This window comes from Musca autumnalis, unplaced genomic scaffold (genome assembly GCF_047663935.1).
Source record: "Musca autumnalis isolate F117 unplaced genomic scaffold, ASM4766393v1 scaffold_2, whole genome shotgun sequence".
NCBI classification, from domain to species: Eukaryota; Metazoa; Arthropoda; class Insecta; order Diptera; family Muscidae; genus Musca; species Musca autumnalis.
Genome location: NW_027411755.1, coordinates 121,250,887 through 121,322,975, shown reverse-complemented (window position 1 = coordinate 121,322,975; position 72,089 = coordinate 121,250,887). Strand labels below are relative to the sequence as shown.

At 35.8% G+C, this 72,089-nt stretch overlaps 1 protein-coding gene and 1 long non-coding RNA gene across 2 annotated transcripts; one reads left to right on the top strand and one right to left on the bottom strand.

Annotated features, from left to right (window-relative positions):
- Positions 1 to 40,231: 40,231 nt before the first annotated feature.
- Positions 40,232 to 58,819, top strand: LOC141394558 (KIF-binding protein). Its single transcript, XM_073969166.1, has 2 exons — positions 40,232 to 41,388; positions 57,675 to 58,819. Exons 1-2 carry the CDS (start codon positions 40,422 to 40,424, stop codon positions 58,469 to 58,471), a joined length of 1,764 nt encoding a protein of 587 aa, XP_073825267.1. The 5' UTR covers positions 40,232 to 40,421; the 3' UTR covers positions 58,472 to 58,819.
- Positions 42,528 to 51,348, bottom strand: LOC141394560 (uncharacterized). The gene is made up of 6 exons (XR_012410450.1): positions 50,950 to 51,348; positions 44,573 to 44,635; positions 44,334 to 44,488; positions 44,231 to 44,264; positions 43,261 to 43,355; positions 42,528 to 43,172 (listed from the first exon to the last, which is right to left on the bottom strand). It is a non-coding gene; the product is annotated as an uncharacterized lncRNA (long non-coding RNA).
- Positions 58,820 to 72,089: the final 13,270 nt, after the last annotated feature.

Sequence of the window (72,089 nt, the reverse complement as noted above, 5' to 3'; positions counted from 1 at the left end):
AGGCCCTAAACCGAACTATTCCGAAAATTTTTGTGGGAGGTACCCGAAGGAGTGGACCTATTGAGACCATATTGGAACCTCATATTACTCTGGTAGAAAGTTTCCGCTATACAAAGTATGGTCTCTCCCTTCAAGAATTATCGTGCGCATAAATTTCCGAACATTTTCGAACTTTTGTGGGGAAGGTACCGGAAGGAGAGGACCGATGTAGCTCATCTTCGAACTTAAATTAAGTTTAGCCAAAATATTGCGAAAGCCAAAATTTGAACCGAATCGGTTCATCCGTTCGAGAGTTATCGTGCGCTCCAGCCAGCAGGACAGACAGACAGACAGACGGACGGACATGGCTAGATCGACTCCAAATTGTCTGAAACACATTTCGTCCAAACATACTTGGGGTCTAAAACCATTATTTCGATGAGGCACATTTTCATCGTTTCAAAGTGTATATACCCTCTTTAGCCTAAAGGCTGAGGGTATAAAAATCGAAAAAAATGGCTTCGAGGATTTCATGGTTGGTTTGTGGTAAATATACACAAACATTATGAAATCGCCTTTAGTTTGTATGGGTTCAAGATACGAGAACGATATCTTCCAGTCATATTGACACAGTATTAAAGAATTCTCAAATTACAAATAAAAAGTTTCGATTTACAACTGAAATTATTCGAATTACATGTGAAAATGGTGTAGTCTACAGAAATGTGGCTTATATCAAAAGGGTATGTAAAATGTGGGTAGAGATCGGAAGTGTTGCTATATTTTACTCCTATGCACCCAGAATCACCATTTGTAGTCTCTTGATATCAAATCCATTAAATACTTGCAGAAAAGGTTCGACAGAAAGTTAAATAGAGGTATACTTTATGCCAAGAATTCCCGAAGGCTATATCACGGGTCCAATGGGGAAAAATCACAGGTTGACACCAAAACACTCCTTGATTTATTGTTTGTTAACTAGAATGTAATGGTAGCATACGTTTGGTAAAAGTGTAAGCTTTATTTTGGCGCGTAAAATTTTGGGTTATTTGGTAAAATCATCATTTATTCATAATGGAACTTTTGAAGGGCCTAATATTTTCTAGATTTTAATTCATCACTAAATGATATATATTTATATATATATCATCCCCTAGGTGGAGCTGTGTATCCGATCTGTATCGAAGAATATGTAGGACATTGGGTGCCACGTAGTGCAATGGTATGCACATCCGGCTTACATGCTGAAGGTCGTGGATCCGATTCCCCGGCCAGGCAACATCAAAAATTTCAACGGTGGCAAAATACCCCTCAATAATGTTGGCGACATTTCCTGAGTATTTCAGCCATGTAAAACTTCTCTGCAAGTGGTGTCTTAAGACACACCGTTCGGACTCGACGACAAAAAGTAGGTCCCATATCACTGAGCTAATGTGAATCGGGGTGCACTCACTGATATGAGAGAAGTCTCCCTTGTCCCATCTACACCATTTTCACATGTAATTCGAAGAATTTCAGTTGTAATTTGATTATTTCATTTGAAATTCGAAACATTTCACTTGTAATTTGAGAATTCCAATTGAATTTCGAATTATTTCATTTGTAATTGGAGAATTTCATTTGAAATTCGAATTCATTTGTAATTTGATTTTTTTCATTTGTAATTCGAATTATTTCATTTGAAATCCGAATTTTTCCATTTGTAATTTGAATTTTTCTATTTGTAAACCGAAGTTTTTCATTTGGAGTTTCAAGTGAAAAAATTCAAATTACAAATGAAAAAATTCGAATTACAAATGAAATAATTCGAATAACAAATGAAACAATTCAAATTACAAATGAAATAATTCGAATATCAAATGGAATTCTCAAATTACAAATGAAATAATTCGAATTTCAAATGAAATTCTCAAATTACAAATGAAATAATTCGAAATTCAATTGGAATTCTCAAATTACAAGTGAAATGTTTCGAATTACAACTGAAATTATTCGAATTACATGTGAAAATGGTGTAGTATGTTTGTGGAACAATTATATTATATGTGGGGCATATTTAGTCTTGAACCAATGTATAGTAGTCGCTACATAAATAAAGAAATATGAGATGAATATTTTGGTTCAAAATATGTCATCATTAATTGCTAAGTAATGGAGCTTTCCTTTGGAGAAAAAATAACTATGTACGTATATATTAGGGTGGTTTAAAAAAATGGGTGACGTAGGGGATGGATGATACCAAGCAACGGTCCTGACCGGTTTTAACATGGCAAAGCCCGGGATTTATCTTGGTCCCTCTTTCACCTCAAGTGGACACTGACCTCCCCGTGGTGTCACCTGGGGAACTGCCTTTAACACCCGTTAAAGGTAGTGAGCTAACATGTGCCGCGAGTTCTCCCATAAGAACGTTAAAAACTTGGGTTTGGGCGTCGGGCTAGTAACCCTCCCCTAGAAAAAACAGCATACTATGAAAAAAAAAAACGAAAGAAAAGAAAAACAACCCCCTCAAAAGTTGACGAACCCCGCAAACGTTTTAAGGACCATGATCTGCGAATCTGCACCTGGAATGTTCGCACTCTCTATAGAGAAGGTGCAGTCTTCGAATTGGCAGACGTACTTGAAAAGTACAAGGCCGATATTACTGCCATACAGGAAATACGATGGATTGGGAAAGACGTCACAACAACACCTAAAGGTGACGCACTGTATTATAGCTGCCATGACGTAAAGCATGAGTTTGGTTGCGGATTTGTAGTTAGTCGGAGACTAAAACATCTGGTATCCAGCTTCACTCCAGTGAATGAAAGACTTGCTGCAATTCGAATAAAAGCTAAATTCTTCAACATCAGCTTTATTTGCGCTCATGCTCCCACTGAAGAAAAGGACGAACAGACCAAAGATATATTTTACGAGCGCTTAGAAGAAACATATGACAGTTGTCCTGCCCATGACATTAAAATTATTCTAGGCGATTTTAATGCCAAAATTGGAAAGGAGAATAACTTTGGCCCAACAGTCGGGAAATTCAGCCTCCACAGTGAAACATCTGACAATGGTATGGTATGACTCTGCAGCTGCAAAAAACATGGTAGTTAGTAGTACCAGATTTAATCATCTCGATATTCATAAGGGCACTTGGCTGTCTCCAGATCAGAAAACAAGAAATCAAATTGATCATGTTGTGATAGATGGAAGACATTCATCGAGCATGTTGGATGTGCGATCGTTCCGAGGCGCAAACATTGATTCGGACCACTACCTTGTTGCAGCAAAGGTACGCACCCGCTTAAACATAGCAAACAAAGTACGAACAGACACAACACGAAAGTTAGACATCGGTAAGCTGCAATCACAACAGATAGCCACAGCATATTCCACTCAACTAGCCCAATTGCATAATCAAAGCACTCCTCATCCCGATAACATATCAGCGCAATGGCAAAGCATTGCCCACTCCATGCAAACAGCCGCAAAATCCATACTTGGATACCAGAGGCCTCCACCAAGGAATCCATGGTATGATCAGGAGTGTCGTGCTGCCACCGAAGAGAAAAATGCGGCATATAGGGCTACTTTACAATCAGTAGCAACGCGTAGCGCACGAGAGAAATACAGGGAGAAAAGGAAAAAGAGAGAGATGGAAAAGCGGGAGTATGAAAAACTCGAGATGTACAGGAGCCAGAATGAAGTCCGAAAATTCTACCAAAGAGTCAAGCATCAAACTGATGGCTTTGGTACAGGCACATCCTCCTGTAGAGACCAGCAAGGTAACTGATACAGATAGTGTACTCAGGATATGACAAAGAACATTTTTCAAAACTGTTGGTATCCAATAGCAGCGAAGATGACGAAGATACCACAGTCCCAATCCCAGAAGATGGTATTGAATGTATACCGCTCAGCCAAGATGAGGTAAAGACAGCAATAAATCGGCCGAAGAATAATAAGGCAGCAGGAGCCGATGGCTTACCAGCCGAGCTGTTCAAAACCGGAGGCGACACGCTGATAAGGTGTATTCATCAGCTAGTTAGCACCATCTGGCAGGAAGAACGAGTACCCGACGATTGGAACCTGAGTATCCTGTGCCCCGTCCACAAGAAGGGAGATAAGACTGTATGCTCTAACTATAGGGGCATAAGTCTACTCCCTATTGCCCACAAGATCGTGTCAGGGATATTGTGCGAACGACTAAAGCCAATGGTCAACGAGATAATTGGACCATACCAATGCGGCTTTAGACCTGGCAAGTCCACCATTGACCAGATATTTACCCTGCGGCAAATCCTGGAGAAGACCCAAGAGATGCAGATCGACACCTACCACCTTTTTGTCGATTATAAAGCAGCCTTCGACAGCCCGCTGCGTTCAAAGGTATTCCAAGCCATGTCTGAATTTGGTATCCCCGCAAAGCTCATTCGGCTTTGCAAAATGACTTTAACTGACACGAGGTCCTCAGTTAAAATAGGAAAGAAGCTCTCCGAAGAGTTTGGTACCAAAAGAGGTTTCAGACAAGGAGACAGCCTTTCGTGTGATCTCTTTAACATCCTGCTGGAAAAGGTTATACGAGAGGCAAACGTCAAAAGAAGTGGCACAATCTACACCAATAGTCACATGTTACTTGCTTATGCTGATGATATAGACATCATGGGCCGATCAGTAAAAGAAGTAACTGATACCTTTATAAAGGTCGAAGGAGAATCTGCTAAAGTGGGTCTGGCGGTAAACGGTGAGAAGACCAAGTTGATGGTGTCGACGCGCAATGCGTCCATTGAGCTCGGACCGACTGTGGAAGTTGGTTCCTATAATATTGAGGTAGTAAAAGACTTCGTCTACCTCGGCACCTCCGTAAACACAACAAACGACATCAGTTGTGAAATAAAAAGAAGAATTGTATTGGCCAACAGATGCTACTTTGGTTTAAGTAAGCAGTTTAAAAACAAAGCCTGATGAGATGAAAAGGCGCGGTATTCCTGAAAGCGAAGCAACAAATAGAGAGAATTGGAGATCTTTTCTTAGTTCGGCCTATAGAACAAATGCTCTGTAATGGGCCAGCTAAGTAAGTAAGTAAGGTTTAAAAAAATGGATGTCGGATTTTTTATGCGGCACCCCTTAAAGTGCTTAGTTTTGTTAGATTTTGAGACTACAAAAGTTTGAGCACAATCGGGAATATGTTAACACGTGCCACTGGGGCCTCAAAGTTTCCATAGTAATTTGTATGGGGCCAAAGGTGAATTTTCACGAAATTGTCCTAAAGGCCTCATTTAATGTCCAATCAATGAGAAATTTGTACCAGTTCATTGCTGTGCAGCGGCCAAAATCATGGCAGTTAGCATTTATTATGGTACATGACTGTTACCAGATTAAACTTAGCAAATGAAGTAGCAAGTAAAGCTAGGTTTATAACAGATGTAAAGAATTGCCAAGTACATGCAAAATGCCGCAAAATCCATGCTTAGATACCAGGGGCCTCCACCAAGGAATCCATGGTATGACCAGAAGTGTCCTGCTGCTACCGAAGAGGAGAAGGCGGCATATAGAGCCACTCACTCAGTAGCAGCTCGTAGCTCACGAGATAGGTATCAAAAGAAAAGGTCAATGGAGAATATACAAGATCCAAAATAAAATCCGTGAAGTGAAACTGCTAAAGTGGATTTGGCAATAAACGGCGAAAAGACCAAGTTAATAGTATAAACGGCCAATGCGCCCACAGAACTCGGACCAACAATTTAAGTTGATACCTGCAGTTTTGAGACTTAAAGGGTTTGTCTAACTCGGCACCATCATAAACACTACAAACAAGCATTTTAGAAACAAAGCCACATCTCGGCAAACTAAAATCAGACTTTACAAAACACTGATACTTCTCTTGTTAAGTTATGGTTCCAAAGCCTGGGTCCTTGTGCAGGCAGTGCTTGGTGTGTTTGAGATAAAATTTCTTCGAATGATCTACGGGCCAATCAGAGTTGACGTTGAATATCGACGTCCTATGAATAACGAACTGGCTCGGCCATGTCATGAGAATGAGCAATGATGGACCCACTAATGAGGTAAACGTAGAACTGCAAGCCACGGCTAGTAAACGAATGGAAGGCGAGGTCAAAACACACGATATTCCAAACTTGGAAGGAAAAGTAAGAAATAGAGAGAAGTGGACCATTATGCTTAGTTCGGCTATAGGACAAATGTTTTATAGGGGGCCCCCAAAGTATGTAAGAAAACCTCTCTTCCAAAAAATTGACATAGAACCCTTTATGATAGGCTATTTAATGAAACATTTTAGAAAAATCGTATAATCCGATGCACCGTTATATGTACAGAAATCATTTTACTGATACTGGCAAAGTACAGTAAATAAAAGATATTTTGGCAACAACTTGGGTGAATTTCGCAAAATAGTTCAAAGACCTGAAATCTGTGATTAGCGTTATATTGTGGGGAGGTGCTAAGCGAAACGTGGGTCTATGTCTAAACAATTTGGGAAGAAGGTATTGTGGGGGAAGTACCGGAAGGAGGTATCCGATATATGTAGACCAGGGTGGTTTTAAAAAATCGATGTTGGATTTTTTTATTCGGCACCCACTAAAGTGTTTAGTTGTATTAGATTGTAAGATTGCCAAAGTACAATCGGAATATGCGGAATATGTTAACACGTGCCACTGCGGCCTCAATGTTTCCATGGGCCCTATATATAGATAATATTAAATCTGACCCGATTTTCAAAATTTTTGGTAGAATTACCTGTTTAGTCACAGAAACTGAACTGGACAATAAAATAAATATGGTCTGTAGAGCGATTTCGTGAAAATTCGCCTTTGGCTCCATACAAATTACTATGGAAACTTTGAGGCCCTAGTGGCACGTTTTATCATATTCTGATTGTACGCAAATTTTGTAGAATATTTTTGTTTGATTGAAAACAAACATCATTCAAATTTCTGTTCGAATCGTCTTAGTGAAACAGACCATAGACATTTTAGAGGGGTACCGCATAAAAAAAATCCGACATCAATTTTTTGCCTTTGAGTTAAAACCAGTCTAATGTCTACATTAGACTGGTTTTAACTCAAAGATTGGAACTTGATGTATGTTTGGAGGAAATTTTCGATCGTGTAAAGTTTCGGCCAAATCGTGTGTTCAAATCATAATCGTGCTCAATAATCTTTTAAGTTGGTGACGGCAAGTTTTTTAGGGTTTTTGGTCCATTGTCTCAGTGTGTCGACTCCGGAAAAAAATTTACCCTCATAATAGAGGCCAACTTGATGCAAAGAATTTGAGATACTTGTCATTAAATGACTCGTTTCCAAATATTTTTTGAGATTTTGTGTAGGATGCAACCAAAGAAGATACCGAAACCGATATTGTAAATGTTCGAACCTGATTTATGTCTGAAAGAAGTATAGTTTGGACCACATCGATTAATCTCTTCAAGTACTATAGTGCACGCTATTTTAGGAAATTTTGTCAAGTTTTGTGGGAGAGGTATCTAAAAGTAAAGTTGATCCCTTCTTGAGTAATCAGGCTTACCATCAAGCTAAACACACCGACCGACAGAAGGACGGACAGGGCTAAATCGACTCGAAATTTTCTTGAACGAATTTCGTCCTAACATAAATAATTGGGGTTTAAAACCACTACTTGGAATAACCAAATTTTTGTTCGTATCAAAGTGTATTTTACCTCATTAACCTAAAAACTGAGAGTATACATTTTGACCATAACGCCCAAAGTGACGCCCAAAATTATTATTGGGTTTCATAACCATTTGGCGTTATGTCAGGTCACCTGCTACACTACCGGAAAAAATGAAGCAACCCCTTGTGATGTCCAGTAGTAACAATGTCGGTTTAATCTTTACTTGGAAAAGCTGGTACAATCTGTCAGATTGTGCCAATTATCGCCACATTTCTTATTAACCTAAAAAGAATATCCGTATTATTCCCTTATATCCCTAATAAGACCAACGACATTGTAAACATTTCCATATTGTATAAATTTAATAAAGTGTATTGTTTTGTTGCAAACGCCACAAAGAACAAATGACATGGACCGCCATTGGAATAATAACAACAATTATCGCTATGGAACGCTACTTACCTGTTATGGCAGCCAAATTTAGTAATAATCCAATTAGTTTCATTATGAATGTTGTTGAGGATGGCGAGGAATTGAAGACCAGCATTTGTTGAAGTGACGATGTATTTTTCTACAGGCAGGCAGGCACTGATGGACGGTAAATGGAGATAGTCTTAACTGTTGTTCTGACAATCACTTGGTCACTTTATGGTATTCACTTTAAAACAGAACAAAGAACAACAATAAAAATTTTGTTATCTACATATGTTGTGGCTTTCTTTGAATAAATCGATTAAAAAAATAACTGGTTGCTGGAGCAATAATTATGGCACTTGAATAGATTTTATTCGGCGGATCTGGGGCAAGGCACGGGATTTAATTTTTCACCAAATTGGATGGAGGGATAATATGTACATATTTGATAAAGAAAAAAAATTCTAGCAATTTGAATTATTTTATTAATTTTAATTTTCTCAATTGACTTTGAAGGCACCGACTCCCTTTGATTCCCTTTGTTTTCACAAGCACACACAAAATCTGTAGCACTTTTGCACTTTTTGGGAAATCCGTCCGGTCACTGTTTACTTTCTTTTGTTTCGTCACAAATTATATTGCCTAACACTTCAGCCACAAATTTGTGGTGGAACTCACAGACTTAATTTTCGCCGTAGTTGTAGTTGTTATTGGTTGTTGTTGTTATTATTTGGGATCACGCTTTGGCAATTAGCTTAATTGACCCTATGGTTATTTATTGGTAATTTTTATGTGATAGCATTTATGGAAAATCTCGAATGAATCGGAAAGACAACATCAAACGCAAAAATATTATTTTATTTTTTTCTTTTCCCTCACTGATGACTGTATGACTGAGACCAAGTTAACCGTTCCGCTTATAAAATATCACTAAGATTGTAGACCCTCAGAAATCTCCACCACAGTTTTCTTTTGCTTGTGTGTTTTTCTAGTTCTGTGTTGCTGTTATTTTTGTATTTATTTTAATTAAGTTGTTTTTGTTGTTTTCTTCTATGCTATTCTGTCTTGTGCCACTTCTAGTGGTTACTCTTGGTCGTTGCTTCTTCGTGAACTTTTCTTGGCAATGATGATGACGTAAATTTTTGATGTCATCACCACGTTTATTTGCCAATATTTTTGCGAAACGTAGAATTTTCAATTTTCCAGCGACACAGAAATACGCCAATATTTACTAATCTGCACCAATATTAGCGCACTACTGATTTCTTGTGATGTTGCAAAGTATCGCTCAAGCCATGGGGGTTTTCTCATCCGGCAAATGTGCATTTCACACACGAAGCAGTGATATGAAACATGTCTCTCTTTTAGAGATGATGAATGTATCTCTCTTTGCTGCAAGCAACATTTTAAGCCGGCATGTTTTTCAACATTATGCACAGTATGAGAGAGCATAAGAGAGTCCCCACTTATGTGAGCTATTTTTTAATGTTGTGAATCTCATTTTGCAGACTTTTTGCAATACTTTAGCATGGTTAATGTGGGGTTGATGTGGAACATGTTTACAAGGTCATGCTGCCACATATGCCACAAGTGGTTGTTGCTTTTATTACAACCCTCAACATTGTTTTGTTGCTCAAAGGTAGCAAGGACTCTTTCCTCGTTGGTGAAAATTGTATAACAGTTTTTTATTTATCTGCTATAATTTCAGGACACACACCAAATTACTTACCCAAGCGGTGATTTGAAGTTAGCAGAGTTATAAACCTTTTTTAAAAAGGACATTATTGAAATGGTGGGAACGAAATATACGAAAATGTTTTATACACCTCACCCATAAATTTGTCTATTTATAACTGATATACTACTTTGTAGTTATTCGTTATTCTAAAAGAATATCTATTCGGCTAAGCCGAAACTGTGCAAAATATCCTGTTTGTAAGGAATCTCAATTCAAGTTAGAAAATTAGGTAGTACTACTCGGCCAAGAGAATTAAGCACGATTACTGGAATTCGATTTTGCCGAAATCAACATAAAAAGTTATGCTGAAACCTTCACGGCTTCAGCCATAAAATACCACCTGACCAAAATTTTGAAAGTTCATGTTAGCGAAATTTTCTTATTTAGCAATGATGTAAACCTTATTTTTATTAATATTTCTTAATTAAAATGACGTAAGACTCCTTGGCCAAATTCCCCTTGATTTCAGAACTTTTTTGACAATATATCAGAGTTACTACACAGAAAAAAATTGTAGCCATTTGATCAAGAAATTCAAAGATTCAACCAAAAATTTATCGATTTTCCGGCAATAAAAAAAATTGTCATATTGAGTTTTGGCTTTGAACGCTAACACGCCGTGACAACATTTTTTGATATGTTTTCAAGAACGTGGGTTCAAATCCCAGCCGGGCTCAGCATTTTTTTTATTTTTTGAAATTTTGCCTGTAAGGGCGAACATCATTTTTAATAATTTTTTTTATTAATTTTCTCGTTTAGAGTTAAGCTTGATAATCGGAAAATATTCGCCCTTACAGGCAAAATTTCAAAAAATAAAAAACAGGCTGAGCTCGGCTGGGATTTGAACCCACGTCCTTGAAAACATATCAAAAAATGTTGTCACGGCGTGTTAGCGTTCAAAGCCAAAACTTATAACTTCAAATGCAGCGCAAAAAAAGCGTTTGTCGTGAAGAAAATACATGTCTGTGGCCAAGTATCCGCGTAAATGTACAAAACACATTTGCATTTGAAAAACGATAAGTTCTAGGACAGAGAAGCCATTACATAGTCGATACGTCCGAAGATTTACTTTACCACCAATGAAACCAGGTAACGTAATTTGGTGACTATGTGGGTTCGAGTCCTTGGCTTTCCTTTTTCACTTGCAAATAATTTCCGATCATCAAGCTTAACTCTAAACGAGAAAATTAATAAAAAATCATTAAAAATGATCTTCGCCCTTACAGGCAAAATTTCAAAAAATTTAGTATTTGTAAGCAAATTTTGAATTCTGTTGAAAAATACATGAGATATGCATTTTTTTTTTAATTTAAAACTTCACTATAAGTCGTGTCTTAGACACGCCGTTCGGACTCGGCGATAAACAGTAGGTCCCATATCATTGAGCTAAATATGAATCGGGGTGCACTCATTGATATGAGAGAAGTCTCTCTTGTCCCTTCTGGGATGTTTGTGGAACAGTTATTATTATTATTCAATTTTTATACCCTCCACCATAAAATGGAGGGTATATTTTTTCCGTTTGTAACGCATTGAAATACTTATTTGCAACCCTATAAAGTATACATATTTGTTATCAGGATAAAATTCTGAGTCGATATAGTATAGATTGACTGATATACCCCCATTATTATAAGTATTCTTTTATTATAGTTTAGATTTACCGACCAGATTTATAGCGTAAGTTAAATGTGATGATTGAATTTCAAGGAGGAGCTTCTTGGAATTAACTTTCAATGTGAAAATTATATTTTTAATGCCTCCAAATTGGTGGTTTATTTTGCGTTTTCAAATCCATCAGATAGTAAAAGAACACATGTAATAATGGCCCATAGTCTATCAAAATTAAAAATTTGTTAAAGAAGTTTTTATTATATCGGTCCAAAATTAATTTATGTTCGAAGAGGGCCATATCGCACTGTGGTTCCGCCCGTGGACAAAAATCGGAAATTTATGGCAACAAATTTGATTCCGATTGAAATAAATATTAGCTAAACACATCAAATTGCTAATATCCAGTACAATTTTTGCCAATTTACAGCGGTAATATGTCAAGTAAAGTCGAAAAAGTTGAAAAGCATTCGCAGCTTATGAGTGAAATTATAAAAAAAATATAGAGGTAAATGTATAATTTCCAGATTTAAACTTAGTTGATAGCATTGACAATGTTTTTACGTAAAAAGATATTCATACATAGTTTTCTAACTTTCTTAAAAATAAATTCTTTGTAAATAAATTATCTGGTACTTTTAAAATCAGTAATATAAATGTATGTTGAGTTTTACTAATGTTGGTAGTATTTGGGAGACTCCGTGTTTTTAAAAAGTACACCTTTATATGGGGGCTATACGTAAACGTGGACCTATATTGAACATTTTTTGCGAGGATGTATTTGTTCACTTAGAACTCAAAATGCGAAATTTCAACCAAATCAATTGGAAACTGTGTCTAAATTCATCAAAATACCAAAAATCAGGCATTACCTTTATAAGGGGGCTATACCTAAATGTGGACCTACATCCACTTAAATTTTTTTCTATCATCTTGCCTCGTTGTAAAACTATGTTTAAAATTTCGAGGTTGTAGCTCGATTAGAACTATTTTTATACTCTCAGCATTTATGCTAACGAGGTTATATACACTTTCATACGGGCAAAATGTGCCTCATCGAAATAATGGTTTTAGACCCCAAGTATGTTTAGACGAAATCCGTTGTAGACAATTTGGAGTCGATTTAGCAATGTCCGTCCGTCTGGCTGGCTGGCTGATGCGCACGATAACTCTCGAACGGATGAACCGATTTGGTCCAAAATTTGGCTTTCGCAATATTTTGTCCAAACTTAGTTTATGTTCGAAGTTGGGTTATATTCGGAAATGTTCGGAAAATTTGTGCGCACGATAACTCTTAAAGGAAGTAAATTGATTTGATCCATACTTTACACATCGTGAAATTTCTACCAGACTTAGATGAGGTTTCAATAAGGACTCAATCGGTCCACTCCTTCGGGTACCTCCCACACAAAATTTCGGATAAGTTCAGATTAGGACCTGCTCTCGAATCGCTTTGATTTTTGTTCCAACAACTTTTATTCCCTGCCTCCTATACGACGGTACAAGTTTCATCAGGGGAAAGTCCATACTTCCTGAGAAAATAGACTGAAATGTGCAAAAAGCCCCTATGACATCGTGTGTAGTGTTTGGAGCACAAGATAACTCTCGAACGGATCTGCCGATCCGGTCCAAAATTTGGCCTTCTTAATATTTTGTCCAAACATAGTTGAAGAAAGTTGCAGGGTACTTTCTGGTACTGTTTGAAAACTTTAAAACCTGGTAGAGAGAAGAGTAGGCACGCAATTTCCAGAGATAGGAGAATCACTACAAAAGCCATCAAAGTGTGGCTAATGATTACCTTAGCGGGGTTGAACAAAATGAAATACCAAGTAAGTTTTGTATTAGTGTTTGTTGTGTATTTATTTCAGTATTAGTGTTTTATTACTTCCCTTAGAGCTGAGTTGTGGTTCCTTCGGTGGCCGTGGATAAAAGAGGCCGAAATTTATTAATTTACATTTGACGTTTATAGAGAAGTGACAAGGAGAAAAAGGAATAGAGAAATAAGTATAAAATGATGCCAAATTTACAAGATGATTACAGAGCTGGAAGTTATGTTACATATAATTGATCATATTTATAAGTTTTAACGTAGTTTAAACATGCTCCCCGCCTTGGCCAGAATGGACAATGTATGATGTATTAGGGCCAAGAAAGAAGATAAATTTCCACTGCTCAAGTTGATGAAGGCGAGTTACTTCAAATATCCAACTCAGACCACAGTTGATGTAGAGCAGCCATCCGCATCCCTTCACTAACATTTTATTGTTGATTTTATTGCCGATGTATATAGACAGGATCACATATGGGAGGGAGTCCTCGGTGTTTTGGTTTCCTAAATACGGTGCTGAGATAAACGAGAAGAGAGACATATTTCGTTGTGTTTATTAATAGATGTCTAAATATGGTTACAATTAGAAATTTTGCTGTGTGAAATACAGCAAACACTCCGGGGACCAACAAATTTGTGGTTTGAAGTACTTAAAATGCATTGTAGAACGTCAAGGGAGTGACTTGAAGTGAGCAAGTGTTTGCAATATGAGCAAATGCAGAGTTCAAAATTCTTTGTGCGTGCATTTTTGAGATGAGACGGGATATAGTTGTTTGCTTGTGTGCATTTTCCATGAGACGAGACGGGATTGTTTTTGTGAATTTTTTTATGAGACGAGGCGGGATCTTTCGTGGGAGGAAAGATAGAATATGATGATTTTGTTATCAAAAACTTTTGTTTAACTTTGGGGTGGTTCATGATCTTATGAAAGTTTTATGTTCTATTTTTACAACTTTTAAATTTTCATCGAATTTGCATATTTATTTTAAACAACTTTGCAAACATAAAACATGAAGTGAGATTCGATGGCAGCGAGGGTATGCCAGCCAGAAACATATCCTCTACGCTACAGACACTATGGTAAAGTCAGTAGCTGTATCATTACATGAGTTTGTTTGTTCAAACTAAAGGAGTTTTGAATTTGGGAGAAAAATTAATAATAACAGTTACATGTTATTTCATATACTTCTTTTTTCTGTTGATTTTTTATACGAAATGAAAAAAGTCACTTTTAAAAATTTTCCGGAGCTCGGGATTGAACCGCAGACCTTGTGATTGATAGTTAACCACGCTAACTACAAATTTGGGAGAAAAAATTCTTTCTTCTTTTTTTTTGGGAACCTGGCTGTGTCGATTATGTATTTGTTTTTGCTTTTTCTTTAAAGAAAAAATACGTGCAGAAAAAAAGAAAAAATGTTTTGAACAAATCGATACGAGCGAGAGTTGAACGTCGGTTCTTGTGACCGGAAATTTGGAACGCTTGTATTAATATTAACACGACTGCATTTGTAATTCTAATAGATTTTTATGATAGTTTGGTATAGAAGCTTGATTTGCGTTTGGTTAAGTATTATTTTGTTTGCTTTTATTAAAAAAAGAAAAAAATATGTGTAAAAAAGAAAATATGTTTCGAGGAAATTTGATGCAGGTAGGAATCGAACCCCGATCCTTATGTTTGGAAACCGGGAACGCTTGCTGTGAGCCACCATTTAAACACGTGAAATGGAAAAAGACGGGATTTGTAACTTTAAGGGATGGTTTTGCATAAAAACTTGATTTCCGTTTGATGTGGTAAGATTTTTTTTTTTTGAAAAAAAAAATATTTTTTGAAAAAAGAAAAAAAAAACTTGATGGAGACGGGAGTCGAACCGGGGTCCTTCTGACCGGGAATCTTCGACGTTCGCATCGTGCCAACGATTTATGTACATATTTTGATATTTTTGGCACAGAATTTTTTGAGAATTTGGTTTATGTTAATTTTTTTTAGATTTGCACAGAAAATATAAGTAAAGAAAAACATTTTTTTTAAAAAAATTGTTCTGGGGAAATTTAGCGGAGATTGGATTTGAACCCAGATCCTCATGACTGGGAATCCAGAATGCTTGCACTGCACCACCGGATTACGTATTCACTGGGCAATGCAATTGAGATTTGTGGTTGTCAAAATAAATTTATGGGGTTTTTAATAAAATTTGAAATAGTTGAAAATTAAGTGGACTGTATTTTTTTTTTTGAGATAATTACATTGAGTTATGTAAATATTTGGGGTTTTGCTCAATTACCCACCACAGCACCTTTTTTGGAAGGATGTGTCACCACGGGCTGTTTCAAGGTAGGCTCGAATGGACCATGAAGAAAGTTGCAGGGTACTTTCTGGTACTGTTTGAAAACTTTAAAACCTGGTAGAGAGAAGAGTAGGCACGCAATTTCCAGAGATAGGAGAATCACTACAAAAGCCATCAAAGTGTGGCTAATGATTACCTTAGCGGGGTTGAACAAAATGAAATACCAAGTAAGTTTTGTATTAGTGTTTTATTACTTCCCTTAGAGCTGAGTTGTGGTTCCTTCGGTGGCCGTGGATAAAAGAGGCCGAAATTTATTAATTTACATTTGACGTTTATATAGAAGTGACAAGGAGAAAAAGGAATAGAGAAATAAGTATAAAGATTAAATTTATTGAGCCTTTTTTTACCAACGTTATAATAAGATAGAGTTGTTATAAAATTATGTAAAACTTAAGATTATAATGTATGATCAAAATTTACAATATATTGTGTATACAGCACCGTGCTTTTACTGAATAAGTAAAGAGTACATAAGTGAATCATGACGTAATTTAAAATTCCTTGCTCCCGGGAATACAATGTTTTAAGTGTTAAAACTTAATTAAACTTACAAACTAAAATAAAACAAGTAAAAAAGCATTAAGTTCGGCCGGGCCGAACTTTTCATACCCTCCACCATAAAATATTCATTCCTGTCCCCAACTTTAAGTGAGTACGTTAAAATGTCAGATAATGTACATAAAATGCTTCATTCGGGAGGCCCTTTTTTATGGTGCCTATATCTAACTGTTAACAATTTTTGGTGGGCTAGAAATTGGGAGGTACTGTTATATAGGGGTTATAATAAAACATGGGTCTATGTTGCGTGTTTTTGATGGGAGCCTTTAATGTCAAATAACTCCTAATTCGGTTAAAAAATTTAGCTAGAATCCTCAAAATATCGAAAATCGGTACATAACGTGGGAACTTCAAATGTCATTAACAGCTAGTTCGGAGATATCTGGGCTATACGAAAATATGAACTTAAATGAACAATTTTTGTTGCAGAATTTTTGTTGACTTTTAAATTTCAAATTACAGAAAGTTCGTCCAAAAATAAAGCTAAGGTACGGAAAATCGGGAGGTTTGTTTTGGGGCTATACAAAAACATGGACCTACGTTGGGTTAAACATTTTAAGTAAAATCCTCAAAGTACAGAAAATCGGGAAGTATCGGGGTTATAATAAAACATGGACCTATGTTGACAATTCTTGATGGAGAGGTGTTGTAACCACTAAGAACTTCAAATGTCAAATTACTGCTAGTTCGGTTTAATATTGTAGCTAAAATCATCAAATAACTGAAAATCGGGAGGTACCGTTATATGGGGGCTTTCTTGACAATTTTTGGTGGAGAGGTGTGGTGACCACTAAGAATTTCAAATGTCAAATGTTCAAATTACAGATAATTCGGTAAAATTCTCAAAATACCTGACCTATGTCCACTAGTTATATAAGTTTATTGACATTTAAGAACCCTAAATGTCAAATTATAGCTACATCGGTCTGAAAATGTAGCTAAAAACGTCAAAATACCGCAAATCGGGGGGTACCGTTATATGGGGGCTATACCAAAACGTGGACCTAGGTCCACAAGTTTTGTTATATATATTTATTGACACTTAAGAACCCTACATGTCAAATTATAGCCAAATCGGTCTGAAAATGTAGCTAAAAACGTCAAAATACCGTATATCTGGGGGTACCGTTATATGGGGGCTATACCAAAACGTGGACCGATATAGCCCATCATCGAACTTGACCTGCCTGCAAACAAAAGACGCATTTTCCCAAAATTTCAGCGTCCTATCTCCATTTTTGTGGATGCTAGAGTGATTACCACAGACGGACGGACGGACGGACGTGCACAGATCGACTTAGAATTTTACCCTGATCAAGAATATATATACTTTATAGGGTCGCAAATGAGTATTTCAATGCGTTACAAACGGAAAAACAAACTTAATATACCCTCCATACTATGGTGGAGGGTATAAAAACTAAACTAACAAAAATCAAAGGAAATATATATCAAAATAAACAGCCTGCATGTTACCCCCTGTGTGTACCAGATAAAGCTTTTTCGTAAAATGCATACCGAATATTGACATTAATGTCAAAGTTCGGAGGCATTTCATTTATATATCCAATTGGAGACAAATAATTTGTATTAGACCAGCTATAGTGTTTTTGTGTGTCATAGATGAGTGATATGTAGCTGTTTTCATGATCGCGAATTTGCTGAATAAATTTTGAAATAATGTCACAAATATATAAACCAACAGGTGTAATTTTGGTTTCCCCATAAATTACCCTATTAGAATAGCGTTTATTGTTTTATTCAAAATATTTCCCAATACAGTGTCTAAGAACTTTTCGTTCCAAAATTTCAATTTCACCGATAACTACAGGGGATATGTTAAACCATATCGGAAAAGCATACATAAAAACTGGTCTTATACTTGTTTTATACAACAGTAATTTGGTCTTAGTTGGAAGATCTTTATTTGTCAATATTTTAGAAAAAGACCCAAGTATATTATATGCCCTACCTAAAACCTGCCTGGCATGTTTATTAAATTTCAATAAATTATTAAATGTAATGCCTACATATTTCATAGTTTTTCCTACATTAATATCAACCCCATTTAGAGATAATTTTAAAGATTTACTTTCGGGAACCACAGTTCTTTTGCATTTTCCGGAAGCGTTCCTTATGCATATGGCCTCGGTTTTAGAAGGATTAATTTTGATGCCCCAATCATGGTAAAACCTTGAAACTTTTTCTAAGTGATGTTTCACTTTGCACAATGCTGTGTGGGGTGACTCATCGTGAGCATATAGAAGGGAATCATCAGCATATAGAATCCCACAAGAATCTGTATCTATATGAGGGAAATCATACATAAATATACTATATAAGTGTGGCGCCAAGATAGATCCCTGAGGAACGCCACATTTAACGTCCCCTAACCCAGATGTTACTTGATGAAATTGCACGCAAAACTTTCTATTTGAGAAAAAACTGTAAAATAATTTAATAACAAATGGGTCGAAGCGAATTTGAACCATCTTATACAATATTCCTATGTGTGATGTGTGATCAAAAGCCTTTTCGACATCCAGTGAGAGAGCTACCGTACATTTCCGTTCTCGCAGTTTACAAACAATATCGTTTTGAAATTTCAGAAGAGCGTCCGTCGTAGAATGACCTGCTTTAAAACCGAATTGAAGTTCTGGGATATATGATGCACTAATCCCATGATCCATCTTAATACGAACAATTCGCTCGAGTAACTTTCCTAAATTGGATAGTAGAGAAATGGGTCTTAAATTGTTAATGTCAAAATTGTTTGGCTTTTTCACCACAGGGACTATTTTAGAAATTTTCCATTTATCTGGAAAATATGAGTTGTTAAGGCAATTATTAAATATAATAGTTATATATTCTACAGCTTTAGCAGGGAGCTTTTTAATTATAAAATTGGATACATTGTCTAGTCCACAGGATTTCTTATTATTTATGTCCTTGCAAATGCCGGCAATTTCATCCATTGTTGTTAATCTAGGGTTTCCCATATTATTAAGCGATGTTTCAGTAACATCAAAAGTAAATATATTAGACTCATTGGCTACATAACTACTGACAACATTCTCCATTTCGCTAATGGTTTCACTTGTAGGCAAATGATTATACACATTACCAAAGTATTGCTTTAAACATTCGCATGCTACTGAATTATCTTCTATAATAATTCCATTCTCGGATAATCTATTAATATTTGCTTTTCTTTTGTAACCGATGATATTATATACTGCTTTATGTGCCCTAGGTCCCGGTTTTATTTTCTTAAGCTTTTCGGAAAATAATCTAGACTGTTCAATTTCGACTTGCCGTTTGATGATAATATTTAATAATTGGACTTGTTTTGATAACAAACGATAAGTTGCATCCAATCTATTGGAATTCCTGTTAAATAATCTTTTCAATTCCTTCTGCCAGGAATATTTTAATTTAAAAAGAGCTTTTATGGAATCTGAAACTACGACCCTTTTGTTTACATTAATGCATTCAGCGTGTCTGGTCTGGTTGCAACTTATAACATCAGATAAATTTTCGATATAATTATCAATTTCAGAGTTAGAAAGATTTATGTTTGGATTGGGAAAATTTATCAGTAACTCATCCCTTACATCATTTCGGAATGTGTTCCAATTAGTATTTTTATATGACGTATAATATATTGGTGGATTTAGAAGTATTGATATGGAAGATAACTTTAAATGTAATTTGAGGGGAAAATGATCTGAAAACGTAGGTAGTGTATTTATATGAAAATTTCGTGACACTGGATCAACCAAATTCGTACTTACTAAGAAGTGATCTAAAAATGAATCTCCATTAGGAAAAGATGGAATTGTATCTGAGATTCTTACAAAATCTACCGATTGTTGAAGTCATGTATGTAAGATATTACCATTTACATTGTTTAATGTGTCACCCCAAAAGGAATGCCTAGAGTTAAAATCACCACCTATTACTAATCCGTAAAAATTTTGGGAAGCATTATACAGAGCTGTTAAACTATCTAAATATTGCGCCCGATCTGCATTGCAAGATATATAAATTGATCCAATTAATATATTCCGTTCAATACCATCTAAAACAATGTTAATACTTAAAAACAAGCTTGGGAAATTAAAACCTAATACCTGAACCCTACGAAATTTATAAGACTTTTTTAAAGTTATAGCAACCCCTTGTGAGCTGTTGTCTCTAATGAATGTGTAATTTTCTAGTGTAACTCTATGATTATCTCTTAAATGCGTTTCTTGTATAAAACCAAAATCAATTTTGTTTGTATTTAGTATGTTTGTCAATTCAATTCTCCGGCTCACTTCTCTAAGTGACCTAACGTTAAATGTGAGAAAATTTAGTGAATTACGACCCATATTTATATTTAATTTCTTCTAGAATTTCTAGACATTGACTTTTTGCCTCTTCTTTTTTTAAAGTTCTAAAATTTCTAAGGAATGTTTCTATCTTGTCTTCTAATGTCGGAGTATCAGGTTGACAAATAGAGTTTGCAATTTTCAAAAATTCTTCAATTAAGGGAGGCTTGCGTCTGATTTTAGTCGAATCAGTAAAACAATCTGCAAATGTTCGTCTAGGTTCTATAGACCCAAGATTATTCATAACATTATTTTTAGCTAGAAAAAGTTTTTCCCTCGCATGTGACTTAATTTCTTCCTTTTTCCTTACATACTCTTTATATGCAGGACAACCCCTGTAATTAGAAGGATGTCCAGTCGTTTTGCAATTAGCACAATAAGGCTTATTTTCTTCGCTAGACACAAATTTGCATTCACCTTGTCCATGCTTTTGATCACATTTTATACAAACATTCACTCTGCTACAATTTTTAGAAATATGACCCCATTGCTGGCAGCGATAACACTGGACAACCTTTAAATTTGATTTAGGGGTTTCCCAAGTACTTTTTTGTTCACAAACATATCTTATACCCTTGAGCTCATTGGCGGATTTTCCGGGTAATAGTGTAATTAGAAACAAACCAGTGTCAGTATTATTTTTCCGTGAAAATTCGGTGGTAAATTTTGTAACGGTGTCCACCGTATTGGGAACCATAGAATCAATATCTTCTTTAATGTAAATTAAATCTGTCTTATAATGAAGTCCCCTTAGGACTAATCTGGTACGTTTTAGTTGCTTGGGTGTATATGTGTATGCAGGGATTTCTTTATGTTTAAGAAGTTCAAACATTTCTGCATGAACAGAAGGATCTTTTATGTAAAGTTTACACTTCCTTTGACTTCTGTTGACAATTTTAAAAACTAAATTTTTTTGTTTCAGTGTATGTATGAGATCTGTTACGTTAATATTAAAAAGAAAAATTGGCGGACAAAATCCCTTAAGGTTAATGATTGATTTAGGCGTGGACTCACTTCTAAGTGGTGTCTTGTTTTGTACATTTGTCACATTTTCAGTTGGTGTTTGAGAAGGTTGGGCCCTTGGAACTAAGGGCTCAAAAAGAATATCAATGTCTCCAAGCAGAGAAAAACGATTTTGAGAGTTTTGATTTAAATTTAGTGGAACTTCTGAGGCTTCATTGATTCTTGGCCGTTTAGTGTGAGATTGGCCAAAATCGTTCGAAATAGAATCTTTATTACTAACCTTTTCAATCGGACAAGTCGCCGAAATTTCAGTTTGAGAATCATCTTCATGGAATCTTCTTTCGTCAATATCTTTGTGTTTGGTCCTTGATCTAATAATAGCATTTTTAGCCTTTAAATTATTGATGGAAACTTCAGAATTATTCATTAATTCATCTTGAGAAATATCTGCATTTATCTTCGTGTTGATTCTTTTTGACTTTCTGATATCTCCGGATTTGTCAGGAGGCACGTTTTCAGATGATATCCATTCATCTGCAGGCAATGGATCAGCCATATTGGTATTAATTAACGGTTTTTAGATCCGATATAAAAATTGTTTTTTTTTAATTTTTTTCTCTATTTTTCAAGACACAGAAATATACGTCTATTCAGTTCGAAAATATAAAATGGAATCGAAATAAGTATAAAATGATGCCAAATTTATAAGATGATTACAGAGCTGGAAGTTATGTTACATATAATTGATCATATTTTATAAGTTTTAACGTAGTTTAAACAATAGTTTAAATTCGAAGATAAACCATATCGGTCCCCACAAAAGTTCAAAAATGTTTGGAAAATTGGGCGCCCGATAACTCTTGAAGGGAGTGGCCGATGTAATCCATACTTTGCACATCCCAATATATCTACCTGATATAGATCAGGTTCGAATATGGAATATATTTGTCTACTCCTTCTGATACCTCCCACACAAAATTTCGGATAAGTTCACTTTAAGACCTGCTATCGAATCACTTTGATTTTTGTTGAAGCGCTTTGCATTCGCCACCTCCATTACGACGGTAAAAGTTTTTTCAGGCGCAAGTCCATATTTCTTGGGAAAAAAGCCCGAAAGGTGTAAAAAAAACCCCCTATGTCACCATATCACTGTGGTCGAACTTGTATGGGAAGAGCGGCCAAAAATACTTCCTGAGCAGATAACAATACGAAAATTTCAGTAAAGGCTAGTTTAGCAACACAAATAAAAATAAGCAAAAAAAATTCAATATAGGTCCAAGGTTAGGTATAGCCCCCATGATTTCAGGCATTTTGAGGTCGTGACCACATCTTTCAGTGAAATTGGCTAAAATTTGGCTATCGGTATTCCCTAGTGTTAGAAAACCTTCTAGCAAAAATTTTTTGAACTGGGTCCACGTTTTGATAGGGTCCCCATGTAATTGTACCGCCCGATTTTCGGAATTTTGAGGGTTTCATATAAGTTATTAAATAGAAACGGCCGATATGCCAATTAATCTATCGTGGATGTAGGCTACCCCCAGAAAATTGTCGATTAATGTAGGTCCACCCTTTGATTTTGTCCCCATAAATAGGTACCGCCCAATATTCGGTATTTTTAGGATTCTAGCCGTAATAATCAATCAAAATGGCAGAATTTTTAAAATTTTACATTGAGGACCACATTTTAACGTATCCTTCATATATGTAACCTACCTCACAATGCCTCTTCTATATATATATATTTAAAAAGCTGAAATGTATCACCTGCACATTTGAAAAAATGACAAAAACACCCTGAAATGTACCCTTAGTAGTTTGGGAACCAGTTCCAATGATGCGGATAGATGCAGCTGAAAGTTTGAAAAATATAATCCTTAGACTACTACTGATCTTTTAAAAAAAAGTTCGTTAGGGGGAAAGAGGGGGGAACATAATTAAAACTTTACATGAAATTGAATTATATTGAAGAAATGACATTACAAAAGTCTTTTAGCCAACACACATATTCAGTAATTAATCCCATAAATTAACAAACACAAAACTGCATAAAAATTAAGTTAATACATTGTTTTTCAATATTCGAATTAAGTTTGGTCAATATAGAGTTCATTTAGTTTGATATTGATATTTTACATTCACCTGACTTTTGCACTGAATTCACCTAGAAATTCAGTTTAAAAATTGCAGTTTATTCCTAATCCACATTTTTGTCGGCAAGTTCAAATGTCCAAAAAGGGCCACAAAATTTTAAAGGACCTTAAATACATTCGATCTGTCCGTAGGTGAAAGTTTCACTTCACATTGGCTGAGGGTATACATATATCTGCCGGCAAAGCCTACTGACACTTTTATTACTTGTTTTCAAAGAAATATCCGCTGGTATGTAATTCACAACTCTTCAGAACATTTCATTACATTTTTATAACACATTTTTCAAAAGAAATTTGAAATCCCAAATATAAAAATAAACAGGTATTTTGAAAATTGTTTGAAATATGTTTTTTAGAATGTATGATATGAAATACAGCCTAAGGGGTAGTTTACACTATATGTAAATGTCATATGACATGAAATTTTCCATCGCTATATATTCGCTAATATGTGTAATATTGGAGATTTTCCTTACGCCATTTACTCTGTGCGTCCACACAAGCAAAAATGTAAAAAAAAACTACGTCTCCACATTGCCTCCGTGGGTAAATATGGAATGTTTTTATTTCGTGTCATATGACATTGATAGTGTAAACTACCTCTAAACAACTTAAAATAAGTATATTAGAGTTTCAGAATGTTCTGAAGAATTGTTGAGCACATTGTTTGGAAAATTTTGCGAAAGGTTAATTGGTTCAACTCCCAATAGTTTAGCGGCTACTGATCATAATTCCAGAAATTATATAAACTTTCATATATTTCTTCGATTTTGATGCGCTAGATGCAGTTGTTCCTAGTTCTTTTGTTTGACAAGTGAGTTCTTTTACTTTGTAGTCTGAGTATGTACTTTCAAAAATGTCCAATAGAAGTTGTTTGCATTTTCACTGTTGCACAGTGTAATACTAGCAAAGACATACAACTGTAAAGATTGGACATAATCAAAGATCATGGTACAATAATTTACAGGTAACAGCAAGTGTTGTTGTACAACAAACGTCACAACAACCACATAGAAATTTGTTGTTGTACGTAATACTAGTGTCAGACATATATAATGTCTAAAATGTAAACAAAAATGTGAAGTTTCACAATTATCGTTTTGAAAACTCGTTACAATTGGAAATTTATAAATTAAAAGATCAGCGGTAAATATTGCTTTTAAAATATATATATATATATATATATATATATATATATATATATATATATATATATATATATATATATATGTATATATATATATATATATATATGTATGTATATATTTAATCCGTAATATTATATTTTTAGATGGGACCACTGAAACATGCAATTTCTAATTCAAAATAAGGATAAAACTTCACAATAAAAATTATCATCAGGAAGTGCAAGTAATTTGGTGACTGTGTGGGTTCGAGTCCTTGGCTTTCCTTTTTTCACTTGCAAAAAATTTCCGATCATCAAGCTTAACTCTAAACGAGAAAATTAATAAAAATCATTAAAAATGATCTTCGCCTTAAGAAAATACATCCGCGTAAATGTATGAAACACATTTGCATTTGAAAAACGAAAAGTTCTAGGACAGAGAAGCCACTAGGACAGAGAAGCCACCACTACATAGTCGATACGTCCGAAGATCTGCTTTACCACCAGTGAAACCAGGTAACGTAATTTGGTGACTATGTGGGTTCGAGTCCTTGGCTTTCCTTTTTCACTTACAAATAATTTCCGATCATCAAGCTTAACTCTAAACGAGAAAATTAATAAAAAATCATTAAAAATGATCTTCGCCCTAAAAGGCAAAATTTCGAATTCATTTCCTTTTGAAAAGAATCTAAACACAATTTGACAAGAAAAAATTAAGTCATAATATCAAAACTTCATATCAGCTTTCATACTAGTATTACGGGTTAGTCAAGTCAGCTGACACTTGCTGTTACCTGTAAATTATTGTACCATGGTACTGGTATATATATATATATATATATATATATATATATATATATATATATTTTTTTTTTTTTTTTGAGGACTGGAAGGAACGCGCTGAACAGTTAAAATACCGTTTTATGAATGAAGACAATACGTGTGTTCCCGTACACAAAAAGTTGTTAAGGTTTTTAAATTGATAAACGAAAAAAAAAAATAAAAAATACACCATTTACATATGTAATTCGAAGAATTTCACTTGTAATTTGATTATTTTATATGAAATTCGAAACATTTCACTTGTAATATGAGAATTCCATTGGAAATTCGAATTATTTCAATTGTAATTTGAATTTTTTTCATTTGTAATTCGAATTTTTTTCATTTGTAATTCGAATGTTTCTATTTGTATTTTGAATTTTTCTATTGGTAAATCGAAGTTTTTCATTTGGAATTTCAAATGAAAAAAATCAATAAAAAAAACATTCAGCACTGTACAAAACAAATTGCATTTGAAAGAGTAAAAGTTAGATGATAGCGAAGCCGTCCCACATCCGATATGTCTGAGGAGCCTTCATTACCAAAGGCGAAACATGTCATGTCACATAGTGGTGGGTGTGTGGGTTCGAGTCGTCGGCTTTCCTTTTTCAGATGCATTATTGATCATCAAGCTCGATTTCCAACGAGAAATTTATTAAAAAAAGAAAACAATTCAAATTACAAATGTTAAAATTCGAATTACAAATGCAATAATTCGAATTACAAATGAAAAAATTCAAATTACAAATGAAATAATTCGAATTTTAATTGGAATTCTCAAATTCAAGTGAAATATTTCGAATTTCAAATGAAATAATCAAATTACAAGTGAAATGTTTCGAATTACATGTGAAAATGGTGTAGTAAGTTACGACAAAAATTGGTATTTTTCAAAAAAAATTATAAGGATGTAGGTCTATGATCTGACCTCGTACCGACTGCCAAGGGTTCCTTCTTAAATTATAAATTATTTTGCCTGCACGCGACGTCTAGGGATAAAGATATGGACTGCATATTAAAATTTTCACAATTTTCACACTAAAGCTTTGTTGGATTATTATTCTTGTCATAAGCTCAAACCTTTTTTACAAGTACAGCAAATTATGGTCTTTGTATGTTTGCCTCGATATAAAAATATGAATATTTATTTATCATTCATTACATTTGTTTCACTTTATAATGTCAGCAAAGGCATATGAAAAACAAGTAAGAAAAGTCTATAGTCGGACGGAGCCGACCATGGGATACCCTATACCACTATCCCTGGACAATCGCTCTCCACGAAACTTCTTTTCAATGATTGTGAAAATTTAATTATCAAATATCAGAGATGTAATGTATAATACTTATGACCAAAACCAAAAAGTTATCTAGCATGACAAGGACATTTTTGTAGCAGGAAAGGAAAATTTAGTTCACACAAACTAAAATGTAATGAAACCCACTTATGTAGTACTACTACTTCCGTTGTTTGACCGCTACGTTATTGAAATTTTTACCAATTTCACACAAAAGTTTCAGTCCATTTAACCCGCTAAGTATTATGTGATCTTCACGTTGGTTTGTTCGCTTCTTCTACAACATAAACTCAAACATTGTTTAAAATTTTGCGGGTTATTATTTTGACCCAAAATTGGTTAAAATTTTGTTTTTGATCCATTTCATCCCCTGAACATTTCACGATCATCATCAGGTTGGCCCGAACCCAACCTCCTTAAAAAAATTCGTTACAATCGGTCCATAATTGCGGCCTTAAGCTTATTTACAATTTTTAATGGACGGACACACATCGCTAAATCGTTTTTATCTCGTCGAGATATGAATTTTGGCATACCAAATAAGAGGTCTAGGACGAATATTTCGTGGTGTTACATAAACTTTTGGAGAGACAATATGTGGCATGGGATAAAAATGTGGTTCTTTATACAGAACCCACTATATATTAGGCAGTGGGCCCGTTATCAAGCAAACACTTTATTGCAATTTACATCAGAGGAAAGGTCAGTAATTTTTTTTTCCATATGTAGGCTACTTTGCGAATTATACAGTTGCGTTCAAAATAATAGGAGTGCCCATACACAAAAGGGAATGGTCCAAAAAAAACGTGGTTCAACTTCTCCATTTCGGCTTATTTTGTATTTGGTTAACATTGTTGACATTCCAACTGTTATTTCATTAACAGAAATGTGGCAATTTGTATTAAATTATTTACCGTTTACACCAACAGTATAAATCGTCTTAAAATTTTTCGTTCAAAAAAATAGGAGTGTGGAAGAAGAAGGATAATAAAAATATTTTTAGTTGAATTTACGATCAAAACTGTAAATATTTTAGTTGATAGCACTAAATACAATATATTTAAAATTTTTTTTGAAAACCAAAGTCCTTTGGTAGTTTCCAAAAACAGGCTATTGTCCTTGTGGCGACTTTTCCAATAAATTAAGCACTTATTGCGGAATTCAGTGGGTTTTGAAACAAAACCTTTATTGATTAGAGTTGTTTAAGACTCCGACTGTTACTACAAACAAAACATAATGATTGGTATCCCATAAATTGGTGTATTTTGAACCATGAACCAAATTTCAGCCAGTTTGAATTAATCCTTTATGAAAGGATCGACCAAAACAGGCATTTATAAGTCATTTATTCCTCGACCAAATAAAATTATGAGGTCCTCAGGATGTTAGCTTTATGTACACAATCAATTTCATTTCTATTCTAAACATTTTTTAAAACGTGAACGGTTGAAATTAGCTTAACACCATTTGGTGATAATCCGGCTTTGACTACTCTATGGTTGGTATACACCGTACTATATTTTTCTACATACATATATTCACGTTTTTCGTTTAAAAGTACTTAATTTAGATTAGTTCTCATAAAATTGTGTTTTATACGATGCAAAACCTAATAAGCATATTCGTAGGGCAACTTCAGAAGTATTTTCTTAAAATTAGCTTTTTAACAAAGCGTGTAGAAAAATGGCTCATATTTGCCAATCATCCAATTTTTCAAATATAAACAAAATAATTGTTCTGCGTGTAGTTAAGATGCTAAGGGACTCAAAACATTATTTGGTCGAGGAATTCATGCCTCATAGATACGCTTTTTTGGTCAATCCTTACATAAAAGTCTAATGAAAACTGGCTAAAGCTTGGCTCAAGGATCAAAATACACAAATTTATGGGGAACCAATTATTATGTATTGTTCGAGGTAACAGCTAGAGTGTTAAGCAACTCTAATCAATAAAGGTTTTGTTTATAAAATCCATCGATTCAACAATAAATGCTCAAATTATAGGAATATAGCTGCAAGGACAATATCCTGATTGTGGCCACATCCAAAGCCCTTTTTGTTTTCAAACAGCCTTCAAATCAATTAAATTCACCACAAAAAACTAAAATATTTTCAATTCTGGTCCTAATCTCAAATAAAAATATTTTTATTGTCCTTTTTCTTCCACACTCCTATTTTTTTGAACACAAAATTTGAAGACGATTTATTATGTTGGTGTAAACAGTAAATAATTTAAAACAAATTGCCACAGTTCTGTTAATGAATTAACAGTTGGGATGTTAACAACCTTAAACAAGTACAAAATAGGCCAAAATATAGAAATGTAACCATGTTTATTTAACCATTCACTCGGTGCGTAAGGGCACTCCTATAGCTGTATATGTCCTCAAGGAATTAAAATATCGACCAAAAATAAAATTTATATATTTTTCATAAAAAGTAATGGTCCATTTCACCCGCTAAAGAATATCAGATCATCATTCAAAATTGTAGGCATCTTTTTCGACCTATACTCTTACCCGGTGCAAAATTTCGTAACTATTGATGTATAATTGCGACTTCTAGCGAGTTTATTATTACACTACAAACAAATAACGGAATATATTAGGCAGTAACTCTGTTATCTGATCATGCACACCAAGATAATTGGCATCAATTGAAAGGTCAAGCTTTCCACTTTCAAGTATATCTCACTTGTCCGGAATGTAACTTCCAGGACTTAAGATATAAGCTGTATATTAAAAATTTTCACACAAAAGTTTTGGTCCATTTAACCCTCTAAATATTATCCGATCGCCATCTCAAATTGCAAGCTTCTCCTTTGTGATATGCTCTTACCTTATTTAAAATTACGCGTTGATCGGACTATTATTGAGACCTACAGAGCCGCTAGAAAATTGGATAAATATTTGGTTTTTTGTCTATTTCACCCGCTAAATATTTCACGATCATCACCAATAAGAATAGGGATCTATTCTGATCTGAACCCGACCTCCATACAAAATTTCGTGACGATCGGTCCATAATTGCGGCCTGGAGCGTGTTTACAATTTATAATGGACAGACGAACGGACGGACACACATCTCAAAATCGCTTTATCTCGTCGAGATATGAAGATTGGTATACCACATTGGGGGTCTCCGACGAATATTTCGCGGTGTTACATGAATTTTTACCAAAACAAACTTATAATACCCTTTTCCACATTGTGGTATAGGGTATAAAAAGTAGAAGTAAAAATCAGCTGTATTTTTACTTTTTGTAAATTAAGATTTTAATAGGGTCTACTCGTGAAATTTAAAAAATCCATAATTTGCTATAATAAAACATTTCATTTCATCCTAATCGTGTAATAAAACATCGTACGACAGCTCTGAATGTTTTCTTCTTACATTTTGATTCAAATATGTTATATTTTAGAGGATTTTAAAAAGGCATTTATGTTTTCCCTAAAAACATTTCAAGAACGACCCCATTATTGAATATTTTCTTTGACATTTTATTTCAAATAACAACAATGTTGTTTTTATAAAATTGTTAGTTGTTATAATTCATCATGGTGCAAGAAAGAAGGTGATACAATAATACCAACTGATGTCTTCATTTGCTGTCAAAATTTTTTAATCAAAAATAAATAACAATATTTTCACTTCTATCAAGAATTTGTGTTTACAACATCTTTATTTAAGCTTAATGAAGAATATTTTAGCGTTTTCTTCCACATTTTGGGGATATTTCGCGCAAAAAATGTGACAGCAAATGAAGACTACGGCCTGAATTCGCCCATTGGATCACCTTGTTAAATTCGCCTTGATAATTCATGCAACTACCTACTATTAATATACTTTGGCGTCGGCAATATTACAATTTAATAATGAATTAATAGGTTTGTCCATGGTAGAACAAGAAAAGGTAGCAGCAATACCCAGCTGACTCAACTGGGTTGTAGTGTTAGTGTCAAATTTCATATGACATTTTATACATTCATTTCTATTTCGATGTACATTAGGGACATATATTTTTTGAGAAAAAAAATATATCATTCGGAAAAAACCATTTCCCAGAAAGACTTCTTCATATCAATGATATGCAACCTCCTCCAAGTTCGAACGATAAGCCGCGCAGTAAATCACCGCTTGAAGAGGCGATACAACGTTTGTTAATATGTGAGGTATTTTGTTAAAATTTAAAAAAATAAAGCCCTAATAAACATGTGCTTCTTTGATTTCTAAAACAAAACATTGAAACAGCTTCTCCTTTTTCTATGAATTTCCAGCGACCCCAAACTTTTCTGCAAGAATTCTACTTTCTGCGAGAATTTATGCATTTAGTGGAATGATGTGGAACCATAAAAATTGAAAATGTAACGAATTTTCATTCATGTTTTCCAAAATATTCAACCAAATGTGAAAAATTATTAGTTTTTTAAATTCCAATAATTTATAGACATTTCCTTGTTTTGTTTACAAATACAACTGGCAGTAACGTTACAAACAAAAACAAATTCCTTTGTGGTTGTTGTTCGAGTTGTATTTGTTGTAGTATTAACTTTACCTTGTATTTGTTCTACCATGAGGTTTGTCCTTGTACTTTCTCAGTAAATATTACTCAGTAACTTCTTTTTAGAGAGTAAAGCATTTTATACTCTTTCAAAGGAAAAAATTAAAAAAGTAAAAAGACAACATTCAGTAAAAATTTTCAATTTGATTAATATTTACGATTATGATATTTGAATATTTTAAACTTTTGACCATGGTATAAGTAAAGAAAGAGGTAGATTTAAATGAAAAAAATCTATAGAACCCTTGTTTTTCTTGAATTCCTAAAACTTCAAAATAAAAGCAACAATTGGGTTTGTTTACAATGCATTTTTTGAGCATTTTATTAAAAACGCGAAAAATGAATGAAGAGTTAAGTTTTCTCCACATAATCGAGCTGTGAATATGACAAACTGATTATTTCAATGCAAATCTCACCAATTTCTTCCATACAAAACAAACAATTTTAATCTAAAAACAATTTTAAAAATCATTGAATTCGATTGATTTTAAAATTGTTTGGCATATTATTCAAACACCACACACACATACACAGTTTGTTTATATTGTTTTGAAGTTTTAGGCATACTCGAATGAAAAAAATTTAAATTGACATAAAGCTTTGGCTAACCTTTCTTATTAAACCATGCTTTTGACAACTGCCTAAAGCTACAAAATGTTACTGAACAAAATTCCTTTAGTAAAAATTATAAGTTCTCAGTAATAAAAATTTCAAAACAAGTTTCTCAATTCATTCTCTTTTACTGAACATTTGTGTAAAAAAACAACATTCAGTAATAATTTGTAATAATTATTACAAATTATCGAGTACGCAGACACACTTAATAATTAGTCCATATCTACATTAGGCAATTTTCCATGCGACAGTTGTCAGATTGATGGACAAAATTAATGGGCTGATGAAGACTGAACCAGAACCAAATATATCTTAATTTATAAAAATATGACTATAAGCCCGATAGAACGGACAAAAAATAACCATGTACCTCCCCTCTACCTACCATGCAAACAACCAACAATGAAATTATTAACATTATTTTGAAACATTTTTATTTAGCAAACAATATTTTATTTAATTTTAATATTTTTAATTTCCATAAACTAAAAAATTGTAGTTCTTTCAACCATTTACAATAAATAAATTTAAAAAGAACAAAAAGCAAAATTAATGGGCAAATTGCTCGGCAATGCCACTGGTATGGAAGTGTTCTGAACTGTAAATTTACGAAAATCCGAAGCTAAGCTACCAAGTTACTTAACTAAGAAATTTTGAAAACGACAGACTGGGAAATTCGATGCTAGTCTCACAGCAATTGTATACCGCCGAGGAGCTTTGGGTCGAATGGTGGCATGACACCACCATCATCACCAGAAACACCCGACGGACAATGCATGACTGTGCGTTTCGACCCGGCGTCGATGCAACAGAAGACCGGCACTAGAACTTCAGCACCAAACATCTGTCAGGCAAATTTATGTTGGGAGAACAATAGTGTGACGGATGTCCACTGAGCAGATCTGCAAACACTAATAACGGTCTAGCGATCAATGTCCAGCTACGTGCCATCACAAACAGAAGACACACACTTCCACTCAACAGTGGTTGGAACGTTGTATATATACAAAGTATTTGTGAAAAGTGTATATGCGAAGTATAAGCATCGAAAAACATGAGATGTGTTGTGTGGGTATACATTTAGTGAACATAGCTATTTAAGTAACAGAGTTGTATTTTTATACAGACATCTTGTGGTGAAATGTCTTAAAACCCAAGGTTGTATTTTTTTGAAATATTCCAAGCGACATCTAGTATTGATATTTTATATAAGTGTTGCCGAGTTTAGTTAAATCAATTTTGGTATTTATTTTAATACTTTTTATTAAATTCGTCGATGATGTTGAGATGTTGCAATAAATGAAATAAAAATAGATGAAATACAAAAAAAAAATGGAAAATGTATGTTAATTATGGCTGACTACATAAATGCAGTATTTACATTGCAAAAAATGACACAATCATAAAAGACGAACTAAATATGATTGGCAACACTGACATTGTCAAAAAAGAGACGTGTCATTTTGCTGCATTTATGAACGCACACATTGCTCAACTTTTACTTTTTCCGTTTTTTTTTGAAAATAAATTTATTATATTACACTAGCGGACCCGGCGAACTTCGTCTCGCTATTAAGGAATAAAATTTCATACAAAAACTCAATTTTCGATTTTTCCAATTTTCCGACTTTTCCAGAGAGATTTTCCAAAATTTTTTTCCGTAAAGACCTTCTCCTCGAAAATACGAATAACTAACAAAAAATTTTACAGAAATCGGCCTAGCCGTTCTCATTTTATGAATTACTATACATTTTTTACTCCATTTTTATATATTTAGATAATTAGCACAAATCCGCCATTTTTTATACCCTCCACCATAGTATGGAGGGTATATTAAGTTTGTTTTTCCGTTTGTAACGCATTGAAATACTCATTTGCGACCCTATAAAGTATATATATTCTTGATCAGGGTAAAATTCTGAGTCGATCTGTGCACGTCCGTCCGTCCGTCCGTCTGTGGTAATCACTCTAGCATCCACAAAAATGGAGACAGGACGCTGAAATTTTGGGAAAATGCGTCTTTTGTTTGCAGGCAGGTCAAGTTCGATGATGGGCTATATCGGTCCACGTTTTGGTATAGCCCCCATATAACGGTACCCCCCGATTTACGGTATTTTGACGTTTTTAGCTACATTTTCAGACCGATTTAGCTATAATTTGACATTTAGGGTTCTTAAGTGTCAATAAACTTATATAACAAAAGTTGTGGACATAGGTCCACGTTTTGGTATAGCCCCCATATAACGGTACCCCCCGATTTACGGTATTTTGACGTTTTTAGCTACATTTTCAGACCGATGTAGCTATAATTTGACATTTAGGGTTCTTAAATGTCAATAAACTTATATAACAAAAGTTGTGGACATAGGTCCACGTTTTGGTATAGCCCCCATATAACGGTACCCCCGATTTACGGTATTTTGACGTTTTTAGCTACAATTTCAGACCGATGTAGCTATAATTTGACATTTAGGGTTCTTAAGTGTCAATAAACTTATATAACAAAAGTTGTGGACATAGGTCCACGTTTTGGTACAGCCCCCATATAACGGTACCCCCCGATTTACGGTATTATGACGTTTTGTAGCTACATTTTCAGACCGATTTAGCTATAATTTGACATTTAGGGTTTTTAAGTGCCAATAAACTTATATAAGAAAACTTGTGGACATAGGTTTGGTATAGCCCCCATATAACGGTACCTCATAATTTACGTTATTTTGACGTTTTTAGCTACATTTTCAGACCGATGTAGCTATAATTTGACATTTAGGGTTCTTAAGTGTCAATAAACTTATTTTGCAAAAGTTGTGGACATAGTTCCACGTCTTGGTATAGCCCCCATATAACATTATCCCCCGATTTACGGCATTTTGCCGTTTTTAGCTACATTTTCAGACCGATTTAGCTATAATTTGACATTTAGGGTTTTTAAATGTCAGTAAACTTATATAACTAGTGGACGTAGATCAATGTTTTGGAATAACCCCCATATAACGTTACAGCCTGATTTCAGGTATTTTGACGTTTTAAGTCACATTTCTAGACCGAATTAGCTATAATTTGATATTTAGGGTTCTTACTGACCAAAAAACTTATATTCGAAAAAATTATGAACATAGGTCCATGTTTTGGTATAGCCCAATATAACGGTACCTCCCGATTTTCGGTATTTTGAGAATTTTACCTACAAGTTTTAACCGAATTATCTGTAATTAGAACATTTTACATTTGAAATTCCTAGTGGTCGCCACACCTCTCCACCAAAAATTGTCAAGAAACGTCGATGTATTGATAAAGCCCGGTACCTCCCGATTTTTAGTAATTTGATGATTTTTGCTACAATATTAAACCGAACTAGCAGAAATTTGACATTTGAAGTTCTTAGTGGTCACAACACCTCTCCATTAAAAATTGTCAACATAGGTCCATGTTCGGATATAGCTCCCATATAACGGTACCTCCCAATTTTCAGTAATTGGCAATTTTAGCTAAAATTTTTAACCGAACTAACTGTAATTTGACATTTGAAGGTTGTAGTGGTCACCACACATCTGCATCAACAATTTTCAACATAGCCCCAATATAACGATACTTCACGATTTTCCGTACTTTGAGGATTTTACTTAAAATGTTTAATCAACCTAGGTCCATGTTTTGGTATAGCCCCAAAACAAACCTCCCGATTTTCCGTACCTTAGCTTTATTTTTTGGACGAACTTTCTGTAATTTGAAATTTAAAAGCCAACAAAAATTGTTCATTTAAGTTCATATTTTCGTATAGTCCACATACCTCCGAAGTAGCTGATAATGACATTTGAAGTTCCCACGTTATGTACCGATTTTCGGTATTTTAAGGATTCTAGCTGCAATTTTTAACCGAATTAGGAGTTATTTGACATTAAAGGCTCCCATCAAAAACTGTCAACATAGGTCCATGTTTTATTATAACCCCTATATAACGGTACCTTTCAATTTCTAGCCCACCAAAAATTGTCAACATACATAGTTAGATATAGGCACCATAAAAAAGGGCCTCCCGAATGAAGCATTTTATGTACATTATCTGAGATTTTAACGTACCCACTTAAAGCTGGGGACAGGAATGAAAACTAATTATTCCATTTTAGTTCAGAATATTTTATGGTGGAGGGTATGAAAAGTTCGGCCCGGCCGAACTTAACGCTTTTTTACTTGTTAATTGTTTCTTATGCATTTTTCTTGTTTTCTTCGCAAATGTCAATTGTTGTGCAGCAGAAGTGGTTACACTGCACAAATTTGTCAATTACTGCGCAATGTGACGTGTCGCATGACATTTATGAAGTCGCGACGATGTCTATAAAAAGACGTACTGCATTTATGAAGTCACGACGATGTCAATTGACGAATCATACATACTGCATTTATGAAGTCAGCCTATTTGTGTGCATGGAGTTGGAAGTGTATAAAAAAATGTGTTTTTCGTTGTAATTGTTTTTCTCCATGCTGCTAAGTCACTCGGTCTTTTGCGCAATTAAAATTAAATAATGGAAATCCAGATATATCGTAAATTGCTTTCAAAATAAATAGTATCCTTGCCTACAGCACTTTCTGCGCAGAAGAAGAAACCTTTCTGACTTTTTATAACGGTAAGCCACCAACCCCAGGCCAGACATACCTTTTCAATGTTAGCAATATATCCCTTCAGAGCACATACACCTCCGGCGACATTTCCTAAGTATTTCAGCCATGTAAAACTTGTCTAAAGGTTAAACGTATCATTGAGCTAATTAATATGAATGGGGATGACTGCTCTCATGTCCCCTCTGGGATGTTTGTAGCCCCAGTATGGTCCCTCAATACAAACAAGTTTAATGCTAAACAAGTCTTAAAACACCTAACATAGAACTCCAAGGTATTGCCTTTTAGATAATGAGACCGTACTGTAGTACTCATCTAAAATCGTTTGGGGGCTAGCGTTATTACTGCCGACGAGAGTTCTTATTTCCTCTCAATTTTTACAAAAAATAATTTCCTTTATTATTGTAAGGTCACCCACCGACGCTCTTATTTAAAGTAGTTTTTTAAAAAGAATGAAAATGGATTGAAATGAAGATCATGAAGTTTTTTAAACGGCTAACACCTTTTCAAAATAATTTCAAGGGAACAAATTTCCTTTAGCGGCACCTGATAGGAAGACCACGTTTAGTCCTTTCGGTCCTGATTCCAACGGTTTATAACTTTTGTTCCGGAAATGTATACTCCACAAGATAAAGACCTCGAAATTTCCGCAAAGACCCTAACTTGGACTTCGAGTAAGTTACACATATTTACTAAACTCGAGCTGTATGAAAATTTTGTTATTACAGGTAAGTCTTGTCCGCCCGAATCCACCAGTGTACAATATGTATGGGGAAAGTCCACACTTCCCGAGAAATAGGCTTCTTTTAAATTGTAAGTTGTTCTCTAAGTAGCCGGTCTTCGGCCTATGATTTAAGACTTTCTCCTATGGACAGGTGCAAATCTCGGGAATGTGAACAATATTTCTTTTTAATTGTAAATTAAAAACCAGTAGGAAAAAACCAAAGTCGGGCGGGGCCGACTATGTAATACCCTACACCAGTCGAAATATGTAAAAATGGAATAATTAGTATACATCCCAATACGCAAATGCTTAGCTTCATGATGAAAGTACTTAGCTCCAAAATCTAGCGGTACTTTAATATGGAAGCTATACCAAAATTCGGGGCTATATCAAAACGTGGACATATGTATGTCCATAATTCTTGGTGGAGAAGTTTTTTAATAACCCAAAACAAACATTAAAGTAAATTTTTTGAACTCATTTAACTCCAAATGGCAAATTGGAGCCATATTTGGGGAAAATCGTTAAAATACCTAAAATCGGGAGGTACCGTTATATGGGAGCTACAAAAAAACATGGACCTATCTTAACAATTTTAAGTGGCGAAATTTCGTGGCCACTGGGAACCACATATGTAAAATTTCAGCTAGTTCAAGCAAAAAATGTGGCTAAGATCCCTAAAATACCTTAAATCGGGAGGTATCGTTATATGGGGACTATACCGAACCGTGGACCTATCTTGACAATTTTTAGGGGAGCAATTTCGCGGCCATTGAGAACCTAAAATGTAAAATTTCAGCTAGTTTGGGCAAAAAATGTGGCTAAGATCCATAAAATACCTTAAATCGGGAGGTATCGTTATATGGGGACTATACCGAACCGTGGACCTATCTTGACAATTTTTAGTGGAGCAATTTCGCGGCCATTGGGAACCTCAAATGTAAAATTTCAGCTGGTTTGGGCAACAAATGCGGCTAAGATCCTTAAAATACCGTAAATTGGGGGGTACCGTTATATGGAGGCTATACCAAAACGTGGACCTATGTCCACAACTTTTGTTATATAAGTTTATTGATACTTAAGAACCCTAAATGTCAAATTATAGCCAAATCGGTCTGAAAATGTCGCTGAAAACGTCAAAATACCGTAAATCGGGGGGTACCGTTATATGGGGGCTATACCAAAACGTGGACCGATATAGCTCATCTTCGAACTTGATCTTCCGACGGCTAAAAAAATGGTATTCCCCAATTTTCAGCGAAATCGGTCAACAAATGCGACCTGTATGTTACGAACGGACGGACATGCTTAAATCGACTCAGAAAGTGATTCTATGTATATCCCTAGAAGGAACTATGGGTCTATCTCGCTTTCTTTTGTATGTTACATACAAATGCACTAACACATAATACCCCTTACCACATAGTGGTGTAGGGTATAAATAGTGTATTTCATAAGCTTTATAATAACACCTATATTATGGGTTCGTAAATGACAAAGATACATATAACCAATGAAATACAAACATTCAGATGCTTATTTTTCGGGAATTATGAACTTCCCCATTATATATTGTTTAATGATATGCTTGGGGGAACAAAATTTGCATACTATTCGTAAATACATATCTCGGGAAGTATACATTTCTGAGACAAAAATTTTATATCGTTGAAATCGGAATAGAAAGGGCTACCCGTGATGAAAATGTGGTCTTCCTACCTTAGGTGCCGCTAAAGGAAATTTAAGCCCCATTTTCTTTTAATATCTCCACGTCATTTTGCCATCCCGTTCGCACCTCTTGAAGCAATCTCGGAGTACTTCAATTTGTGCCAGACATTGAAAATAACGCATGAAATTTGTTTAGCTTTTAGTAGAAAGAGGAGGTGAAGGAGCGCTCTTTCTCCCTTACCCAAATACTAAAATCATTTTCATGAACTTCCCATCGTCACTTTCATTAAATTTCTATATGAAAATCGCCTGTTATTGACGATTCGATTCGATGTGATTTGCTACTTCTTATGTGTTTACCGTTTAATTTTAATTGCACCGCAATTTAACTCCATGCATTCACTTTCTTAAATTTAAATTTCAATCTTCATGGCCTGGTTCATATAGAAGTGGAGGTTGGTGTCCTAGTCGTTGTTGTCCATATTATTTTCCATTTCCACAGCAATTTTTCCATATTTTTATTTAAAAAATGCAATAGCAACAACAAATTGTGATGAACATACATATATTTTGACGCCGTCACTGCTAGAACAGCTGTAGAATGGTAGCAAAAAGTGATGTCAATTTGGCGATTTTTTTGTCTCGTAGGTAAGACTTCGCGTCATTTTCTCAAGAATTTTCAATTTTTATAAATTATATAAAATTCTATTTTATATTTATCTATACACTTCTCTTACGGAGTGGGGTTTTGTCCATGACAAGTAAAATAATCAACACCATGGCATAATAATAGCTGTGTTCCAGAACTAAAATGTTTTTACAATTTTTACGACTTTTACACATTTTACTCGAAAAAGCGTTCCCGTACACAAAAAAGTTGTAAAATGTTCACTTCTCCTTAAACAAAAATGGCGCTGAATGACGCTCTCTTTAAAAACTTTTTACACGACAAATTTGGGCGAGTAAAAAAATAGTAACATGGTTGCCGGCGTCTGATTGGCTGATACGCCGACTTTGACATTTATTTTAGTCTTTTTGACGTATTTTCCATTATTCCGTTCCCGAACTATTTCAAAAAACTTGTGTGTGAGAACAAATTTTTTGCAGTTCTCTCTTTTACGAGTTTTACCATTAAAAAGTACGGGAACGAAGCTAATATAACAGCACCAAGTCGTCATAGGAAGTTGAAATCAGTTGGATCTAATTTATTGACTTTGAACTCTAATACCAGATGTTCATTTTTCCTAGTCAAATTTTACATCCCTATTAGGTAAATTTTCACGAAGTAAGTTTGCTTCCCGTTCCGGAAAATTTGTGTTGCAAGCACCACAGCAACATAAATCAAATCGTTTTACGTAAACGATAAATCAGACTCGTGCTCCGACAACGATTCCATCATGGTCATACCCAAAGAAATACTCAGCGACTACAAGGAAGTCTATGAAAAGGCATTTAAACTTGTCAATGAAGAAAGCAAAAATGATCCTCCTACAGACCCTTATAGGTCACATTATTCTGCAAAGGATTTACTTTTGCAAATGAAAGAGAATCTCAAAAACGAGCTGGTTTCGGTGCAGGCCGAAGAGGCAGATGATGGCAAAGATGACTTCATTTATAAAGTGTTGCGTGCATTCGTTTGCCGTGATTTGGGACGTATTTATGTGTTCTGCGAAGAGCCTAGTACAGGTGAAAAGTGTTTGCAAGAATGTTTGGATCTAGTGCAAGAACGTCGAATGGAACCCGCTGCTATTATTCCATATATGGGTGCCATGAATGAAATGGGTATTATATATGCGAATCGAAGTGAATATAAGAAATCCTTTGAATATCTGTCCGAGGCCGAAAAATCATATAAGCAATTTATGGAAAGCAAGACAACTCCATTAGCTATAACTGATGTTTTTGGCACAGCCGATGAAGTGGAAGAAGGGAAAGGCCTTAAAGAACTTGAGAGTCTTTATACGCTTTGTTCATTCTATTTGGCTCAGGTGTATGGTCATTTGGGTGAACTTGAAAAATCTGCTCAATACTGTCACATGACACTGAGACGTCAAGTTGAAGCCAAATCCTATGAACCCATTGATTTTGCCTTGAATGCAGCAACGTTATCCCAGTATTTTATAGGACAAAATATGTTTAAACAAGCGCGTCATCATTTGGCTGCGGCTACATTGGTTATGTCAGAACATGAGGCAACAATGTTAACACCACCACATTTGACGGAAGAGCAAAAAACTGAAATTCAGGAAACATTTAAACATCGTTATGCTGATGTAGCTAGGTGCTGGGCCAAATATGGCTTGGCATTATTATCAGCATCCAAAGATAGACTATTTAATGACGACGAAACGAAATTGGCCGAAGGTAAGTGAGGAACATACATATGGTCGTTTTTTTTCCAAGTCTAGAATAAAACTGTTAAATGTTTCCTTTATTGTTCTTGTTAAGCTCATTAATATGGAAAATAGTAGCATGGAATACAAATCATTTACGTTGAACTAACATTAACTGTTCGGACTGGTAAACAGTCTTTGATAAATATTTCTAAATCATTTACAATAATTATATCCCACTTTACCTCTCAACACAAGTTATATCGTTATAACTTGAATGTTTCACATATAAAAATCTATTCATGGAATCTCCGCTCAAGGAAAAATGTAACTCAACGCCTCAATATTCTCGTTAAGCGGCCCATACACTATCAAATTGGCTTATCCAACCGATGAACTCCTTCTGCACGTATGTGCTTGATAAGTGTATGGCAAAGCATTCAATCTGCAACGGAAAACTTAAAATTTTCCTCAAAAAATGAATGAACTTAAATTTTTTTTATTTCTTCAAAATTGCTTTTTGGAAATTTTCAAAATAAACCATATTCATCGGAATGATTGGGGTTCATTTTGAAAATCAAGGCTATTTTGATTTTCTTCAATCCATAAAACACACACACACATTCTCAAATTTTTAAAAATTTACAGACTACTGCAAATGTTTACATCAAAATTTGATAGTGTATGGGGCGCTTTACGTGCATATTTTTTTTTTTTTTTTTGCTGTCAGAAATTTTGAAAATTTCCTTCGTTCTTTCTCTTGGAAAAATGAGCAATAGCGTTTTAGACGTTTATTTAAATCAGGGCATAGGTCTTCTGTCATCATCTTCAAGTATTTCAATTGTGTATCCTTTCTGTAAGACCATTAAAAACTGCAATTTTGTGGTGTGCGACACTTGGGTTACTAACTATAAAAGTGTGAAGAAGAAGAATTTAGCCCTTAGCATTCACGAAACAGCTGTTTTTTTTGATAACCGTAGTTAAACGTCATCAAGGGGAAGTAAAAGAAAAGAGGAGAAAATTACAAAAAATGAGGGGAAGAAAAAAATTTGATGGCAAGATAAGTCAGGAAAATCTATCTTTTTTACATCACCTGTGACGAAGACTGGACGTGTGGCATTCCCCCCCCCCCTTTTTAAGCGAGAGAAAGAAAAGAAAAAAAAAGACAAGTTGGTGTTTGATAAACTTTATTAAGTGCATATGCATGTAATGTACAAAGAATTGAACAAAAAAGCATCCTTAAGCCAAAACATTTGAACTACACAAAAACTAAGAACTACAAATTAAACCAAATAAAAATACAAATTGATCAAATAGCACAAAATTTTGAATTGAACACGATTGAGCTAATTTGAAATAAAGATTATATAGTCCAATCAAAATTAAATCACAAAAGTGTTGAATAATTTTGTATTAACCGACATTTTTAAGAGATTCAATAACATTACCATTAAACCTACTGGGAAGCCACACTCACCACGGGTCCAGTCCAACGAGGGAGGCGCTGAGTTGATGCATGGCCAGACAGGCATGCCGATGGTATAACTTCCCAATAGACTTTTGGTACATCGAAACTCCGGACAGACAGACGGACGACAGGCAGAATAGTTAAATTCCGTGGTGTACATGAAAATAAGAGAAATAAATCAGAATTGAAAGGGGAAACAAACGAAATTAGATTCAGTTTAACTTACCTTACATTGGGTACCAGTACCCCAACTCCGAAATGAGCTCACTTCAGGGTTAGGTTACCTCTGTTCACTCCGCTCGCCGTGTTGTTTTGGAGGCGATTCCACTACGGTTGTTTGTCCTTTGCTAAAAGAGAAAGTTGAATATATCATAGTTTTTTTTTAATCCGGAATGTAATTATGACGCTAATACATTAAACTATATACATACTTACATGTTGGGAAAAACCATATTTGCCGTACACGTCCTTAGGATAACATCATCAACTGTCGTCAATAATCCTGATCTGTTGTCTCCTGGTGGTCATCGCTGTAAAAGAAGAAGTAGAAAAGATGTTAGAGAATAATCATAGAATTTTTCATGTGTAATTTTAATTATCATTGCATCAACTTAATACCAATCTTTATCCTACTCAAGCTTATCATTTCGCCTTTCTTTACATTCATGGTATTGTTTCTGTCTTTTCGATCATATAACAATGGAATATATTGTATTTGAATGATATTTGTTTTGCTTAAATAAAACCTTGATTTTATAACGTTTAAATGAAATCTTCGACAGTGGTTTCTAATATGGCAAACTAAAGATTAAAAGGTAAGAGAACGTAGATAGAACAGGTGGGTAAAGTACGGGGTATCTCGCAGTTTTACGGATACCAGGGATACCATGGCGGGGTGGGAGTTTCTCCGGCACACATGACATCGAAGTAGTGCCAAAGTAACCAATCCGAATCAAACCACAGAATGCATAGTACATGATGACGTTGTTGCTTATTTCCTTATAACATCCAGCTGGCAATAGAGTCTGGTTTTTTTGTCCACCTAGCGAGGTCTAACTCACTGAAAAGAACTGCGGCCCCAAAAGACTGAGCTTTCGCCGGTGCACACGTATCAGCCAGCCAGAGCCGTCAGTGAGTTAGTACCTGCTCCAAACGCTAGGGGTCCCTAGGACGGGACAAAAATGGCGCCCAACGTGGGGCCTGAGCAATCAGGTGTCCAAATCCTTTGTTTTTATGTCACTCCGGGCGCTGTCCTGCGTCTTAAGGTACGAGCACCTTAGGCCGGTGAAAGGTTTATCGGAAGTCACAGCCGTGGGTAGGGTGCTCCGCTTTAGAGGGGTAGGATGGGGTCAGGATGACAGTGGTTTTCTTCTGTTCAATGATTCGTAAGACACGTCTAGCTTACCCTCTTGTGTTATAGCAGGTCGGCAGCGACGACTCTGAGAAGAGAAGAGAGTTTGTTAGTTTCAGTAAGTAGTAGAGTAAATAGACCAAATCAATTCGCTTACCTGTCCGTCCGCCAAATCAAGATTGATTGCACGTTTCCCGACTTGGGAGTCCTGGAAAGTGGACTGGTCAAGAGAGTTTTCCAGTGTCCTCAAGTATATGTCCGTGAGGTAGTGAATTGATAACAGTTTTGTTCATCTTAATGGCTGCAAAGCATCTGAAAAGAAATATTTACGATATAGAGAGTTAGTAAATGTTTTGGTTCGTCGCATAGATTTGGATTGGTTTTTTTTTCACCCACCTGTTAGTAATCTACGTTTTCAATCCTAGTAGTTGGAATATCGTATCGGCAATCCGTGATAATCTGCAAAGAAGAGAGGAATTAGTGAGGAATAGTATTAAGTTTTTTTATATTTTGTTAGAACTTTCGTCGTAACGAAGAGCGGGAGCAAAGTGAAGATAATTGTGGTAAGACAAGGTAGCGCGTTGTTAGGACTTGTTTAGCTGAGCTTAGGTGATGAAAACGAGGTCTAAGTCTTACGAGGTAGAGGATAGGGACCCGAACTGCTCCGAGATGCCTAATACAACTACAACGACAGCTGTTGCTACGGACACCACTTCGGTGTTAACTACTGCGCCAACAACGTCAACAACGGCAACTTGCACAGCTATTGCGGGAGAAGAGGGCGGAGTTACGAGGTCGGCCAGATCGAGTCCCGCACGATCTTTGGAGGAGTCGATTTCGTCAGGCGGAGACGGTACGCCTAGTACTCCCCAGTTTAGTAGTATCACAGCCCAAAGTATCCGGCAGGAAGTGAGAGACAGAGGTCCCCAGGGGCAGCAAGACCGGCCATATGCCGCAGCGACAGATCAACAGCTACGCGAGATCATAAATTTAGCTATTGAGGTGGGTCAGGCGGATGTGAATCGGCTTCTGAACGAAAAATTGTGCCAGTTGGTGCCAAGACTAGTACAAAACAGCCTGACGGAGATGGGAGGTATTCCCTATGGTCGACCACAAAACCCACAGGCTGTCCCGTCGTCAGTCCCACCGCCGAATCTACCACCAAATCACCTGTACGATCGTCCACCAGTACCGGCACAGGTCCCACCGCCGAATCTACCACCAAATCACCTGTACGATCGTCCACCAGTACCGGCACAGGTCCCACCGCCGAATCTACCACCAAATCGCCTGTACGATCGTCCACCAGTACTGGCACAGGTCCCCTCGTCGAATCCACAAACAAATCCCCTGTACGAACGCCCACCAATACCGCCGCCAAAACTGCCACAAAATCCCCCGTACGAGCGGCCACCGATACTGGCAGCACTTTCAGGGCTGCCACAGAATCCCCCATACGAGCCTAGTCACATACAATACCCCATCTTCAGTCAAAGACGAAGCGAGATGGACAAGTGGAGATTGCGATTTGATGGTACGTCAAAGTCGATCACAGCTGAGGACTTCATCTTTCGCTTAGAGCTTTTGAAGAGAGACTTTGGCTGCAGCGATGAGGAGGTGGTGATCAAGTTCCCGCAGCTGTTGGAGGGGCCAGCAGAAGACTGGTTCTGGATGCAGCGGCGGCTAGGTCGTTTGAGTTGTTTCGAGGACGTTAAACAAGCGTTTCTGTCTCAATTCAGGAAGTTCGAAAGCGACTTTGATGTGCAGCGTCGCATGATGGACCGACGTCAGGGACCCCAAGAACCTTTCGAGGAGTTTTACAACGCCATGCTCCGTCTGCATCATCAACAGCGAGTGCCCATGGAAGAGGCGATGTTGGTAGATATGTTGAAAAACAATCTGAAACCATCCATGGCATCGCTGGTCTTTCCAATGAAAATTTATGGGCTTCAGCATTTCCGGGAGGAATGTCGGAAAGCTGAGCAGTTGCTGGCGAACCAGAGGCAAGCTTCGCAATTGCACCGGCAAGCATACAACCCCCGAGTCCATGCAATTGATTACGAACTTCCAAAAGAACTTGAGGTAGATGCCATATCCAGACAGGCCAACTATATTTGTTGGAACTGTAAGGAGAAGGGTCATGGCTTCATTGAATGTCCATCGACTAAGAGGAATCTATTCTGCTATGGTTGTGGCATGGAGGATGTAACCAAGCCCAGTTGCCCGAAGTGCCAGGGAAACCAGCAGTCCGGAACGATGAGGGGGATGACTCGTCCGGCCCAATCGCATCCCCAAAAGTGAGGCATAAGGAGCATGAGGGACTCCCGATTAGAATTCTAGAGAACACGACTGGTGACAGAGTAAAAAAGGATGAAAGCGAGGGAGTTAGAACTAAGGAAATAAAGCCATGGCACGTACGTCTACGAGAGTATGAGGCGGTTAGGAGTAGGATATTTAATGAAGTAAATGGAGACGAATTAGGTTTTAAGAGCCACGAAGGCAATGAATACGAATTAGGTTGTAAGAGCCATGAAGGCAATGGAGAAGAATTAGATCATAAGGGCCATGAAGGCGAAGAAAGCTCATTAGTTAGTAAGAGTACTAAAGAATCTGGAATAGACAACCTAGACGTAAGCGTAAGATTGAATGGAAATGAATTGAATTTTTGGAGTAGGGGTAGGAGGAAAAGGATCGTAAATGCCCGAAGTAGATACAAGGCTAGGAGAAGGCTTAGAAGACAAATAGATGAAGCGATGTTGTACCAAGGCGACGATACCCGCCTGTATGCCAAGATACGTATCGGAAACACCGAAGTTGAGGGGTTATTGGATAGCGGGGCCACGGTGACGTGTTTGGGAGAAGGCGCAGTGGAGTTGGCCGATAGGGAGGGGATACCGATTTTTTCATATAGGTCGATCATTAAAACCGCAGATGGGACCCCACATCAAGTAATTGGCAGAATAAGGGTCAACATTAGGTTGAGGTCAGTCGAGAAAGAAGTAGAGTTCTTTTTGGTTCCCACATTAGGTAGACCACTTTATCTCGGCATCGATTTCATGCGAGCTTTTAAACTGATAACTGCAGTGGAGTGTCTGTCTATAGAAGAGGAAACCGACACAGAGCCAGTGGATCCAACCGCCCATCGCCTGTCCGAGGAGGATAGGAAGAAGCTAGAGGCGGTAATAGAACTGTATCCTTCCTTCGAGGTGCTAGGATTGGGTAAGACAGAGCTAGAGACACACGTTATTGACACGGCCAATGCAGAGCCTGTCAAGCAGAGACACTATCCAGTCTCGCCTGCGGTCCAGGCTCTCATGTTTGCGGAGCTGGATAGGATGCTGGACATGAGGGTCATTGAGCTGAGTCAGAGTCCTTGGAATAGTCCGGTAACCTTGGTTCGTAAGGGTACCAAGAACCGGCTATGCCTAGACGCCAGGAAGCTCAATGCCCTGACTGTCAAGGATGCTTATCCTCTCCCAAACATTGAGGGTCTTCTCAGCAGGTTAGGAGATACGCATTTTATTTCGAGTGTGGATCTGAAGGACGCCTTCTGGCAGATCCCACTCGAGATAGAAAGCAGGGAGAAGACAGCTTTCACGGTACCGGGGAGACCCTTATACCATTATACCGTCATGCCTTTTGGGCTGTGTAATGCGGCCCAAAGGTTATGTCGGTTGATGGATAAGGTTATCCCCGGGCATCTACGGGAAAGGGTGTTTGTGTATTTAGACGACCTGCTCATCGTAGCCCCGGACTTTGAGACCCATCTCCAACTTCTAACCCAAGTGGCAGATCTTCTGAAAAAAGCAAAGCTAACTATAAATGTGAACAAGTCCAAGTTTTGCTTTCGGGAGCTACGCTATTTGGGGTATGTCGTGGGTGGCGGTCAATTGAAAGTGGATCCGCAGAAAGTTGCAGCAATCGTAGATTGCACGTATCCAAAAAACGCGCGGCAAGTCCGTCGATTTACAGGAATGACCGGCTGGTACCGCCGCTTCATTGCCGATTATGCGACTCTAGCAGCTCCGATTTTTGCAACTCTAAAGAAAGGACGATCGTTTGAGTTTGGGAAGGAAGCACAGGAAGCTTTCAATAAGCTTAAAGAGGCCCTAACGCAAAGTCCAGTGTTGCAACACCCCGATTTCGGTAGGCATTTTTACGTGCAGTGTGATGCTTCCGATTTGGGGATTGGCGGTGTCTTGTTTCAGAAGGACGATACTGGAGGAGAACATCCGGTGGCTTACATGTCACAAAAGCTCACGCCGGCACAGAAAAATTACACGGTGACCGAACGAGAATGCCTGGCGGTTGTGATGGCAATTAAAAAGTTCCGGCCGTATATTGAGCTGATGCCTTTTACGGTCATCACCGACCATTCTTCGCTCAAATGGCTAATGGGGAATAAAGAGTTGAGTGGACGCTTAGCCAGGTGGAGCTTGTTATTGCAGAGCCACTCGTTTGAAATAGAGCACCGAAGAGGAAGTCAGAACGTGGTCCCGGACGTTCTGTCCCGGTACAATCTGGAAGAATTGGTCGAGCAAATGGAGAGCATAGTGGATTTAGAATCGGAAGAATTTAAGACTGAGGATTATTTAGCCAAGATACATACCATTGAACAAAACCAAGAGTCACTACCCGATCTTCTAGCAAGAGACGGATATATTTACAAAAAGACAATCCCTATGACAGTTGACATTCCACACGAGGATTTTGTATGGAAGCTTTGGGTGCCTGCCAGATTGACTACGACAACCATTAGCAAAGCTCACAATTCGCCAACAGCAGCACATGGGGGATATCACAAAACGCTGAAAAGGCTGAAGCAATTCTATTACTGGCCGAATATGAACGCCCAAATAAGAGAGTTTGTGAGGAACTGTGAGACATGCAAAGAGTCAAAGGCAAACTTCAGAAACATGCAACAACCTATGGAGGCGAATGTGACATTCGAGCGACCATTTCAGAAAGTGTATGTTGATTTTTTGGGTCCATACGTTCGGTCGAAGGATAATAATTCGTACATTTTCATTGTCCTTGACCACTTTACGAAGTATGTTTTACTGAAGCCCATGTCCAAAGCGACGTCTCGTAACGTCATCAAATTCCTAATGGCCGAAGTTTTCCATAAATTCGGGGTACCGGAGGTACTGATGTCCGACAATGGGCAGCAGTTCGTTGGGAAAGATTTCACCAGCTTCCTGGAATCGTACGGAGTGAAGCATTTCAAAACTGGACTATATTCGCCTCAAGCAAACCAATCCGAAAGAGTGAATCAGTCAATTTTATCTGCGATCCGTTCTTATCTCAAAGACGACCAGCGCGATTGGGACCAGAATATATCCGCGATAGAATGTGCTCTACGGTCGTCGGTTCACTCTTCAATAGGCATGACCCCCTACTTCGCATTATTCGGTACAAATATGGTAACCCATGGTAGCGTGTATAGACTTGCCAAGCAATTAGAGAGTATGAGTGATCCCGATTTTGTCGCCCTACCTAAGGCTTCAAAATTAGAACTGGTGCGAAGCGAAGTGAAGAAGAATCTGCAGAGAAGCTATCTAGATCGATCCAGGAAGTTTAACATACGTACACGCAAGGTTAGGTTTCTCCCGGGTCAGGAGGTGTACCATCGGAATCACCAGCTGAGTGATTTCGGGAAAAATATTAATGCGAAACTATGCAAGAAGTTTGTTAAGTGTAGAATCGTAAGGGCAGTAGGAAGTTGCCTCTATGAAATTGAGGACTTAAGAGGGAAATCCCTGGGGGTTTACCATGCCCGAGATCTAAAGCAATAGAAGTATGGAGTGACCGAATCCCGAGGGCTACAGTTAATCTGTGCAGGGGTTAGTATCTAGTGATAATGAGGTTGTATTACATTGAGTCAGGACATCAAATGGCAGAAATTACTTATTAGATTTATTCCAGCAAATCACAAAGATCTACACTCATCAGATTTTGATGCCATTCATTCAATTCTGAAGTGAGGGATGTGGACGATATGAAATAGAGGCAATAAAATTCACATAAGCACATTAGTTAGTCAAATAAAAGTTTAATCGAGGTTCATATCCTAATTATAGTATTCAGAGATTGATATTGGTTATTTGAAATATGATGGTTCAGCCCCTTAGGAACGATAAACTTTTTGTGAGCATTTGTAGTTTTCCTTATAGTTATTATGGGAGATTTATGGAATGCCGTTTAAGGGTAACGAATCGGTAACTAATGCAGGTGTAACTTTTTATCAAAGGCTCCTTAATAGTCTTGAATCCGTTTCAATGGTAATCAGTTTTCGGAATGATCAGCGACAACAAGGAGAAGATAAATGCATGAAAATTCTTACCTTTCTTTTCCGATCATTATGATATGCAGAATCTCATTGAACGATGAGCCGTCTTTTTCATCAGAATAGGATCAATACAACACAAATCGACGTGAAAGTTTCTTCAGAGAGAAACTAGTTGTTCACTTCCGACCTCTTACACTATAACCTATTGGATTTTAAACTTTTTTCTTAAACGGAGTATTTAATATGCTTCCTCTAGCATAGGAAACCACGATAGCGTAAAGAAATATAGCATTCTCACAAACGCATGAACACATTAATCGTAAATTTTGTTTCTTTTTTTTTTGAGATCGTCGTTTGTTTTCGGTTAGCATATGATATCCTAGCGAAGGCCAGTAGATTCAGAAAGACCAACGTATACTTATAGAAGGTGTATGTTTGTGGAGGCAGCACCTAATATATGGTAATAGTTATTACAAATACTTACCGAATGCCGTTCCTTTACTCTATTTTGGGCAAATTGATGTTGTAGGAATTAAAATGCCAACGAAAATATTGGATGACACATTTTGTGATTTCCCAAAATTAAATTTTTCAACGAGAATCTAACGAAGTGGATTCACAACTGCCGTGGGTTTATTGACAAATTTCGCGAAGGCTTAATATACAAGGAAAAGACAGCTGATTGCCACTTTTACTCGCTTTAATACACAATAAGAAAAGCTAGAGGAATATCCCATGGGGCAGGTAGGACCAACACAAGTCGGTCACACTCAGAAAAAGGAATATGATCCGAATTTTGTTATAACTTTTCTTTTGTTTTTTTTTTTCCCTTTAAATTATGTCATTGGGTCATATAATTTTCTTCGGCCTCCAGGTTTTTATTCTGTTTAGTTAATATTATCTTAAATTTTTTTTTGTATATCACTACGTTGGCACTTTGTTTACCTTTTCAACTTTATTTACATTCATTATTTTTTTCTTTTTTTTCCTTTCTTTTCTCCGGCGACTTTTGGCCGTTTGTTTTGATTATGCTTTTCGGTACGATTAACATTCCTATCTCCGTTCTTTTCTCAATTTCGAACTTCTTTTCTATCACCGTTACCTCGAAACCACATAGACATACATTTGAAATTTCAGCCAAAAGCGCGTTTTTTTTTTTTTTTTTGTGAATGAGTGCGATCTTCGAATGAATGCATACCCATTCAACCACCAATTTGCACACTATCACACATACACGGGACCATTAATATTTCTTTTTTAGGTAAAAAAAGGCATTTCCAATAAATTTTAATATTTCTTTGATATCGTATTTTTTTTTATGCTTTTTCGTTACTTTTTTTTTGTGTGGCAAATCGCCCAAAAACAAATCATTTTCCACCAACGAATTTTTCATCGAAAACTCACAACAGGCACTGTATGTTTTCATTCATTATTTGATTGGCATGTAATTTTTATCAACACTTCATCTGCCATAATGGTGACTTACAACTTAAACCGCCCGTTAGATTCCCCGTCATTCATGCATATATACGTACGTACAATTTTTCTACCGGCATATTCGTAGTAACGCGCACGCATACATACTCATTGCATTTTAAATAAGCCAAATTTCTTTCCATTTTTGGTTATCCACGAAATCGACTGCTATTTATTAATTTTCCATGAAATATAATTCGGATTTTCTTTTTTTCCACTATTTTTTTTTTACAAATTATAATTTTTCCACCATTCACTCACCACTATGTCCGTTCGTACGAGGGAAAAAACGCGAACTATATGCTTCTTCTAGTATTGATAGTGCAGGTAGTCAAAAATGATTGATAACACTGTGAGAACTTTGGGGAATTAGGGTAGTTCCAATGAGATGATTGGTGAAAATCGTACAAATTGCAATTATACCAGGTTTACATGGAGCAATAACAAAGCTAATGTGGCTTACCCCTATGTAAATCTAATTGTCCTAATTGTTTCAAAACTTAGTTTAGAAAGATGATGAGTGATAAGCATGGTACAATAATACAGGTAGCATCATCATGCCAGCTGAGGGTAACATAATGTGTCAATTGCATTGAATTTATGTCAAATTTTGACATCTTAGGTTGCCAACAATTGCCGATGCGGCTACCTGTGTATTTGTACCATGGTGATAAGTACAGCCAAGTGTTAGTTCCGATTGTTTGACATTAAAAGCAGAGAAATGTCGTTATTTCCGTTGTCGCATTGTTTTCTCCCTCCTATCCTTTGATTAAGGATATCGGCAGGATAGTGGGGTTTGTGGTGTGCGACACTTGGGTTACTAACTATAAAAGTGTGAAGAAGAAGAATTTAGCCCTTAGCATTCACGAAACAGCTGTTTTTTTTGATAACCGTAGTTAAACGTCATCAAGGGGAAGTAAAAGAAAAGAGGAGAAAATTACAAAAAATGAGGGGAAGAAAAAAATTTGATGGCAAGATAAGTCAGGAAAATCTATCTTTTTTACATCACCTGTGACGAAGACTGGACGTGTGGCATTCCCCCCCCCCCTTTTTAAGCGAGAGAAAGAAAAGAAAAAAAAAGACAAGTTGGTGTTTGATAAACTTTATTAAGTGCATATGCATGTAATGTACAAAGAATTGAACAAAAAAGCATCCTTAAGCCAAAACATTTGAACTACACAAAAACTAAGAACTACAAATTAAACCAAATAAAAATACAAATTGATCAAATAGCACAAAATTTTGAATTGAACACGATTGAGCTAATTTGAAATAAAGATTATATAGTCCAATCAAAATTAAATCACAAAAGTGTTGAATAATTTTGTATTAACCGACATTTTTAAGAGATTCAATAACATTACCATTAAACCTACTGGGAAGCCACACTCACCACGGGTCCAGTCCAACGAGGGAGGCGCTGAGTTGATGCATGGCCAGACAGGCATGCCGATGGTATAACTTCCCAATAGACTTTTGGTACATCGAAACTCCGGACAGACAGACGGACGACAGGCAGAATAGTTAAATTCCGTGGTGTACATGAAAATAAGAGAAATAAATCAGAATTGAAAGGGGAAACAAACGAAATTAGATTCAGTTTAACTTACCTTACATTGGGTACCAGTACCCCAACTCCGAAATGAGCTCACTTCAGGGTTAGGTTACCTCTGTTCACTCCGCTCGCCGTGTTGTTTTGGAGGCGATTCCACTACGGTTGTTTGTCCTTTGCTAAAAGAGAAAGTTGAATATATCATAGTTTTTTTTTAATCCGGAATGTAATTATGACGCTAATACATTAAACTATATACATACTTACATGTTGGGAAAAACCATATTTGCCGTACACGTCCTTAGGATAACATCATCAACTGTCGTCAATAATCCTGATCTGTTGTCTCCTGGTGGTCATCGCTGTAAAAGAAGAAGTAGAAAAGATGTTAGAGAATAATCATAGAATTTTTCATGTGTAATTTTAATTATCATTGCATCAACTTAATACCAATCTTTATCCTACTCAAGCTTATCATTTCGCCTTTCTTTACATTCATGGTATTGTTTCTGTCTTTTCGATCATATAACAATGGAATATATTGTATTTGAATGATATTTGTTTTGCTTAAATAAAACCTTGATTTTATAACGTTTAAATGAAATCTTCGACAGTGGTTTCTAATATGGCAAACTAAAGATTAAAAGGTAAGAGAACGTAGATAGAACAGGTGGGTAAAGTACGGGGTATCTCGCAGTTTTACGGATACCAGGGATACCATGGCGGGGTGGGAGTTTCTCCGGCACACATGACATCGAAGTAGTGCCAAAGTAACCAATCCGAATCAAACCACAGAATGCATAGTACATGATGACGTTGTTGCTTATTTCCTTATAACATCCAGCTGGCAATAGAGTCTGGTTTTTTTGTCCACCTAGCGAGGTCTAACTCACTGAAAAGAACTGCGGCCCCAAAAGACTGAGCTTTCGCCGGTGCACACGTATCAGCCAGCCAGAGCCGTCAGTGAGTTAGTACCTGCTCCAAACGCTAGGGGTCCCTAGGACGGGACAATTTCATAAAATTACTATAGTATGAACTCGATTTAAAAACCCCTAGTTTCATACACGAATACAAAGCAACTGACAATACGGAAGTCGGCCTATATTCTAAAATAGGTCTAAAGACGTAAATTGTTGCTTTGTAAATCCCAAGACTCCATGGCCCTTATTTACCATATATATTACATGGTCATTAAAATTTAATATTGAATCCATAAACACACTGAGAGATCAACAAAAGATTCTAAAGTAAATAAAACAACCGCTTATATTGTATTGCCTTGTCAATGAAGAACTGGAGAAACACATGTGGTAAAAACCAAAAATGTTTTACAATCGATGAATCCGAGTTTCACCCATTCAGAATTCGCTAACCGTTAACATATTCTATATAGAATGACTGAAATTTTGTTTTTTCAAAATAGTCTGGCATAATCCCATTGTTGTTGTTTTAATATTTTAAAACAACTAGTTTATTAGTGGAAAAGATTTGGCATTGTTCGCCAAGGGGTAAGGCAGGGAATACTATAGTTTCGATTCTCGCCACAGAATCTCATCGGTTCCCTTGTTTTTTGTTTGTGGATATTCTCCACCGAAGTTATTTTTCAATAACTTCTTCAACAAAAAACTTGTTATACCCAAACATCAATCGTCAGCTCGAATTATAAAGGTAAGCAAAGAAAAAAGTTCAATGAGAAGTTTTTCCTTGGCAACCTCACACAACTCCGACGAAAGTGTCTGCGAACACAATTCAAACATCTTTTCCACTAATAAACTAGTTGTTTTAAAATATTAAAACAACAACAATGGGATTATGCCAGACTATTTTGAAAAAACAAAATTGCAAACCCTATCCCAATAAAAACGCCACAATGTTTCTGACTGAAATTTTTTAAAATGAAGTGCTAATGAGCGGAGCTAATGAGCCCTTCCACGATCGAATACATCCACTAAAACCGCGGATATAGATAACTTGGAAATAGGAAAATCAGCAAAAACATATTTTGACAAATCGGCGTACTAAACCGCGATTTTCTTTAAAAACTTTTAAACAAATGGAGTCCTTTATTCCCGATTATATTATTTGCGAAAACGCGTGTCATAAATTACAGAGATACGCGAGTAATATGAGTCTTCTATGCAAAATAGAATGTGGAGGCACATCCGCGGTTCTTGAAGAACCTATTTGAAATATGCGCATCAAAATCGTATGGTCATTGCGCGACTTTTACCCACTTTAAGGTTTTTGGCATTGTGAGATGCAACTGACGGCACACAATGGCCGCTGAGTAAAAATCGAAATATGCATAGATATTGAAAGAGATTGATTCACTGAAACCAAAATCGGATGCGCATTAACCGACTTTCACTAATTCGCGAATATTGTAATTTCAATATTACTCTTAATTTCCTATTCACAGTAAGCAGTTAAGCTTTCGCGATGGTGAACCATATTTCTTGATGAAGTTTTAGCATTATACATTAATTATTTTATGGAATTTTAGCGTAATAGTTGGAGAACTCCCAAATATTATTTTTTAAGCTTTCTAATCGAACCAAAAATATATTTGGAATAATAATGGAATACCATTAAGTTTTTTCTCTTTTGGTTTCAGTTCAGTTCAATTCAATTTTTTTAACTTGTAATTCAGAGCCTAGCGTCCCATCAGTGTAAAAAACAAAATGCATAAGAATTGATTACCAAATAAGAGGAAAAATATAATGTAAGACCAGGGTTTCGGAGTCGGAGTCGAGCAATTTTGCTGGAGTCGGAGTCGGAGTCTGAGTCGAAAAAAATAACTCGACTCCGACTCCGGGCAAATTTTTTCCACGTTATAGAATATAACATTAAATTTGGAACAAGAACATTTTTTTAAAAATCATTATTTATTTTAAAAGAAAGGTATAAGAAAATATATATGCAAATTATATATTATACTAAGTTACAGGACAATTCACAGGATGTTTACTATCGTCTGAGATCGAATTAAGATTGGACCTTAAACTTCTTTCTTCAGATTTCTTACTGGTCTTCTCACAAAGGTCAACTGGTATTCTCATCTTGTTTTTAATGAGAAATCATCCTTGTCTTCTATTAAAGACATTGTGGTCTCTATGGGAAATCTTACTGAATACCCTGTGACACAAAATGAAACTTAAGTTCTGGGGGAGGACAATTCCTTTTGGGAATGAAATTTCCAATTAAGAACCCCAAAGGATCCCATAGGATTCATTATATACTCAAGGAGGGCTTTAGATGTAGACATTCAAATAACGGGATCTGTCCGCCAGGAACAGATATAGTTGATGTGTATCCGAGTTTTCTACACAATTAATTGCATATACGATTAATTGCAGGCGATTTTTTTTATTTTTCTCAGCTATGAACATTGTAGTTTAAGAATCCGAAAAAACTTCCCAGGTGTAAACTCTTCATTTAAAGTTGGTTTCAAATCAAAACTGTCTGTGTCTAATAGTCTGATGCTCCATATCATTCTAAAATTAAAATAAAGAAAAACATCCAAACATAAGTTCACATAGTAATAGTTAGTGTAGTTTTCTCTGGCTTTGTTTCTTATTCAAGAAAAAATTGAAAACCAAAATCCAAATAATTTTAGAGAAACGGGTCATTATAGTTGTGGGAGTTAATACACTCACATCTGAAACGTTTTTGTTATGACACATGAGACAATTTTGCTTATCAGAATACATACCTAAATCGATTGAGAAACTGATTCTAAGTAATTCATATCTCCTTATCAACATTAAAAACAACTATACAAAGATAAAATACCCTTGAACAAAATTTAGGATGGGTAAAAACGTTCCTGCATACTTAATTTGTCACGCCACTTTTTTAAGTGACCGCATTATACCAAACGCAGTGTGGTACTCTTGCACTTAAACCATAAATGTCTCTTGTATAAACAATTCAAGGAAAAACTCGTAGTTTATTATGCATTTCTTCTTATAGAAATATAGAGATGACAAAAAACTTGTTTCGTTGTTGTAAAACAACAGCACGTTTTAAAGTATGGTTGTAAGCAGGTATCAAATAACGAATATGAGGAAAAATTGTGTACAAATCTTGTTGTTGTAAATCATAAAATACCCTTTTTATTTCCTTGTAAAAGATTTTTTGAAAATCCTTATACATACTTTTTTTCTTTCCTCTATTTTTAGATGCCAAGCGCTTGAAAATCAATGAAAATACATATCTTTTTGCTGATTTTCCATTGGAGACTTATGAGAAACGTATTACCTGTGATTATTGTTTAACATTTGACGATGCCAAAGAAGTCTATCACTTTGTTACCAAATGGCTTGACATAGCCAAAGAACATTATAAGCCCGATACCGATGCCACTGAATATGCAAAAATTATAACCGATTTTGCCGAATTGTATCAACACATTGCCTTCTTCGAAGAGGATCCCGTAAATCAATCGAAAATGCAAAAGCGTCGCGCCAAATACTATGAAGAACTCATTGAATTGCTCAACCCTACCTTCTACATGGCCATATGCCGTGAATGTTGGTATGGAGCCGGTTTGGCGTATAGCGCCATTCTCGATATTAAATTAGATCTACTCAAAGCTAGTCGTACTCCAAATCCCCAAGAATTGGGCAAAATCAATCAAGTCTGCCAGCAAGCTATTAAACATTTTAAAAGTTACATCGAATCGTATACCGAAAAAGACGGTACATGGAAGGCCAACATGAACGTGGAAGAGCAGCGAACCATGTTATATGCACATTTCCATGTAGGAAGGCTGCACTATAAAATTATAACTCCCGATGCTAATCTACAATTAGAAAATCTTTCGAATAGTCTCAAATATTATAAAACCTTTATCGACGAATGCGCCAAATTGGAGGAGCCAGCCAAAGCATTGCAGGCTGAAGTGGGTGTTTGCAAAGAAATGGTCAATTTGCTGCCAATGAAAATAGCAAATGTGAAAAAACGTTTAAATAAGTAAACTTGTAAATGCGCTGTGTTACTTTTGTGCTGGATACAAAATATGCATTTCATTCTCACAAGAAGGACAAAGAAATTGTGTGTCTGTCTCAGTTCTTTGTTTTTTCTGCCTTACATACCTCTCAATTCTTGTCCATGTCTAGGTAATTTATGCTTTTATAAAAAAATATATAATATGTATTTATTTATTAAACAAAACTAAACTATAGATATCGAAATCTATTTTTTAAGCTTTTTAATTTCGATCTTTCTCAAAAACAATACTTGAGATTGATTAGTTTTTATTGTCTATGTTTTGCAAAGTTAAGCATTTTTTGTTCTCAATAAAGCAATATTGAAATTAAAAAAACGTCTATAAATTTAATTTCTTGGATGACGACGAAAACCGAAGAACGACAAGTGTTAAGTTCGGTCGGATCGAACATTTTATACCCACTATGAAATATTCTGAACTTATATGGAATAATTAGTTATCTTTCTGTTACGAATGACGATCAATTGTATGTGAAGTTTTTTGTCCACTAGGAACCACATATAGCTAATTTAAGCAAATTCGGTCAGCTACAAACAATACAATATGTATGTATATTAGGGCTATAACCAAAAAATACCACACCAGTACCATGCGCGGAATATTATCCTTATAACGAAAACGCGTGTTTTATTTCGATTCGGTGAAAAAAGTTTCCGCACCGACTGAGATTACTAAAGCCCTTTTGATATTTTTTCTATTTAAAAATTTTAATTTGCTTTGTTTGAATAAATATTTATAGAAAACAAATACGATTCTTAAGGCCCCACTCATCCCAGCTAGCATTTGGAAGATTGTTTTATCAAAAATCACATTGCGGAGTCTTTTTAGAGTCCTTTTGGTGATCAAAAATTGATTAAGTCGCTTGTATGATCAGAAAGGGACTCGAAAGTGACTCCCTGTAATGATTAAAAAGAGTTCAATTTAAAATACAACAACAAATGTGTAGCAATCACAAATAAATCATTGAGGCGTTTAAAATGTGACTTTTTTGTTATTAATTGTCACATTTTGATCTTCAAGAAGATTGAAAAATGCTTAATCAAAAAAGGGTCATGCAGGTGTTTGAAAAGTGATTAAAATTATGTATCTTCTGATCATATTTTGAACAGATAGGTGATTAAAAACTGATTGTTTTGTTTTATTTTTGTTTGGTTGTAAATAATTCTCATATACACTTTCTATAAAACTTTGATATATATGTAACGTATAATATTAAGTGTATAGACAAACACAACACATGTTCAGGTTTTGCCAAGAAGTGAAATGAGGAAGCAGTATACTAACCACCGAGCAACATAAAGGATAATGAAAAGACATAACAAAACAGAAAAGACTATTTCAATTTCTTCTTTATTGCGTGTAATATATAGAATATTTTGTAACAGTTATATTATAGCTTACTACAAGAGGTTAGGAATTTTAACTCCTTTTCTACTTTATAATTATTTAAATAATATTAATAGAAATTGTATCAGTTTTTAATATGTAAATTTAGGATAAATACGCAAAAAAAAAAAAAAAACCTTTTGAAGATATTTAGATAAGTTAAGGAGATAAAATTACGATGATACTAAATCATTTATATGTTGAAACTGGGAGGTTTGGCATTTTTCTTTGAACGTTTTTGTCAGCATATTGATCTTGTGCTGTACTAAATCGAAGCCAGTCAGTACATGAAGTCGTTGAGTAGAGTAAAGCCAAGGCAAGTTGTATATCATTTTAAGTATTTTGTTTTGACATATCTGTAGTTTTTTTATATGACATTTTGCTGACGTTGACCAAACTGGAGCTCCATAATACATTAATGGTTGGATAATTCCTTTGAATATTAGTTTTTTATTTTCGATATTTAATTCTGACCTTCTATTTATTAGTGGGTAGATCAGCCTGATTATTTTATTTATTTTGTCCACTACGTATGGAATATGGTATTTGAAATTAATTTTAGAATCAAGTATGATACCCAAGTATTTGACACTATTTTTCCATATAATATCCAGTAGTGGAATTCTGTAACTCATTTTTCGAGTTACCGACAAATATCGGTAAAATTAAAATGCTTATAATTTCGGTAATTAACGAAATTTTTCGGTAAGTTAACAACCAAAATAAAGCTGTTGCTAAATCCTACCGATAGCAGCAGTGCTGTCAACTTTTATTGATACTTTTCATTTATAATTTTGCGTTTTAATTTTAACGATTTTTTTCGGTAACTCAAAAAATGAGTTTCAGAATTCCACTAATGGTTATTAAACAGAATTGGTCTCTGAGGAATAAAACGTGTACAACGTTTTCTCGTGAAAAATATTGCTTCAGTTTTATCTGCATTAAGTAAGATCTTCCACTTGATGAAATATTTACTTAGCTCTGATAAAGCTTTCTCTAAACGTTCGATGATACTGCATGATAAAATGTCCGAACATAGTACAGACGTGTCGTCAGCAAAAATTGAGGTGTTGCATCCTTGTATAATTGGAATATCTGATGTGTATATGTTGTACAGGATAGGCGATAGACAGGATCCTTGAGGGCATCCAGCAATAATGTGTTTCTTATCAGAAGTAGAAGGTCCGATCGATACGTAAAAAGTTCTTTCAGATAAAAAGCTCTGAATTATTTTCGTGATTTCCATGGGGAAGTTTAACTTATGTAATTTATATATAAGTCCGTTGTGCCAAACAGAATCAAAAGCTGGGGCCTAATTATGTGATTCGATATCGAGTTGTTTCGACCTGAGTACTCAAAGTTGGGATGACAACATTCGTTATCGAGTAAAATTATCGAGTAATTGAGCATAAATTTGCGAGTAATTTATCGAGGCCAAATTGCCTATCGTAAACAAATAAAATGAAAGATTTCTTATTGTCTTTTTGTTTAAAATGTAAAAATTGTTGTCTGTTGTCGTTTTATAGAAGAAAAACGATGTTAGTAAATAATTGGCAGCATTTTTTAGACAATATAACAAGAGAAATTGGGAAAAGTCCTTTGCAGTCGTTTTTAGAAATTGTGATAAATTTAGAATCAAAATGCAAGCAATCATTAAACAAAAACTAGTTTTGCAGTCGTTATAGAATAAGTTGAAAAATAAGCATTTCTGCAAAACAGAAAAAAATATTTAATATTAATAGCCTTAATTTTATAAGTGAAGTACATTTTAAACATTTCATCCCCCGTTGTTTACCAAAGGAAATATTCTCTCAGAGAGGCTAATGCAAAACACCCACCAAACTCTCTCTCATTTATTTTGAGAGAGGATTATTAAGGTAGATGTATTAGCAATCCGTTACAACAATGTCAAAAAGATTTTGCAAGAATTAATAATTTTCTTATTTTCTTAGCACAACTTCATACCGAAATTATTATTCAATGTATTGTTCAAAAAATTCCACAAATATTTACATTTTTCATTCATAATTTTGTTTTTTTTTTGGTTCTTGCTTTAAAAAAAAACACCTTTTTTACATCTACCTTCATAATATTCCCTATAGTATACATAGGTTTTCATAGTTCGACTACCGGTTACTCTCGAAACATTCGATCAATGATTTCGATCGAATCTCGTCATGCCGCTTTTTTATCGTGTCGAAATCTTTTTCACGAGCAAATACTCGATCGAATCGAATCACGTAATTAGGCCCCTGATTTTATGTCTAATAGGATCATACCGGTAGATTGGCCAGAGTTAAAATTTTCGTGGACATAATCTCGTATTTTATATAAAGGTTGGGATGTATTGTGTTCCTTTCTAAACCCAAACTGTTGTGGAGGAATAATATCGTGTTGCTCAATGAACAGAAGGATTTTCTCTTTTAATATTTTCTCCAAGAGTTTACTCATCGACGAGAGCAGACTTATTGGTCTGTAGTCTGAAGGGGAGGTACCAGATTTGTTGGCTTTTTGGATTGGAATCGTCTTTGCACACTTCCAAACACTGGGAAAATAAGATGTTCGTAGACATGAATTTAATATTTGTGTAAGAGATTTTACTCCTTTGATAGGCAGATTTTTTAAGCATAAATTGTTTATGTTATCCATACCCGGCGATTTTCCATTTTTAAGCTTCTTTAGCAATTCGCGAACTTTATCAGGATTGATTAACATTTGATCAGGTGTTTCATAGATAGTTTGCTTGACATATGTCGCTATTTTATTCACATCTTCACGAGTCGTAGTATCACTCAAGTGGTCACTCAGTGTATGGTTTGTGTAAAAGTGTTCTGCCAGAACTTTGCACTTCTCCTCGGAAGAATAAAAAGCGTTATTGTTCTTTATAATAGTTGGGATTTGCTTATTTTTCCTTTTTAACATTCTTGAGATGTTCCAAAAGGGTCTTGATGCTTTATCTAAAGAAGACAACATTGTGTTCCAAGACTTGTTCCTGTGGATGAAAAGTTCCTTTTTTATCACTTTGTTAAGACGATTTAACTGATGGCGATCGTTAATATCTCGAAATCTTTTAAAATTTCTCGAATATATATTTCTGTGCTGAATTAACGTTATTATGTGGTTTGGAATAGAGTATTTAGAAGCGGCAATTCTTCTTTTGGGTACACTGTTCTCTACAGCCGATTTTATAATTTCTGAAAATGAATGGCGTCTATTTGATTTACACCAGGGTTTAAATTATCAGTGAAAATGGGAGGCAAGTTTCTATTTAAGTATTGTCGATATCGCTTCCAATTTGCTTTTTTATAGTGGAAGGAAAAGTTAACATTGATTTCAGGATTAGAGCCAATTTCACATGCTAATGGCAGGTGATCTGATCCTAGATTATTAATAGTCCTTACTCTTCTAACATTCTGAAGATTAGTGATATAAAGGTCCAGGTTCGATGGTTGCCTCCTGGTATCTGCAGGTATATAAGAGCAATCTTGAGAGAATAAGACCTGGAAATTGCTCTGTTGATATTTTTCGTACAATATATTACCCCACGAATTGTTCCTGGTGCAACCCCAAAATGCATGCCTCGAGTTGAAATCACCTCCAATTAAATATTTCTTATTTGAGTTTGTTAACTTTTGTATGTCCGAAGAAAACATCCTTTTTCTTGAGGTAAGGTCTCTGTTACCGCCGGGAAAATAGCATGAATAAATATTTAAGAAACCATTATCCGTGGAAATTGAAATGCCAATATTTTCAATAACGGACGTGTTTACAATTGGTAATAATTGATAATTTATTTCCTTTTTAACTAAAATTGCAACACCTCCCCCTCTTTGGTCTTGCCGATCCTTTCTGTAGCAATTGTATCTCCTGTTTTTAATAGAGCAATGTACATTTAGCCATGTTTCATTCAGTAGGCATATATCAATATTTTGGTTGTCGAGAAAATAAAACAGTTCGTTTACTTTGTTTCGAACGCCTCTTGCATTCCATGAAACAATTTTTAATTTATTGCTCAATTTAAAAATTTGAAAGCAAGCGAAGTGATGACTTCAAATTGGTCATTCTTCGTTTTACACCTTCTAAGGCTCGAAATTAACTCTAATGTTAAAGTTTTCATTTCCTCTAATGAAAACAATTGATTGGGATTATTTTGTGGAGTAGACCAGTTGTTAGTAGTATCTGCATGTTCCTGGTTTAATGAATTAGGAAACGTGCTAGTATATTTAAAGGAGCTATCAAACTGCATACTTGGTTTTGCTCTATTTTTCGGTTGATATTTTTGACGCATTTCGATAAAAGATTTCCTTGCAGGACATTCTGGAGAAGACGATTTATGTTCTCCTCTGCAGTTAGCACATTTTATGGTGGTAACCTTACACTCTGCAGTTTTGTGATTTCCAGCACAATTAGCACAAAATGTTTTAACGTTACAACGATTTGAGCCATGCCCAAACATTTGGCAGTTATAACATTGTGTAATTTTATTTCTGTTCTGTTTTTGGTATTCCCAACGAACTTTTATACGATTGAAATCAGAATAACTTTGGCGCAATTCCTTAAGGCTTATTGATTTTCGTTGAAAATAAACGACATAAATAACAATTTCCAAGGAGAGTTTCTCAATTTTCCTTGTTACTAACTTTACATCGAGGCATTTAAGTCCCATCTTATTTAATTCAGTTTTTACTACATTAGGATCCATTTTGTCCAAACCTAGTAAATTGGCCTTGTACGGTTTATCATACTTTGCTGCGTATGTAAAGAATTTCACTTGAAGGTTCTGCTCAAGTCCATTGCAAATAGGCTCTATATCCTTTGGATCTGTTAGGAATAACTTCAATCCAATTGAAATTTTCCTAATTGAATAATTCGTTATATTCAGAATTCTGCATAATTCGTGAACTTGTTCAATTTTGCACTTGAGTATAGTGATTGGGAGAATCTTCTTTTTTATCGAGTTATCGATAATTACTTCATCATTATTATTATTACTAACGTCATCGCGCTCATCATCATCCAAAGTTTGGAGAGGTAAATAGTAGTTCTGGTTTACTACTCTCTGAGGAGAAACATTAGGTTTAGCTTTTGTGCTCATTTTTGACAGCCTCGAAGAGGCATCAGTGTTAACGTCGCACCGTTTCTTAATGTTGTTGTTATTATTTTTTTCCTTGTAAATATTGTTACAGAACAAAAAATACAAGAATAACTGTAGTTTGTTGTTGATTTTAGATCAGTATAGAGGTTTGAGGAGAAACACGTCTGTAAACTATAAGCGGCACAATACGACTGAACAGAAAAGACTATAAAACAAAGGAAAGTAACAAAGAAGAATAAAAAGAAAATTCTTTTAATTTATTTTGTCTTATAAAGATACTCATAAATGACTCCCTAAAGACTCATAAACGATTAAAAACATGACTCGAAAAAGAGTCCCAAATTAGTCAACAAATCACCAATAAATGATTGAAATACGACTCTAAAAAGACTTTATATACCATCAGAAAATGGGCAAAAGTGACTCGAAACTAATGCAGAGGAAGACTCATTTGTGATATGTTTAGAAGAGTCGCCTGAGGTTACGTTTTCCTCCCGACAAAGGAGTCATTTATGATCAGAAAATGAGCTCATATTCCAGGGGGGTTACTCTGTATCGCGATGCGTAAGAAAAATTGTACCGAATCCAGTAATTGGTACTCTCTAATGCGTTTTCGCATCTCCTTTCGCATATAATTTTCGCAAATCTGGTATCACCGCACTCTGTAATACGAAAGCGTATGTCAAACTCGTGCGATAAGCACAAATATCTTGCGTTAACAAAATATCAAACGCAAAGGAAACGAATAATGTAAGTTAGCATAATTAAATGCTTGTATTTATATCAGAATTGTTTATTCTTTTAGTGAAATGTTGCTAAAATGTTGACGTATAATAATTTAATAAATAATTATTAAAAAAATCAAATTACAATTATTAATTATTTGCGGCTTTGGAAAGTACTCTTCGTCGAGTCTCATATTTCATAGGTTTTAGTAATAATGGTGATACAAGTAAAACTGTTAAGACCCATATCTCGGGAAGTATAGACTAAGCTCTGGAAAATTAAAAATCGTTATCATCAGGGTACCAAGGGCTAGCTATGGTAAAAATTTCAGACCCATCCGAGAGGTGCTTCTAAACGACACTTGTTCCAAATTCTTTATTTGTCACCCAAAGTAGTAGTCAATGCTTATTTTTCACTGTATTTTTTATAAATCGTAAAAAACATTTTGTATAGTTAAATGGAATATTGTTTTGAGGACCAATAGCAAGAGATTTGCACAAGAAATTGTATAGCTTTTACATAATTTGTTGCTACAAACGAACAATTTGCAATACATTAGTTGTCTAAATATTCATAATTATTTTGTTTTGTTATAAACGAATAGCAAGTTTTAAAAACGCACGTACCGAACAAAAATGTTTTTAAAATGTTTTTATTTACAATTTTTTGACATTTATTTTTCTCATTCTTCGTTATTGTTTACATTGTGCAGCCAGCGTTGCCATATTTTCAGTTTATTTTGCGAAAGCGTTTGCGTTTGTGATACAGAGTACCAAATTGTACTCTTAACGCATTCAACTTTCGCATCGCATTTGCTTTCGCATCGCAATACAGAGTAACCCCCCAGCTTTTTAATCGTGCAGTCGGATCAAAAAAGACTCGAATTTGATTAAAATTTTCAAAAAATGCTGGCTGGGATTAGTCAGTCTGACTGCCAGCATTTATGGTAGTATGTGTAAATTTTTGAAATTTTGAGAATGTATGTGTGAGTTTTCCAAGACTGATGAAAATCAAAATAGTGTTGATTTCAAAATGAACCCCCATCAGTCTGGGTGAATTGTGTTTATTTTCAAATTGTCAATAAATAATTTTGAAAAACAGAAAATAATGTTGGTGTTGGAACACAAAAAACGTAGAATTCATTCATTTTTAGAGGAGAAATTAAGATTTTTAGACTTGACTGATGGTTCGTGCTACACACTTGTCAGTCACACATACAGAAAGGGTTCATCAGACTGACGGCACTGACTGATAAATGAGTGGGGGCCTTTACTGGCAAAGTCATTAAAAAACAGTCTGTAACTTTCTCGATTTCGTCTGTAACTTTCTCGATGACCACATATTTGCTTGCCCGATAGGTACAATAAATATAAACATAAAGTTCGCGAGTTTATAAAGAAAAACAAAAAAATTACAATATTGTCAAATTTGCATGAAATGCTCTGAAATATCGCGATTTGATAACAAATTGGTCCAGAATGGCTTGATATTGATTTTAAATTAGATTAAAACTATTAATAAAGTTATTACGAAAAGTGTATATGTCATTATAACAACCCAGCAAAAAAGTTTGGAAGTAGTGCAATGCAGAGTTATGATTTCAATACATCTTTCGATGCAGTCCACACGGAGTTATGAAAAATGCACTCGGCTCGATACATTTTAGAAGCACTCGTTTATAGATCCCTAGCCAAGCAATCCAATTTTTTGATCCCTACAGTCGCAGTCTTTTTTCTGAACACAAGAAAGAGTGTTACAATTCTAAGAATTTGTTTAAAAGAATAAAGAAAAACAAACTAAAGTTACGAACATTGCTGTAATACTTACTTACTTAGCTGGCCCATTACAGAACATTTGTTCTATAGGCCGAACTAAGAAGAGATCTCCATTCCTCTCTATTTGTTGCTTTGCACTCTGGAATACCGCGCCTTGTCATCTCATCATCCACTTGTTTGCGCCATCTATTCCTTGGCCTGCCAATTCTGCGTGCACCGCCATGTGGCATGTATTCATACGCCTTTTTAGCGGGTTCATCATCGCTCATTCTTATGATATGGCCTAGCCAACGCAATCGCTGCATCTCGATACGTTTAACAATATTGATGTCGTTGTATAGCAGATACAGCTCGTGGTTCATGCGACGTCGATATTCACCGTCAACGCAGATTGGTCCGTAGATCTTTCGAAGAATTTTTCTCTCAAACACACCAAGCACTGCCATGTCTGCTTGCGCAAGTACCCAGGCTTCGGAGCCATACATCAGCACTGGTAGTATCAGTGTTTTGTAGAGCGTTATTTTTGTTTGACGAGATGTGGCTTTGTTTTTAAACTGCTTACTTAATCCAAAGTAGCATCTGTTGGCCAATACAATTCTTCTTTTTATTTCACAACTGATGTCGTTTGTTGTGTTGACGGAGGTGCCGAGGTAGACGAAGTCTTTTACTACCTCAATATTATAGGAACCAACTTCCACAGTCGGTCCGAGCTCAATGGACGCATTGCGCGTCGACACCATCAACTTGGTCTTCTCACCGTTTACCGCCAGACCCACTTTAGCAGATTCTCCTTCGACCTTTATAAAGGTATCAGTTACTTCTTTTACTGATCGACCCATGATGTCTATATCATCAGCATAAGCAAGTAACATGTGACTATTGGTGTAGATTGTGCCACTTCTTTTGACGTTTGCCTCTCGTATAACCTTTTCTAGCAGGATGTTGAAGAGGTCACACGAAAGGCTGTCTCCTTGTCTGAAACCTCTTTTGGTACCAAACTCTTCGGAGAGGTTCTTTCCTATTTTAACTGAGGACCTCGTGTCAGTTAAAGTCATTTTACAAAGCCGGATGAGCTTTGCGGGAATACCAAATTCAGACATGGCTTGGAATACCTTTGAGCGCAGCGGACTGTCGAAGGCTGCTTTATAATCGACAAAAAGGTGGTAGGTGTCGATCTGCATCTCTTGGGTCTTCTCCAGGATTTGCCGCAGGGTAAATATCTGGTCAATGGTGGACTTGCCAGGTCTAAAGCCGCATTGGTATGGTCCAATAATCTCGTTGACCATTGACTTTAGTCGTTCGCACAATATCCCTGACACGATCTTGTAGGCAATAGGGAGTAGACTTATGCCCCTATAGTTAGAGCATACAGTCTTATCTCCCTTCTTGTGGACGGGGCACAGGATACTCAGGTTCCAATCGTCGGGTACTCGTTCTTCCTGCCAGATGGTGCTAACTAGCTGATGAATACACCTTATCAGCGTGTCGCCTCCGGTTTTGAACAGCTCGGCTGGTAAGCCATCGGCCCCTGCTGCCTTATTATTCTTCAGCCGATTTATTGCTGTCTTTACCTCATCTTGGCTGGGCGGTATACATTCAATACCATCTTCTGGGATTGGGACTGTGGTATCTTCGTCGTCTTCGCTGCTATTGGATACCAACAGATTTGAAAAATGTTCTTTCCATATCCTGAGTACACTATCTGTATCAGTTACCAAATTACCTTGCTGGTCTCTACAGGAGGATGTGCCTGTACCAAAGCCATCAGTTTGATGCTTGACTCTTTGGTAGAATTTTCGGACTTCATTCTGGCTCCTGTACATCTCGATTTTTTCACACTCCCGCTTTTCCATCTCTCTCTTTTTCCTGCGGAAAAGACGTTTCTCCTCTCTCCTTTTCTCCCTGTATCTCTCTCGTGCGCTGTAATACACGAGACGCAAATTATTTTTGAAGTGGAGTTAGAGTGTTTTTGGAAATCTGAACTGGAGATGGAGGAAAAATGAAAAACCATTTGGATGATGAAGCAATATTAGTTGTGGTGTCACAAAAAGCAGAGCAGAGGAAGTAAACTCAGTTATGATCAAATTTAATGGAGAGTTTTTATAATTTGTATTAGTGTAATAAAGTTAATATTCTTGTTTTACACAAATAATAAATGCATTTTAATTATTTTGGGATATTTGCAATGGCTTGCATTTTTATAGCAGAGATAATCAACAAGTCACTTGCCTTCGGAAGCCACTTGAGCGCTCACAAGTTTTTTAGGCCTTTTGCTTTTTAATACATGTGTTTTCTTGCACTCTGTATTTTTTCCACCACCACAAAAAACAATTACGACGCATCAAGACCGTTGCTTGTGCGTACTAAGTAAAACAAGTCTCCATCGTATTTTGCACTGTATACAAAACACGCAATCGTAGGTAGTTTGCCAAGTTACTCATCAAGTGGAAGCACACACACACAACATTACAAAAAAATAAACAATTCTAATTTTATTTGTTGTTGTTTCGATTGTTTATGCTTTTCTTTAAAGTTTGAAATCAGTGTTAGAAAGTGATCTTAGCTCTCACTCTCTCGGAGAGCACGAGACAATCGGTTGAATTACAAGGGTTGAAAACAATACTTGATGTGCGATGAGCAAGAAAGTAAAACAGAAAATGTTATTGCGTATTTAAAACTACTTGGCAAAGCATACGCAAGTATCAAAAAATATCCATTTTTAAATAACTTATTTTTTGAGTGGCTAGCCACACTCGTACATATTTTGGGAATGGCAAGCAACACTTGCATTTATTTTTTAGAGTAGCAAGCCGCACATACGCTTGTTTTTTAGCATGTGGCTTATGAGTGTCAAAATCAGCTACTTACGCATTTCTCTGTTTTATAGCATCTTTAGACTGCAGTTAAATTCAATCCAAAACACTACATCAAAAGCTGTGATTTGGATCGAAAATGGAGTGCATCCTAGCTGTCTGCCGTGGATGCAAAATGGAGTGCATCCTAGCTGCGCGCTCTCTTGTAAAATTCATAGGAAAAGATGTACTCCAGCGGCAATTGTTCTAGTGATTTGACTGCATCCGCGGATGCAAACTTTTTGCTGGGAAATAAAATTAAATAATGCATTACTGAACTTCAATGCATATGGTGCGGAAACTTTTTTCGCGATAGAGAAAAAATTACACCGTACTTCATAGTAGTTTTTCATGCTCTACACGGCTATCCGGTGATATTTTTTATATTTGCAAAAATTGCAAAAAAAAAGTTATATCCCTAATGTATATATGTCAACTATTTTTGATGGAGAAATTTTTGATCACCAATCTTGCCCGAAAATGTAGATAAGAACTGAAATCGGTGGTACCGTTTTATGATCATACAAATACTTGTCCGTAATTTTTTGTGGAAAAGTTTTTTTAACCACTTTGAACCCCAAATTCCAAATGACATCCAAACACCTTATATTGGGCGGCATGGTTTTATGCGGGTTATTCCAAAATGTTTAACTATGTCCACAACTTTCTACATAACGTTTGTTGACCACTGGAAACCCCAAGTGCCAAATTACAGCCTATTTCTACCATTTTTTGGTTTAGAACTTTTTTTTGACGACTTTGAAACCTAAATTTGAAATTATTTCAAATTCATACATTCTGAACGAAAATTCCTCGTGAGTTTTGTCTTTCAGCCGTTTCAGAATAAATCTTTAAAATAACTGAAATAGGAGGTAGCGGAAATTATAACCCCAAATGCTAATATGTAGCTAGTTCGATCATAAAATATAGATAAAAAGTCAAAATACCTGACAGATAATACCAAAATTTTCAGTATTAATGGAAGATATGAATGAAAAGTGTGCAATTAAATGTAAAATATACATTCGCAGGAAAGGTTAGTGTTCAAATTCTCATGAAAACGATGAAATAACAAGTAAAGAAAAATAGATTATGTTTCTCTTATGTCATGTTCACACGAGCGTTTGAAGTACGTTGTTCGCCTCTCGAAATACGTACACGAATTAACCCGTTTCCACGACACCATTCGTAATTAAGAGAAACATAATTTATTTTTCTTTACTTTTTGTTTCCTCGTTTTCATGAGAATTTGAACACATAACTTGGGAATTTTTTTCCATTCCCACATTTTCGTATTCAAAATAAAATTTTTGTGGGAGATTTTTCCCATTTCCCATCTCCTCTCATTCTGAATGAAGTTCGAATTGGGAATTTGTTCCCATGGGAAAAAAGTATACATTCCCTATCTTGAATTGTGGGAGAATTTTGTGTCTTTTTGGGGGAAAAATCTCCCCAGCAAACAGTGTGGGAGTTTAAAAAAAAGTTTCAAGAAATTTCATATTTTTTTTGAAATTTCATATTTTAACACATCTACAAGACAAAATTAGGTGTGTACGATAACCCAATAATTTGTACAAATTCGTACAAATTTTTGCTGAATGCTGTTCGATAACAAAATTATCCAGCAAAAGAGAGCGAGTTTGGAGATATTTTTGGAGAGTTTTGTGACTGAGAACTTGCAAATTTTTGCTGGGAAAATTTGTCCCGCACAAATTTGCAAGTCTGATCAGCTGACTTTTAATCACATGTTC

Excerpts from the sequence above, each read along its gene's own strand:
- LOC141394558 (XM_073969166.1), top strand. The coding sequence starts at position 40,422 with ATGGTCATACCCAAAGAAATACTCAGCGACTACAAGGAAGTCTATGAA. Across the intron at positions 41,389-57,674 it reads CGAAACGAAATTGGCCGAAG|ATGCCAAGCGCTTGAAAATC; the intron begins GTAAGTGAGGAA and ends CTCTATTTTTAG.